Source organism: Mauremys mutica, chromosome 5 (genome assembly GCF_020497125.1).
Source record: "Mauremys mutica isolate MM-2020 ecotype Southern chromosome 5, ASM2049712v1, whole genome shotgun sequence".
In the NCBI taxonomy this organism is placed as follows: Eukaryota; Metazoa; Chordata; order Testudines; family Geoemydidae; genus Mauremys; species Mauremys mutica.
Genome location: NC_059076.1, coordinates 141,034,103 through 141,103,932, shown reverse-complemented (window position 1 = coordinate 141,103,932; position 69,830 = coordinate 141,034,103). Strand labels below are relative to the sequence as shown.

At 55.7% G+C, this 69,830-nt stretch overlaps 2 protein-coding genes across 4 annotated transcripts in view; one reads left to right on the top strand and one right to left on the bottom strand.

Moving 5' to 3' along the window:
• Positions 1-6,685, top strand: part of C5H20orf27 (chromosome 5 C20orf27 homolog) — a 163,764-nt gene extending 157,079 nt beyond the window's left edge. For all 3 annotated transcript variants that reach the window (XM_045018911.1, XM_045018910.1, XM_045018909.1), the window contains one exon: positions 5,279-6,685. In XM_045018911.1, coding sequence (XP_044874846.1) covers positions 5,279-5,379 — 101 coding nt within the window. In that variant the 3' untranslated portion in view covers positions 5,380-6,685. The remainder of the gene's footprint in view (positions 1-5,278) is intronic.
• A 5,162-nt stretch (positions 6,686-11,847) lies between these two features.
• HSPA12B (heat shock protein family A (Hsp70) member 12B) lies at positions 11,848-69,557 on the bottom strand. The gene is made up of 13 exons (XM_045019539.1): positions 69,427-69,557; positions 62,582-62,642; positions 51,548-51,648; positions 50,091-50,215; positions 44,811-44,997; positions 42,518-42,622; positions 41,563-41,679; positions 37,332-37,503; positions 25,371-25,457; positions 21,904-22,008; positions 17,076-17,334; positions 16,226-16,329; positions 11,848-14,875 (listed from the first exon to the last, which is right to left on the bottom strand). Exons 2-13 carry the CDS (start codon positions 62,622-62,624, stop codon positions 14,232-14,234), a joined length of 2,049 nt encoding a protein of 682 aa, XP_044875474.1. The 5' UTR covers positions 62,625-62,642; positions 69,427-69,557; the 3' UTR covers positions 11,848-14,231.
• Between the last annotated feature and the right edge of the window lie 273 nt (positions 69,558-69,830).

Below are 69,830 nucleotides of genomic sequence, written 5' to 3'. Positions count from 1 at the left end.
AGCCTATAAAATGTATTGTTACTAAACAAAACAAGCCCTGAGTGCAGTACAGAAGCTATTGTGCCAGATTTGTAGAGCTTGACCTGAAAAGTTAGATGTTTCCCCCTGATTCTTTATATAGAAAAGCAGCCTTTAACTCACAGTTTTTGATAGAGGCTCATGGATTCAGCATTTATGTTTTGTAATTAAATATGTTAAGAGATTATAATAAACTTAGGCCCTTGACAGATTTTGTGTTAAGTTCAGATTTCATTTTAAATGTGTATTTTTAAAAAGAAAAACTTCTTATAATTTAAATAACATAAAAAATGTCAAATTTAAAGCAAACCCTCCCTAATTTTCCCCCTCCCCAAATCATTGTTTTTTATCCACCCTGTCTAAATGTGGGGTGGGAATTAGCCAGTGTGTCCTGGGAGTTGGTGCCCGGTGAAAGGCTTAGTTGGCCAACCCAGTCAGGTTGTTTGGGGAATAAGGGCCCATTTGTCTGTCTGTTCAAACATGCATGTACAAAAACGCATGCTCAATTGCATGCCTCGTTTGTGCAGCTACTATGGAGATAACACCTAGCTCAGATCAGCTGTAGAATTCAAAGCGCCTGAGGTCAGTAGCATTATCCCCATTTTACAGATGGGGAAAGAGAGGCAAAGTGACTTGCCCAAGGTCAACCAGCAAAGCAGTGGCAGAGCCAGGAATAGAGCCCGGGTCTCCTGAGCTGTGGTCCAGTGTCCACACTGGCTCTTGATCGCAGGTTGAAATGACTTTTTCTTGTTATAAAAATTGAAAATGTTAAATTGGTCAAATTGAAATGAAACAGTTTGTTCCACCTGAAACTCATTTTTTGGACTTTTAAAAATTGCCAGTGAATTGAAACAGCCTCGAGAACGGAGCTTGTTCATAACTGAACAAAAGGTTATGGCTAGGGCTCTACCAAGTTCACATTCCATTTTGGTCAATTTCATGGTCATAACATTTTAAAAATCGTAAATTTCATGATTTCAGCTATTTAAATCTGAAATTTCACAGTGTTGTAACTGTAGGGGTCCTGACCCAACGCTGAAGGCAGCAGTGCAGAAGTAAGGGTGGCCTGGTATGATATTGCCACCCTTATTTCTGTGCTGCTGCTGGCAGGGTGCTGCCTTCAGAGCTGGGCACCCGGCCAACAGCCGCCGCTCTCCGGCCACCCAGCTCTGAAGGCAGCGCGGAATTAGGGGTGGCAATACCGCGACCCCACTACAATAACATTGTGACACACACACACCCCTGACCCTCTTTTGGGTTGGGACCCCCAATTTGAGAAATGCTGGTCTCCCCCGTGAAATCTGCATAGAACAGGATAAAAGCACATAAAAGGCCAGATTTCACGTGGGGAGAGACCGGATTTCACAGTCCCTGACGCGTTTTTCACGGCTGTGAATTTGGTAGGGTCCTAGTTATGGTGATTCTTTCAAAAGTTTATAGCTGAAAATTGACTTAACACAGCTTTGAAACTTTACTATGCAGAAGAAAAATGCTGCTTTTAACCATCTTAATTTAACTAAAACAAGCACAGAAACAATTTCCTTATCTTGTCAAATCTTTTTTTTTAAACTTTCCCTTTATTTTTGTAGAAGTATGTTTAACACAGTCCTGTGCTGTACTGTATTTGGGGTTTATGAGTTCAGTCCTTGAGGGGGCCATTTAGGGATTGGGGCAAAAATCTGTCTGGGGGTTGGTCCTGCTTTGAGCAGGGGGTTGGACTAGATACCTCCTGAGGTCCCTTCCAACCCTGAGATTCTATGATCTGTAAAGTCTCTGCTGCTGCCTGATTGCGCACTTCTGGTTCCAAACGAGGTGTGTGGTTGACAGGTCAGTTCGTAACTCTGCTGTTCATAACTTGGAGTCATTCTTTGCACAACTCTTATCATTCAGTTGTTCACATTGGCACCAAGATCCTTTCACTGAGTTAATGCAGCTGATTTTGGCACATAAATTCAGATTATTCCTTCCAGTGCACGTTGCCTTGCATTTATCAGCCTTGCATTTGATCTTCCATTGCGTTTCAGCCGGCCTGGTTCGGTCCTTAGTTTTCTCTGCTCTGTTTCCTAAATAAGGCATGAAGTTTCAATGGTGAGATCATTAACCATGGGCAGGGCTGCCCAGAGGGGGGGGCCAAGTGGGGCAATTTTCCCCGGGCCCCGCAGGGGCCCCCACGAGTTTTTTGGGGCCCCTGGAACAGGGTCCTTCACTTGCTCCTGGGGCCCCGGAAAACTCTTGCGGGGCCCGGGCCCCCGGAGCTTCTTCTGCTCCAGGTCTTTGGCGACAATTCGGCGGCGGGGGGTCCTTCCACCCCGGGACCTGCCGCCGAAGTGCCAGGTCTTCGGCAGTGGGCCCCCCCCCCCCCCCCCACCGAAGACCCCAGGCCCCTTGAATCCTCTGGGCGGCCCTGACCACGGGAATAATTTCCCAATGGTCATGGTGGATTCTCCGTCACTTGCCATTTTTAAATCAGGATGGGATGCTTTTCTAAAAACTCTGCTCTAGGAATAATTGTGGGGCAGATCTGTGGTCTGTGTTATTCGGGGGGTCAGACTAAATGATCACAATGGTCCCCCTCTGCCTTGGAATCTGTGAATCTAAATAATATTGTCATTGGTGATTTTTGCCATCCTGCTGCCCACCCCATCTTCCACATAACTAATAGATCCTTTAAGCAGAATCTGAAGTAATTATGAGCTGAGTGAACCCTGATCCAGCCTCTCTCGCAGAGCATAGTAATTTGTGAGCAAATGTGGGATTCTGTATAATTATTTTTTTTGTTGGCTAATTGGAAATGTTAATTAGAATAGGGTTTTAACAGTACTTTGTTACCTCTCTTTACATCTCTCCTTCTGGTAATGTAATTAGCTTTTTAATTGGCTTCTTTGAATCATAGATGTGTAGGACTGGAAGGGACCTCACAAGGTCATCTAGTCCAGTCCCTTGCACTCAAGACAGGACTATAATAACTACACCATCCCTGATAGGTTTTTGTCTAACCTGTTCTTTCAAATTCCAATGATGGAGATTCCACAACCTCCTGGGGTCAAGTATCAGGGGCAGCCGTGTTAGTCTGTATCCACAAAAACAATGAGGAGTCCGGTGGCACCTTAAAGACTCACAGATTTATTTGGGCATAAGCTTTCGTGGGTAAAAAACCCACTTCTTCAGATGCATGGAGTGAAAATTACAGATGCAGGCATAAATATATACAATATACCCTCCTGGGCAATTTATTCCAGTGCTTAACCACCTGGACAGGTAGGAAGTTTTTCCTAATGTCCTAAACCGCCCTTGCTGCAATTTAAGCCAATTGCTTCTTGTCCTATCTACAGAGGTTAAGGAGAAAATTTTTTTCACCTTCCTCCTTGTAACAACCTTTTATGTACTTCAAAATTATCATGTCCACTCTGTCTTCTCTTCTTCAGACTAAACAAACCCAATTTTTTCAATCTTCCCTCCTAGCTCATGTTTTCTAGACCTTTCATCATTTTTGTTGCTCTTCTCCGGACTTTTCCAGTTTGTCCACATCTTCCCTGAAATGTGGCGCCCAGAACAAGACACAATACTCCAGTTAAAAGAACAGGAGTACTGGTGGCACCTTAGAGACTAACAAATTTATTTGAGCATAAGGTTTTGCTCAAATAAATGTTAGTCTCTAAGGTGCCACCAGTACTCCTGTTCTTTTTGCAGATACAGACTAACACGGCTGCCACCCTGAAACCTGAATACTCTAGTTGAGGCCTAATCAGCGCGGAGTAGAAACGGATAATATCCTGTGGATCAACAGTAATTTCTCTGCCATTAAGTTCCTGTGTATGTCTCTGAATTCAGAAGAACCGATCAGATTTAATGATCAAAGATGGTCTCGCCCCTATTTCACACACAACTCTCTCTTATTCACCTCTGCTTCCAAATGCATTATTACTCATTTCGCCCTCACTCATCATCAGTGTTCTGTTGGCAGTGAAATTACATTCAGTATAATTAATTTATCAGAAATCCATGCAGACTCTGCAATCGTGGTATCTTTCCTTTTTTTCCCTGACCTGGAATGTGACAGAGAGCTTGCAATTTAATATTAATTTGCAATTAGGGAAGTGAGAGGATGTGATCTTTGTCAGTTTTGTTAATTGGAAATTTTAATGGGGAAAAATCTGCGAAAAAAGATGAGACTCTCCTAAAATACTCCCTGCAACTGAACTTGTGACATTGCAGAATATTGTGTCTGTACCCTTTTGCTGTATGGTACAAGGAAGATCTGGGAACATGTGTTGCGATTGTTTTGTATGTAAGGTTTGACATTCCTGGTATTTCTAACCATCCTTATTGATGGATACGTCTTGGGATGATTCAGATGTTGAAGTAGGAGCTATTAAATGAAGGGCCGGATGCCTCAATCTTCACTAGAGATCTTGCCACCCAGGCCTGGCTCTGATTCAGGCAGGGACGTAGGCATGTGAGTAAGCCTCATTGACTTCAGTGGAACTACACACGGGTTTAACATTATAACCCATCCTGAATACCTTCCTGAATCAGGGCCAGATTGCATTAAACAGGTGTTAATAAAAACTGTTGGAAACAGCCTCAGTAAAAACCACACTCTCCCCACGAATCAGGTTTCACTTGCTCAGTTTCCCAGGTGCCAGTGTAACGCCAACAAACCTGGCGGCAGCAGGTGGGATCAAACCTGGGAGCTCTGAAGCTTTGTGTATGAACCTCTACTCGGTCCACTGCATGAGCTAAAAGACCCCCGGCTCTTAGCCAAGGCTGTAGCAGACTCCTCAGTCTCTATGGTCTAGGGGCCACTAGAGGGCGGCAGAGCGCCACCCCAAGCAGGCCTGAGTGACACCCGCATGAAGGATGCTGGGTTTAGAAGGCAGGACACCTGGGTTCTGTCCCTCCTGTGTGACTGGGGGCAAGTCACTCCTTCTCCTCCCACATTTTGTCTCTTTAAACTGTAAACATTTTGGGGCGGGGGTGGGGGCTGTCTCTTGCTAGGTAAAGTGCACAGCACCATAGGGCCTGACAGAGTTACAGATAGTCAGAAACTCCTTGTCCGGAAAGCGACAGAAAGATGCATGTGAACGATACCAGCTGTGCTCTCACTGGAAGGATCTAGATCCCTCCCTCCTGGGAAGATACGATTTGCCCCCAGCATTTCCACGATCCATGCCTAAGCTAGCATAGCTGGGTATCAGTGAGCATCCGGCGATCTCCGTCCCTGGATTGCTGGGTAAGCAGAGGCCATTCTGTCTTGCAGATCGCCACCACGGCACACCCATGCTTCTGGAGGGGGTCCGGTGCATCGGGGCGGAGCTGGAGTACGATTCGGAGCAGAGCGAGTGGCACGGGTTCGACTAGCCGCTGAGGACCGCCACCTCCTTTTAGGTTTTAAATTTAAGCTTGAAATGTAAGAAAAACAAATAGTTCACTGGCTGCAGGATTCTGAACGCTCTAGTTTTGTGGTCACCAATGGAGCTTGTCTTGTGAGGTCTGGGCACTGTGCTTTCACCCCCCTTTCCCTAATAGCAAACCAAACTGTAGGCCACTAGTTGTAAAGGGTTTTGTGAAGAGCAGGTGGTGGCTTATGACTCTGGCTCAGAGCTGAGAGCAAAGCCAGGGCCATCACGGATTGGGTCAGGGTTCTCATCATCTTTTCAGCCTTAAAACTAAACTCTGTGTGCGCGCGCACGGGGCTGTACATGCTGGCATGTGAGTGGATGCCCGACCTCCTGAGCAAGTGTCACCTACTGGGCATCTCTCATATCAGAATAGTATTTCTTATCCTTAAATGTTGGTTATTTTTTCCTTCTCTTCAGTGATCTCATTGTCGCATGTGACTTTGTCCAAAGTTTCTACAGCTGCCATTTAAAAACTGAACAGCTGATGTTTTCTACCATCTCCAGTGGTGGGGTTGGTAAATACACCGGGTGGGGTGCGGTAGCTTCATATGCTTTGGCTGTTTAGTTTGTGTTTAGTCTCAGGAGTATTTCCAAAAACCAGGCATCTGTTGCCTTCCTGAGATTCAGGAGCAATCCCTTGTTGCAAGCCATACGGTGTCTTGTTCTCTCTTTCTGCTGCTGCTGCGATTTTATTTTATTTTATTTTTCATGATCTTTCATGATGCATGTTTAAACGCTCTGGGCTGGATTCTGATCCCAGTTGCAAATCTGGAATTAACTCCACTTTCCCCCAGTGGGTGACTCCAGATTGATTCCATTGGCTTTCAGGGAGTTCACTCCAAGTTTACACCATTGCTGACTGAGAGCAGAATCTGTCGTAAGGGTGCATTCTGCCTTCAGCTGTGCAGATTTAACTCTCTCTAAAAGCAGTAGGGTTGGGTGCATGTACCTGAAGGCAGAATTTTCCCTTTAGGTTGGGTTGTTTGAAGGCATTTAGGAGAGTTGGGGGCTCGGTTCCACTGGGAGTTGGGTGCTTCACCCTCATAGACACCTTTGAAAATCCCAGCCTGAATTTTCATTTCTTAAATGTTGTCTGGTGGTTTTTGTTTTTTAAGACACATGGTACAAGGACCAGGAATAGTGGTTCAGTTCTGAAAGCAACAGAAGGATTTATGTGCCTCTCTCTCTATATGTGTACGTGTGGGTTTTTTAAGTACAAAAAATATCTATATAAAGGAAAATAATAAACTTCAGTTGAAACAAAACAGAACTTGGTTTGTTTGGAGTAACACTTTCTCCAGCGTGCATTTGTCTTGGAGCTAATTCATGTCTGCACAGTGCGGGGCCTGCTTTCACTAACAGGCTCTCGATTCTTCTCTCTGTTGTATACTGGGGAAAGTCATTTTTTGTAACGTCTTGCAAAATCTTTCTGTTCTAAGTTAGACTCCTTTGTGAGAGCTGCAGCAGGCGCTTCTGCACAGCAGCCTCCAGAGCTTCCCTTCCCGTTCCTGGAGGTCTGGATTATTAGTTAATGTTCGGCCAGCCATGGCCTCTTGGAGCTCCAGTCACGGACCCGGATCTCAGTGTGCCAGGCGCTGGACAAACCCAGAAGAAAAGCCAGTCCCTGCCCCAAAGAACTCAGTCTAAGTATAAGACAAGAGAGCTGGTGGAGCCAGACAGGATGTGAGCACAAGGCCAGCAGGACGGACAGCGGTTGTGCAACACACCAGCTATGTCATGTGTTAAGGTTATTGTTGGCATCACAGCAAATGAGAGTTAGAGGGGTTTGTGGGGGGAGAGGGCATTCGTGTTCCCGTTTTCAGAGATGCCGTTCACTTGAGATTCATTCAGAGAGTGAGTTGCTTGAGGGATAGTGGCCAGCTGCTCAGAGTTAGGTACCACAGGGATGGGCTTGCTACGAAGATTCAATTTGACACGTAGTGCTGGAGAGGAGTGAACAGAACCTCACGGCTACATCCTCGTCACAGCAAACCCTTCCGCACGGGGACCCTCTCCGACCAGCACCACCCCGGCCCAAACAACCTCAGTGATCCGAAACTCGGATGAGCAATGTGTGCTGGGAGCACTTTCAAGATTCTGTGCCTTCTCCAAGCGAAAACCCAAGGACCGGGCCCTTTCCCGCTGACCTTGTGGAGTAGGACCTCACCTGGTGGGAACCCGGGCCTGGAGAATGTGAGGAGCAGGGATTCCGTCACAACCACGGGGAAGAATCTCGGTGGCCAGGTCAACAGCCTCTTCTTGTCTAAGGCGGGTCGATTGTTAGAACCTGGAATGTGCTCGCTCGGGGCTTTTAGCACGGCCACCCCAGGCTGTGACGGTTTGGGTAGGAAACCTGAGCTCAGAAGTACGGTGTGGCGCAGAAGGAGCATCCTTTAGCTTAGTCGCGGCCATGTTAAAGTCCCAGGACCAATGGGGTTGGGTAGTTTAATGAAGGGGGCAGGGCTTCAAATATGTCACGTCCCACCTGACCCTGTCTCTGGGCTGCAGAGATGCTTGTCTGCTTCCTCTGCTTTATGGCCAACTGACCAGGCTGCCAAATGAACAGGACATTCATCTCCAGTGCTGCTCTACAGACGTGCTGAGGATCAGGCTGTTTGTGGGGTGATCTGCCTGGGCTTGTGCGCAACGTGCCATAAAGCTTTTCCATTTAATGTTATCCGGGCTGTGTGGAAGGGGGATTCGAGACACCTGCTTAGTGAGGACATGCCCAGGAACCACTGTCCTTGGCCAGGAGCAAAGCTGGCATGGCGAGGGGATCCTAGGTTGGGATGAGACGTGATCTAGTTCCTGAGACCAGACTCGGAGCTGGAGACCCCCAAAGTGTCATGGACACATGTGCTGGGTGTTACGCTCCTGTGCCAAAAACGCGTCTCGTCCAATCATGGAATAGAAACGTTACCATGTGCCAGAGGTGAGCCAACCGCCTCTAGTGGGCGTGAGCGTTCAGTGAGCAGCCTTGAGTTGGCAAACGGTCAGAGAACACGTGACCACTAAGTGCGGTCGACGGGAACTAGGCTTGGTTGGCACCAATTTTCTAGCCGAAAAGGGAATAGAATTGAAATGACACAATGAGCCTTGAAATCAAAGCAGCACGAGTCCTACCGAGTGGCAGTGTGGGCTGGTGGGTAGAGGGCAGGGCTGGAGCTGGGAGACCTGGCTCTATTCCTGGCACTTCGCACCCACCCACTCAGTGTATCGTGTCAATTTCGTCTGTAAGTTCTTGGAGCAGAGACTGTCTCGTACAATGGGTGTGGACAGCGCCTAGCACAGTGGAGCCCCGATCTCAGTTCGGGCCCCACGGGGCTACTGTTCTGCACCTAAATCACACGTTTCGGGTTGAAGTATTAAATACCAATGAGCCCCATGGCTCTGCAGTCCTAGCCATTGGATTGTCCAGCCAGCCGATAACTTAGACCTGTCGTGCTAGGCACATGAGCCACCTGGAAAGAGAAGGAAGATGGTGGAGTGTGGAATAGGCTCCAGCACACAAATCACTATCAATCACTTCCCCTGCCCTCCTGAGAGCCTTCCAGACATTAACTGGGTAATTGATTTCTGTGGCTACTCACTGGTCCTGCGTCTGTGGATTGCAGGCATCATTGGAGACAGCAGGGTTTTCCTTTCCCCAGTGCAATTTGTGCAGTGATTGATTAAATCAGCTTGGAACGAAACCTAAAGAGGGGAGAACATAGCCCCCTCCCCCCCTTGGCTAGCTCCCCAAAGACCCTCACCGCACGGTGCCCCGTGTTACAGCAGCCCTGGCTAGTCCACACTGGGGAGCCGGGTGGTTAAATCAGAGACACTTAGCAGCAGAGCGCATCGCAGCTTGAACAGGCCCATGCTGGTCCCATCAAGCCCATTAGAAGCTGCTGGGTGTGTTTGATTGACAAGGGGAGCAGAGAGCTCTTGGGATCCAGGCACCGCAGCTGGGTCGAGAAGACTCTCAGCTCAATTGCTGCTCTGCTCTAGACTCCTGGTGTGACCTTGGGCAAGTCCTTTGAGCACTTTAGGTCTGGCCGCACCGCGCTGTAAACCCAGGTCTGGGGGACCCAGGCTTGGGGACAGCGTTTCCAAGCCTACCCTGCATTGCAAGCCTGGGCTTACCAGTGCCGGGCCCGTCTGACCGCTGTGCTAACACATCCATATTGTGCTACGCCAGCCTTCCGGCTTGAGCTGCGTCCACACTGCAAAATGGCCGGGCTCGGGCCCGAATCACAACAGGACTCTGGCTCTGACCCACCCTCCTAGTAGGAGCTTGGACCTGGGTCCTAAGTGTGTTGCTGAGCTGAGTCAGTAACGTGTGTGTGGACGGAAGGGGGGTTGGACTCAAACCTGAGGCCACGTCTGGGCTTAGTGTGCCGTGTAGCCACACCCTGTGTTCCCCCAGGAGAGTCCGTCATCTTTCAGAGGTGTGTTGTGAGCGTAGACTGTAGACAAGAACCAGCCATCTCTTGCTAGGCACTGCCGCCCTGGGCCGGATTCAAACTCCCAACCCGCTGCCGGGAGTTCTCGTCGGCGCATCTTGCTCAGGCACCGTAGGTGCCTTCAAGTTGCTTGAGGCAGGGCTGGCTCCAGGCACCAGCCCAGCAAGCCGGTGCTTGGGGCGGCCACGGGGAAGGGGCGGCACGTCCGGCTCTTCAGCGGCAATTCAGCAGCGGGTCCCTCGGTCCCTCTCGGAGGGAAGGACCTGCCACCGAATTGCCCCTGAAGACTGAAACGGCGGCGGTAGAGCTCCCGCAGATTGCGATTGCGGCTTTTTTTTTTTCTTTTTTTTTTTTGCTGCTTGGGGCGGCAAAACCCCTGGAGCCGGCCCTGGCTCAAGGGGTCCTGGATTCAACTCCTGATGACGTGTCAGACTCACGAAAGCTTCGCCTGTGACCAGAGCTTCAGCCCCAGGTGCTGCGAGTTGAGTTCAAACCTGCTTCCCTGTGGCCAGTGGTTCTCAACCTCCTGCCTTGCTAGGACCTGTTGTGATAACTGGTTCTCCTATACCCTAGTGAGCGTCACTGCAAGAACCAAGTGACAGGTCAGACAATGTCCCCAGATCCTGCTTCCCGTTGTGGGCCGCATCTGCAGCTCTCTGTGTTCTGTGGGCCACATACTACCCGTATGGCCCTGAGGAGGTCACATGGGCCGCAGCTGTGTGCTGATTGGGCCGTGGGTTGAGAACCACTGACCTAGACCAATACACGTCAATGGGAAAAGGTACAAAAGGCAGCTAGGGGAAGTGAATTAGTTCGGACAAAAAGGCCCATTGATGTAACTCAAGGGCTGTGGTAAGATTACGGCTCGTATGCGAGAGAGGTTGGGGACCGGAAGTCAGTGGAGCAAAACTGGTGTGTGGGAAATTAGGCCTAATTGCTGGACAAAATAATGAAGGGCCGGGCTCTCCTGCCACCCGGTCCTTGTGGGAACACATCTGTCGGGGGAAATCAAGCAGCAGCTGTCTGACAACTGCTGGCCAGGAGATGGGTGGACGGGAAGGCGTGAGCTTTACTGCCATGGTGGCATGGTCGGGATCCGCTGATTCACCATTGGGTTGTCGTTGTCCCGACCAGACCGGACCAAGTGCAGGACCCAGAGGGCACCACCCCCTCCACTGGCTCTGGCTGAATCCCAGACACCACCCGGGATGTCAGACATTGTCAAACCCCTTCCTCTCACCTCCCGGGTGTGTTTTCCTGTTTTCCTTCTGTCTAATCAGAGTTTGGCTTCGCCGGCCAAGACTAGATTTTGCAACGTTGCTGTGAGCCTGTGACCAGAAAGGCAGTAAAAGCAGTTCCCTAACTAGCCTGATACTGATACAGGGCTCGCAGTGGCTGCTGAGACCATGGGCTGAGCCTGGTTGGGCAGGCAGTGAGCTCGCCAGTGAGTCGGCACCAGAGCCAGAAGCCGTGTTGTGTCTCGGCTGTTTTCTCTCCGGGGGCGTATTTGTCTTGTAGCAAATCGGTTTCGTCTTTAAGAACCACCACACGGTGACCACTCCAGCGGATCTCGACTGCCATCCTCTCTGCTCCCCACCGGAGGGGCAGCATCGTCTTTGGTCCCACCTAGGAGACCCTCAGACAAGGGGCTGAGGTCTCTACACGCCCCATCCCGAACCTTGTTTAAAACGTTAGTGCCAAGATCCCTTGGGCCCATTTATTCCAACTTATAACAACAGGTCTCCGCTCCCTCCCTCTCTCCTTCGGCTGGGCCCCGCCTGCCCTTTTGCAGCACGGCAAGAGTGTGGGTGTGATTCCCTCACACCTGCTGGTAACCCCCATGTTAAGAACAGCTGCTCCGGGTTGAAGACGGCAGCTTGGTTCTTCTAGCACAGCACAAGGGCGAAAGCAGAGCTGCTCTCCCCGCGGCTTTAACTCCATTCCCGCCCCCAAGGCATTTCCCCCGCCCCCGGCTGCAGAAGAGTATAACCGTTTATTTTGATTTCCATCACATAGCATATTGCTCTGAAACACAGGCGAGAGGCCTCACTAGTGCCACAGATCCAGCCATAGTGCCTGGCTCTTACGCCTGGGGGAGGTTACATGTGAGATATAAAAATAAAAATTTGGGTTTACAAAAAAACCAAAATATACTTATTGAAAGGAGCCGTTGTCACCGGTCACCATTGTTTTCTCCCTAGGCACACGCCCTGCCAGTAACCTACAGATCAGCTGGTTATCAACTCCCTCTTCTTCTGCCCCGACGGAGTCTGTCTGTAGTCACTTGGGCTGAGCGGGGCCAGGAAAGAGGTTCCTGACCTTGAACTCCTGGGTAGGGACTAGCCGGCCAGTAGAATATTCATTAGCCAACTAAGGCAGCTCCCAGCTGCCAAGTGAGCCCGCGAAGCTCGTCAGCTGGGGCCGGTGGTGTGGCGAAGTGGGAATTTTTGTAATATCTTTAGTAAGCCCCAGCGTGCCTCAGTTTCCCCTGTGTGCTGCATTGTTACCTAGTTGGGGCAGAAGGGGGGCAGGTCTGTTTGCTCTTGGCAGAGGACACGGATGTGTATGGCTCCTAGCTGTCTGGGGCCTTAGGGGTATCAGTGGATTATCTGAGAAGACAATGGCAAATCCAGTCCCCGGGACTTTGAGACCTAGCAGCCAAGGACCATGGAGGGCCCACCCCTCGGCAGGAAGCCAGGCAGTGTGCGCCCAGCTGGGGAGGAGTGCAGGGGGGTAATGGGCGCCTGAACGGGGACAAGGCGAGGCTCCGGGCTCTGAGCTGACTAGGATGGAGTGTGCTAGAACGTTCGTTTCCTTACGCTAACCCAGGACAACTTCTGCAGTGTTCCAGTCACCCAGCAAACCCCACTGCACCCCCCGCTCTGCGAGTGTCCCTGTGTCGCTCCCAAAGTTCATACGAGTCCCCCTGGGGCCCCATCTCAGTGGGACTCGCTGAGCGGAGCTCACGGGGTGAAGAAGGGATGCTGCAGGCCCGGAGGTCCAGCCTAAGGAGGCGGTGAAGCATGGCTCACCCTGGAGGAAGAACGAGACCCCTTGGGGGTCTGGCACTGAAGGGTTCCCCCTGGACACTGTTCCAAAGCTGGGGGCAGAGCTCCGATCCTGCGGCTCTGTGCCTGGTGGCAAGCCCCAGCGGGGTACAGAACCGCAGAGGCGAGCGCAGGTGAGCTGGATGCACTCCTGGACTGAGCGTGACCCCACAGAACTGCCAGGGCAGGGCGCTCCCACGGGTTTCAGTCCCTGGAGGAGCGAGTGCCCCTTGCTGCGCTGCATGCAGAGCTCACCAGGAGAACCTCAGCCAGGGAGCTCTCTGAACTTCACGCCAGTAAGCGGTCCCGGCAATGGAGTCTGCATCATGGAGACAGAGCCAGTTCATCATGTCGCCTCCTGCTGGCCACCAGGCTGCATTTGCTGCCAGCTGGGCTCTGTGTTTGCTTGGCCGAGACACACACGTGTGCCTGGGTGCTGGGCTGGCGTTCTGCTGAAGATCCTGCTAAGGCTCACTCTTGAGAGGCCTTTGAGACCCGAACCATGAGTCTGATTGGCTTGAGCCTCACGCGCCAGGGGGAACTTCCCCAAGATAAAACAAGCCAAGAACAAATCCTGTTTCTGTGTGAGAGGAAGAAGGATTTGCAGCCGGAGGAGGCCTTCTCTTGTAGCGTTCTTCCTACAGGAGCAGAGGGCCTGTGACTCCGGGAACGCACAGGGTCCTTCTCCCTATTCAAGGAGGCTGGTGGCAACATTGTCCAGCTCGAGTGCAGTAGCTACTGGCGTAGAGCTCATGGAAACTTGGTTAGGGGCTGGATCACTCGACGATTCCCTGTTCTGTTCATTCCCTCTGAAGCACCTGGCACTGGAAGGCAGGATACTGGGCTAGATGGACCCAGTGGTCTGACCCAGTCTGGCCGTTATGTTCTTAGGGTCACCGCTGCCTTGGCGTGTCCCCGGAGGATAGATTTTCTGCATCACCCTGCTGTGGCGGAGGGTAGCCCTGTGACACAGCAATGCCCAAGGTGAATTCAGGACTCCTCCGATGGCGCAGGTCTGGGGCAGGGACATGAAAAGCATGGCTGGAACCCTGACGCGACCCCTGCCAAAGTCCTAGTGAGGACCATGGGTTCCCCAGGGCTTGATTAGGTTTGTGAGTCCATGAACCATTGTTCCCTGGCAGCGTAAAGCTCCTCCAAGTCCAGTATCGCTGCTGCTGCGGATGCGAAGTGACTGCGTCTCGTGGTGTGAAACCCGCATGGACGTGAGCACCGAGGCATGTGCTGTCAGGGGAGAGGGGTAGATGCCTGTGGAAGACCCCATGCCCCTGCAGCCTCTGAGCTCTCCCTTCCTTTGGGGCTCAGTTGGACAGGAAGTCGATGGCAGCCCTGACCGTCTTGGAGGTCCTGACATCCATAGCTGCCACCTTGAGCTCCGTGTCCCCGAACTGCATGCTGGCCCGGATCTCCCGCCGCCGGCTTTTGGGGGAGCTTGGTTCGTCCACCTCATCCAGCTCCAGGCTGATGGTGCCGCACTTCCTCACCCCCGGGTCGGTGATGTAGACCACGTCGTCCGTGGCGCAGCAGTAGATGTTGATGATGATCTTCCGCTGCCCCACCCTGGCCGGGCAGTAGCTCCTCTGCACCACCTCGCCCAGGGCCACCGACTGGTCCACGGAGACAAACTTCTCAAAGATGTCTGTGCACCAGTTCTTCCCCTCCTTCACCAGCAGCTTCTCCTTGGGGTGTTTCCCCTCCACAAATTTGTTGAGTACCCCCACGCCGTAGGTCAGGGGCGAGCGCCTGACCCTGACGATGGTGGGGTCGAGGCCGAAGAGCACCGCCCCTTTGAGGATGGTCAGCCCGACGTCCTGGGGGATGATGACGCGACACAGGCTGCCAAAGGCCGATTGGACGGCGTGCTGGAGCATCGCTGACTCGGCGAAGCCCCCTACCAGGAAGAGGAACTTGATGCCTTTGACATCTGGCTTCTTCAGGAGGTCGTCTGGAAAAGAGGGTGAAACAGTGAACCTGGCCCTGCTGCCGCCTGGGTTTGGGTAGGCGGCCAGCGGCCATAACGTCTCATTAACCCCTGGGATGAGCAGGGGAGCGGCCCATGGGGGGAGAGTGACTCAAAAGGAGCGGATCCAATAGGATTTAGCTGGGGAAAGTCCCAGTGAATCCATGGGGTGGGGGTCATGACCCAAACGGAAGCTACTCAGTAGAGGAGGGGGCGCTGGATGGGTTGAAGGGAAGGACGGACTAGGGCCCTCGCCTGGGACCCAGGAGTCCAGGGTGCGATTCCCTGCTCTGACTCATAGGCCAGAAGGGACCACGGTGCACATCGAGTTTGATCTCCCACGTAACCCCGAGTCCTGCCCTGAATTAACGCTTAGCTGAGCTGGGGCCATGGCTCCGGCACCCAGCAGGTGTGGGCGGCCCGTGGGACTAGCTGGGCAGCAGTTCCCGGAGAGGGGCATTAGGATCTTTTCTAGCTGATTATCTGTCCCTTTCCTAATGACTCCCAACGTTCAGTTGGCTTTTCTGGCTGCCGCTGGCCAGCGAGCCGATGTTTGAGACCCAACCCTGCTGGCTCCACGAGCGCTCTCTGGAGTGTAACCGCTCACCGGGAGCCCAGCCCTGTGTAGGGCTAGTTGGGGTTATGGGTTCCAGCGCGCGTTACTTTGCACGTGTCACCACTGAAAATGGTGGCACAGGGAGAGGAAAGTCCCTGTCCCGGTCCTGCAGCGACGGCAGGAGGCACCCGGCCTGGTCCCTGCATTGTCAGATACTGACGCAGTGGGGGCCAGTCAGAGAGGAGCAGCAGAAACGCTCAGGACCTGGGAGGGATCCATGGAGGAGTGAGATCTGTAGAAGTGGTGGAGGTGGGGAACAGACCAGGTGAGTGGTAGTGGGGCACAGCCTGCCTCCCCCTGCAGTGCTGCACTGTCTGAGCGGCTCACAGACATCAGCAAATTTCGCCTCAGCCCTGTGAGGTAGGTATATCACCAGCCTGTTTTATAGGTGGGGAAACTGAGGCACGGAGAGCTAAGTGAGTGGCCAAAGGTCACCCAGGGAGGCTCTGGCAGTGTTGGGATCTGAGGCCTGGTCTCCTGAGTCCCGTCCCAGCCCCTGAACGCCGGAGCCCAAATTTCCTTCCGCGGTCGCTGCTGAGAAGAAACTAAGAGAGAAGAAGCCCAGTGAGGCTCTGGCAGGGCTATTCAGCCAATCTGTGTCAGCAAGGGGGGGCTCCTCTCTCCCCAGGCTGGATCAGGCCCCACGGTAAGGGAAGTAGCAGGGCTGGGGCTCGGCCTGGGGCCGGGGAGCCAGCCAGGGTCCCTTCGCTCGGCCCTACCGATGTGCCGGATGATCTGGCTGACGGTCGGCTGGAAGAGGTCGTTCATGGCCTCCGACGACATTCGCAGCATCCCCTGCGAGGACCACTTCACAACGTTCCCACTGAGGGCACAAGAGCGGAGGGCAGTGACTCTCCTGGGGTCCCACACGCAGGGCCAACCGGTGCCCAGCCCCCTCTCACGCCTGCCGCAGAGAGCAGCGGGAAGGGGGCTGTCCTGCGCCCTGCCCCCGTCACCTTCCCCCCGCCATGGGCAGCAAGATCAGACCCTGTATTCTGCCCCCAAAAGCCCAGGATCAGGCCCCCGCGCGGCCCATCAGCTTAATGCTGCTTGGCCCCACCTCGGTGCACCTCCACCTCCACCCTGGCCTCCCCCGGCCCTGGCCCTGGCCCTGGCTCTGGCCCTGGCCCTGGCTCTGACCTGCCAGCCTCCGCACCCTCTGTCTCCTGAGCTGGCCAGCTCTAGGCCGCCTGCCCCTGGGCCACGCCTGGCCACAGCCTCTGCATCAGCCCAGACCCCTCACCAGCTCCTGCCCTTGTGCCCACAAGCAGCCAGGTGGGGGAGGCCAAGGAAGGTCTCCACACCCCTTCCCAATGCCCCACCACTCTGAGTAACTTCCTAGACACTGAGCCCCCAGGCTGGACCCAGAGGCATGGCCCTCTGTCGTTAAAGGGAAGGGAATGACCCCGTCAGCAGGTACCAGTAGTAGGCTGTTGTCTTCCATGTGAACTAGCCACTAGAGGGGGCTGTGACACGTCATCTCACCCAGAGCTCCTGGCCCATCTCCCCCCCACAGCCCGGGGGATGCGTACCAGGCACATGGCAGCCCCGGCCAGCCCCCCGAGTCACCTGCTCCGCTTGAGCGCCGTCTCCACGTTCTGGCCCCGGTGCCGGCGGTAGAAGTCGATGAAGGAGAAGGGCAGCGAGACGTTGAGGGGGTTGGAGCGGAAGGGCGCTGCCGCCCTCTTGCGGGCCTCAAAGGCGATGGTCAGGTCCACCCAGGCGGCCGGGCGCTTGGCCTTGAAGGTGGCGATGAAATCCTCCCCGAAGATCTGGCCCAGCAGCGTCTCGAAGGCCAGGTCCACCCCCACCGCCCCATAGGGGCCGCCTGCAATGCTGCGGAGTTAGGGGGTGTGGGCAGAGCCCCCCTGGCTCTGCCCAGGGCAGGGACAGGCCCCCGGGAGTGACGGACACCCTGCTGGGAGGGGTCGGGGCTCCCCAGAGGGGGAGATGGTGGCTGAGCTTGTCTCCCCCACCCCGAGCTCTGCTGGTGCCCCTCAATCCTGACTCACAGCCCCCACCCCCACCCGCTAGCTCAGCCCTGGGCACCCCCCCCCCCGAGCTCTGCTGGTGCCCCTCAGTCCTGACTCGCAGCCCCCACCCCCACCCGCTAGCTCAGCCCTGGGCACCCCCCTCCCCCGAGCTCTGCTGGTGCCCCTCAATCCTGACTCACAGCCCCCACCCACTAGCTCAGCCCTGGGCACCCCCCCTCCGAGCTCTGCTGGTGCCCCTCAATCCTGACTCGCAGCCCCCACCCCCACCCGCTAGCTCAGCCCTGGGCACCCCCCCCCCCGAGCTCTGCTGGTGCCCCTCAATCCTGACTCGCAGCCCCCCCCCCCACCCGCTAGCTCAGCCCTGGGCACCCCCCCCCGAGCTCTGCTGGTGCCCCTCAGTGATGTCTCGCAGCCCCCGCGCCCACCCGCTAGCTCAGCCCTGGGCCCCCCCCCCCGAGCTCTGCTGGTGCCCCTCAATCCTGACTCGCAGCCCCCACCCCCACCCGCTAGCTCAGCCCTGGGCACCCCCCCCCCCGAGCTCTGCTGGTGCCCCTCAATCCTGACTCACAGCCCCCACCCCCACCCGCTAGCTCAGCCCTGGGCACACCCCCCCGAGCTCTGCTGGTGCCCCACAATCCTGACTCGCAGCCCCCCACCCTATTATCTCAGCCCTGGGCTCTCCCCACAGGTCGGCCGGGGCCCCTCAATCCTGCCCCACAACCCCCTGCTAGCGCAGCCCTGCCAGGGCCCCTCCATCCCAACCCACAGCCCCCCACCCGCGATTGCAGTCGTAGGGTACCCCATGCCCCAGCGCTGCTGGCACCCACAGAGCTGCCCTGCTGGCCTAGCCCTGGGCACCCCTTGGAGCCAGGCGGCTAAGGAGCCAGACGTGGTACCTGGGGCCACCCCAGACGCACAGGACCTCCACGCAGATGGGGTGGGCTCCCGGCGGGCCCCACATTCACCCAGCTCTGGGGACGCCATGGGCTTTGGGGGGGACAGACTCAGCACCTGTCCTGGGGAAGGTGAATGGAAAACACTCCGCAAGGGGCCGTCCCCCCATAGCGCAGCATCGCGGGCTGGTTTCTGTGGGAGGAGGACCTGCCCCCTGGTGAACCAGGCTGACGACTGCTCTGCGTGTCCAGCTAGCTGGTGATTACATGCTGCCCCCATCATGGCGGGAGCCGAGCCCCTTCGCCCCAGCCCTCTGCGAAGACTAACCAATTCGTGATCCTCTCCCCACACACGCTCAGTATTATCACTCCCCGTCACACACGGGGGAAACTGAGGCACGGAGCAGCACCTAGCCACTGCCGTCAGAAAGCAGGGCTGGGGGCTAGACCCAGGCACTCCCCAGCTCCCAGGCCGCATGCACAGCCTGCTGGACGCTGCCTCTCGGGGAGCCTAGCAGCCAGGGCTGCCTTTGTAATGACGGTGGTGCCGGAGGTCAGCCCTGGCGGCAGCCTCCTGGCGCGAGGTGCTGGAAATGAGCTGGAGCAGGGAGCAGCCCGGCCTGGTACACGCCTGCACAGCCAAGGCTGGAACTAGCCCACGCGCCAGCACATGGTGCTGAAACCTAGGCAGCATCATGTGTGGAGGTGGGAGGCCCCATCACACCTGATCGTCTGGGGCTTTCTGGCATCACTCGGTCGCTGCTTTTGCAGGGGCTCGACCAAACCCTCACAAACCGAGGTGACCTCAGAACGCAAAGCTGTTACTGACGCCTCCTGCCCCTAATCCTGCTCAGGTGTGTGACAGGCCTGTAATGGGGGGGGGGGGTCTGGGCTCTCCTCCCGGGCCCTCCCCGCTCAGTAATCTCACTGCACAGAACCCTTCTGCCATGCGGCTGGGAAACTTTACCACAGCACCCCAGCTTTGCCGCTCATGCTCCTCCTCAGGGGCTTAACCTGACTCCAGTCCACTGCAATTCAGCAGCATGGCGGCCCACCCCGGGGACCTCTGCCGGCCCCCAGCAAATCCTCCGCTTGCAAGGCTAGAGCTGGTTTCCCTCTGGACACCAGATGGTGCTACTACCCCTCGCTGTACTGAGACCAGGGCTGCAGGCTGCGGTGCGCTGGGGACCGGTCCCTGGGCGACGCTCTCCCCCCCGCTGAACGGGTCGCTCCAGCCAGCGGGACGCAGGGTTTTAGGCCTTGTCTACACTGCACAGTTGTAGGCTGACATCATAACCCCGCTGGAGCAGTGTAGGGCTTATGTCACTGGCGTTAGGGCCAGGCCCTGGCTGTGGAGATGCTGTTTTCCTGGCTGTCAGTCTTGTCAATGTCATGCCGTTAGATTGACAAGCAAGCCGGCTCCGGCTTTGGAGCCTGGCTGCCACCTAGGCTCCCGGCTTAGGCTGCCCCCCGGGCTCCACACAGAGAGCCCTGCTGCCCCCCGGTGTCCAGGGTCCCTGCTCCCCCCCGGGAGCATGGCAGCCGACCAGACTCCTGGGGCAGATCTCCCTGCAGGAGGCGAGAAGCCCCAGGTGGCTCCCCCTGCTCGTGGCTGGGCCTGCAGAGGTGAGAAGCCCCGGGCAGCTGCCCCACCGCTCCTGGCTGGGAGTGGGGAGGAGAGAGGACGGGGAGGGGGCAGATGGAGCAGAGACCCCGGCGCTCGGCCCCCCCACGCTGCCCCTCCGCAGTGGGTGGACGTGCTCCTGGGGAGGACGCGCCCCACCAGCAGGAGGGTGGTGTGGACATCAGCCCCCCCCAGTGGTTAATGCGGTGGCTGTCAGTCGCTCTGACATGGGTCGACTTATCTCTGTGGTGGAGACAGAGACTCACTGTGGCCAGTCGCCTGCTACGGCTCAGGAACACGCCCGTCAGTGGGGACGCCCAGCGGGCAGGGGAGGGGGCGCCCAGCGGGCAGGGCACAATCCCGCACTGGCCCGTAGGGGGCGGGAGTGGGCTGCTCCAGAGACGTGCGAATCGCCGGGGCTCCTTGGACATGTCCCGCTACCGCAATCCAGCCCCTCCCCAGGCCTGAAATTTAGACCCAGCTACGGCCATTGCAGCTCCAGCTAATCACCCCCCCTCGGGTCACCCCCCCTGCACACACACGCTGCCTTTGCCCACAACACCGGCCTCCGTCACCCACCGAGTCAGAGAGGGCGAGGCCGGAAGGGGCCACCAGTGCATCCCGCCTGCCCTGCTGTACGGCCCGGGCCAGCGACCCCGCCCAGCCCCCGCGCCCTGACCCGGCCATAGGAGCGACCCCAGGGGTGACAGCCCACAGGGGCCCCCGCTAGTGTGCGCCACAGGCAGAGACCGGGCGGGACCGAGCCGCACCAGCGCCCGAGGGCCCCGCTGCGGCAGGGAACTGATTAGGTGAGACATGCCCAGCCGATCCCGGCAAGTGACTTGCACCCAGATGCAACAGAGGAAGATGATCCCCCCCCCCCCCGGCATCACTGCCCCCTCTGAGCTGGGGGGAAATTCCTTCCCAGCCCCACACGTGGCGAGCAGTAAGATCCCCAGCACGTGAGTACGACCCAGCCAGCCCAGCCGCTGAGCGAGCAAGAGGATGTTCGGTGCCACTCAGCACCCTGGCACAGCCTAGCCCATGTCCCATCTCCTGCCGTGGCCATCCCTGATGTTTCAAAGGAGATTAAAAAAAACCCTCCCCAGGGGGTGGGGGGGGGAATCCCTTCCTGACCCCAGCCTGTGGCCAGCTGCAGCCCTGAAGCATGAGTTTTGGGAACGTAGAACGTCACCTGGACGTGAGCCCCAGGGCTGCTGAGCCCTGCCCCCCACCCCCGGTCATACACTCACACTCGCATCTGTCCAGCTCTCTTAGAACTAATTCCCTCCTTTGCCTCACACCCCCAGTGGGTGGGGTGGGGTGGGGAGAACGGGACTGTCCCAGCAGCTCACCCCTCCGATGGTGAGGACCCTTCTCAGGCCAGGCCTGAATTTGTTCATGGCCAGTTTATCCCCATTAGCTCTCGTGCCCTTTAGCTTAAAAGCTCTTCACCCTCCCTGGTGTTTGTGCCCCTCAGCTGTACTTACCGGGAACAGTCAGGTGCCCACACGGCCTCCTTGCTGGCCAAGCTCTGCCAGGCCCCTCTCCTAAGCTAGGCCCTCCCGTCCCCAGCCGCGTCGCCCACCCCCACCTTCCACGCCACCCTCCCTGACCTGCCACCATCCCCCCTCCGAGCCCCTCTCCAGACACACCCGCGCCCCACGGCCCATGGCAACACGCTGGCTGACGAGAGGCAGCGACGGGGCACTTTGCTCCACAGGCTTTTCCCTCAGGAGCAGTGACCGAGGGCCACTCCAATCCCGCCTGCCCCATACAGAGGGGCAGCCGTTAGCTGGGGGCAGAGAGTGGGGAGTCTTTCCACTGGCTCCAACAGGCTCTGGATCGGGCCCTTGGCACATGGCTCCCGGGCGTCGCCGTCCTACCTGAGGCTTTGTAGAGCTCTTTGAGCGTCCCTTGCGGCTGCTCGATCTGGTGGACGGTCAGATCCACCGTCCCGCCGCCACAGTCAGCCACGATGTAACGGTCCCCTGGAAAAATATAACAACAGCCTCCCCTAGCTCTCCTCATCCATAGCGCTCAACCCAGGCCGGGCTCACGGCCCCCATTTTGCAGGTGGGGAAACTGAGGCACGGAGCGGGGAAGTGACTCGCCCATGGTCGCCCAGCAGACCAGTGGGAGAGCCAGGCACAGAACTCAGGTGTCCTGAGTCACAGCCCAGTGAGGCAGGAGCACTGTGCTGGTACAGACACTGGGCCCTGAGAGCCTGCCCCCTCCTTTCTGCCCTGATGCAGCCAAGTGCCCGTCTCCCATCCCTCACCCACGCCCCTCACTCTCTGCCTCTGCAGAGCTGGAAACGCCAGTTGCAAAGCTCGGGCCTGAGGGCCAGAGCAGGGCAGGATGCGGCTGGGAGGAGACCCTAGGCCAGGGGTGGGCAAACGACAGCCCGTGAGGTGGATCCAGCCCGTCAGGGCTTTCAGTCCGGCCCCTGGGATTGCCAGCCCCGTGGCACCGTGGGGCTAAGGCAGGCTCCCTGCCTGCCCTGGCCTCACGCCGCTCCTGGAAGTGGCCGGCACCACGTCCCTGCGGCCCCTGGAAGGGGGAGGAGCTAGGGGGCTCCATGCGCTGCCCTCGCCTGAAGGCACCGTCCCCCGCAGCTCCCACTGGCCGGCAGCGCAGCGCTAGGGGCAGCAATACCGGGACCCCCCCCACACACAACAGCCTTGCCACCCCTCCTCCCCGAGCTCCTTTTGGGCCGGGCCCCCACGGTTACACACCGCGACACGTCAGATTTCAGTACCTGAAACCGTCACATTTAAGGTTTTAAAAATCCTCTGACTGGGAAATGGGCCGTGAATTTGGTAGGGCCCTACAAGGGGGCCTTGAGCGGAGCCTGTAGGGGCCACTGTCTGAACGCGAATTACTGCTAAGAGCCACCCTGGGCCCTGGGCAACGCGCCTGCCCGGGTGGGCCGAGCAGCTGCCAGGGCGGCTCCGTCCTGCTTTGCTCCCTGCAGGCTGAGCTGTTTGCTGCATTAGAGCCTGACCCTGGGGCCCGATTCTCCCTGGCCGCAGTGAGGTGCCAATGGAGCCGAAGGGGCAGGCCACACGGGGACATGACTCATGCCTGCAGGGCCGCCCCCCCCCCCGTGTGCCACATTCCCGCAGGCCACGGGGGCTCCGAGCTCGCCGGTGACGTCCACCCGGCTGCTGCTTGTAGCCTGCGCTGCCGAGCCCAACGGGCTGGACACCTTTGGCGACAGCTCCCTCCAAGCCAGGGGTGCCCCCCCGCGCCCCTTCTCGGCCTGACCCTGCTCCTTTCCCTGCGCACAGGCCGGGCGTGTGCAGGGAGCTTGGGAGGGGCTGCAGAAACACAGAGCACTGCCGCCGCCAGCCAGTGACCGCTCCCCCCAGGCCCCCGACGGTTAATCCTCACTGAATCCGGCAACCCAAAAACCAACCCCCGACGCTCCAGCACAGGGACGGCCAAAGCCTCCCTCCTGAGCGCCGTCAGCGGCCTGCCAGCCGGCCAGATGCTCGGTAAGGAGCGATTTCCTGCCGGCAGCGAGCTGACCTCAGCCCTTCCTTCCGAGTTCCTCCAGACCAAGGGAAATCGCCGAGCCCCTGAGCGGGGGCTCGCCCGGCAGGAAGGCTGGTGGAGAGCGCAGGCTTCGGGGGGCGGGGGAGCTGCTGGCATCCAGGGCTCACCTGGGGCCGTGGCCTCATTCCTCGGGCGGGGCGGGGTGCTGCCCTATGGTGGGTCTCACAATCCCTGGGAGCCCCCCAGGCCACCGGCAGCAGCTGCCGCAGCTTAAAACCTTCCAAAGCAGAACCTGAGGGTCCTGCTCTCACCGAAGCCGGGTGCAGCCTAGCGCGCGCTGAGAGCTGACTATGCCCAAGGGCACGAAGGGAGAGAAGCATGCGGACGGGGCACCGGCTTGGGCGTCCGGAGACTGGGTGCTGACCCCAGCTCTGTGGGACCAAGGGCAAATCTAGCTACGGTCTTTCTATGGCACCCATTACAGTAACAGCTGAACACCTCAGTCTTTGCTGGATTTAGCTCCCGACGCCCCTGGGAGGCAGGGCAGGGCTGTTATCCCCACTGTACAGATGGGGAAACTGAGGCCAAGAGCGGTGAAATGATTCACAGAGGACATACACTGAGTCATCTGCAGTGCTCTCCTGGTTACCGGCGGTGTGTTCTGACCACTAGCCCGCACTGCCTTCCCGACTCTGGCAAGCCCACTGGAGGCGCTGGGCTTCAGACAGAACAGGCCCAGCAGGTCCAAGCGGGCCCCTGAACCCAGCCAGGATTGCCAGTTTGCGCCAATAGGGGCTTGGTGGGCACAGCTCAGGCAGGGGGCTTCGCAATGCAGCCAACAGACAGCGCTGCTGCCCGGACCCCTTTCCTAAGCACCTGGGTCACAAGGATTCAGGGGGCGTTTGGCCCTGCAGGATCAATGCTTCTAGCCGCCCTGCTCCTGCTTCCCCAGCAGTCAGGTGGGAGCTCATGGCCTTGCGCTGCCGAGCGCCGCGGTCCCTGGCTGAGGAGCGTTAGGAATCGTTAATTACGTAGCACGGTTGAGTCGCTAGGGACGCAGGCACTGCGGCTCGGGTCGCTTCGTGCGGCTGCCAGGATCTCTGGTCCAGCTCGTCTTCTGGGCTAGCTGTTCCCAGTGGGTAGGACACAGGCCTTAGGAAAGGGCTCTCGCCTGGGCCAGTCACGTCCCTGCTCCGTGCCTCAGTTTCCCCAGCTGTAAACTGGGGATGACACCGCCGCCCTCGCAGACACTAGCTCGTGACTGTGTATAACGAGCGCTGGTGAAGGGTGCTAGAGCAGGGGAAATGCAGTGTTGGTTTGCAGTGGAGAAGAGACAGGAGTGGGCTAATATCAAGGGGATTCTTTCTTCAGGCTGCCAGCTTCAGAGAGACCCGGCGGCTCTCTCCCCCCCAGCCTAGTGTCATCACACAGGGTAGCCCCTATGGCCTGACCTGCGCTCTGCAGGCCAGGCAGGGACTGCTGACAGCATTACAGGACGGCGCAGTGACCTGGGGCCAGTCACTTAGGGGCTCTGTGCCTCGGTTTCCCCACCTGTACAATGGAGCTAATCACACGGCCCGGCCTCGCAGAGGTGTGTGGGGGTAAGTCCAGTAAAGATTGGGAAGCGCCCCGGGGACGGGCCTTAGCCAGAGAGATGGCGGGCAGTTAACAGCGGCGTTCAATCCTAAGGGGGGGCGGGGGGGCTGTGGCCGGCTCTGTGGCCAGGGCGTGGAGGCTGCGCTCACGGGGCTCTTGGAAGCGGATCCCGTCCCCCGAGATGGTGGGCTCTGCTGTCGGCTCGTTACGATGGGCCCCACCCACATCCCGTTCATGAGCAAAGGGCCCCTCCTACCTGCTTGCATTTCGGCCCACAGCTCGCCTACTCCCGACTCCACCAGGAAGGTCCTGCTGTGCCGGGAACGCCGGAGCTGCTCTCTGGCTGCGAGGAGAAAGCAAAGGGATCGGGCGTGAGAGGGACACGGGCACCGGGGGGCGGCGGTGAGCCGGACAGGCTGGGTGGAGGTCTGACCTCGGCTCACACGCCTGGGACAGCGGCTCTGCCCGGCAGCACGGGAACCTCCAGCTTCTGCCAGGCGGCCCCTAACCTCAGCGCCTCTCCGGAGGAGGCCCAGGCCTGCTCCCAGTGGAGTCCGTGGTACGACGGCTGGTGACTTCCGAAGCAGGACTGGGCCCTTCCTCGTGAACTCGGGGCCCAGGGGCTTGCAGCTCTTGCAGCCTCCCATGCGTTTGCAGGCGCGCAGCTCAGGAGTGAGCGCGGGGGAGTCAGTGCTGCAGGGCCCGGCCGCACTGAGGGGGGAACCTCGGGACTGGCCGGATGGGTTGGGATTGAGGCGCACTGATGGTGCTGTGTGTGGGGACCCTAAGCCTGGGCTGAGACAGAGGGGCCTCAGCAGAGCTGTATGTGGGAAGGCCAGGACTGGAATAACGGGGGGCTGGAGGGTTGGGATTGAGGGGCATCACCAGAGCTGTGGCGGGGGGTGGGGGGAGGTTTCCCTATATCTTGCCTGCATCGCGTCTGCCCCCATCGGTGCTAATCGGCTTTCATTTTTATGGCCTTAAAATCACCTCGAAATTGCCAGATAAAAACCTGCCCCAAATGACCCGTTGGGCTTTCCTGGGCGAGTGAAATCAGCGCTGCCCTTTGCAGGCATCACCCAGAACTCGGAGACGCTCGAGCGCCATCAGTCAGGCCGTGGTGACAATGCTGCTGCCCTGCCCACACATCAGGGACCGGAGTTCCTGGCCCGTCGGGCTGGACTGGGAGACAGCTTGCGGCTAATGTCACCCCGCTGCCGAGCCCTTCAGGAGCAGGGCAGCTGGGAGGGGCAGGTCTCCAGCCCACAAGGGGCTGACAGCAGCTGGCATTGGTGCAGATGTCCAAATGCACAACGGGCTACATGGCAAATCATGGGCAAAGCTTCTGGGAGGCACAGGGCAGCATCTTTGTAATAATGTGTGGTACGCATCCGTCCCCCAGCATGCCAAAGCCCTTAACAGACATTACACACAAAGGACGCCCATGGAGCACGTCACCACCACAATGCAGCCACCTCTGGGGTGGGGCTCAGCTGCTGTTCCACAGCGCACAGCAACAATACGCGGCAGGTGAATACTGGCCGGGCGGGATGCAATGCACAGAGCTGGAGTTTGGCCAGGGCACGGGAGTTAACGCCCCTACCGATGTACACGGGGCAAACAGAGCTTCTCTTCTGATCGACTGAGCAATGTGCGGCACTGGTTTAATATCGACTCAGAGGGCAGAGCACCCCCTAGCTTCTTGGTGAGGTACTGACGGGGTCAGGACCGACAGGGGGACATGGGCCACCTACGTACCAGCCCCCGGCGCTTCCCTCGGAAGGCTCCCGGCCTTCATGCGGCTCAGCTGTAAGCTCTGCCACGCCCAGCACCTGAGCCAGCGCCGGCTCGTAACTCTGCTGACCTCACCTCCCTCCCCAGTGGCCAGGACGCCGCGTTGGCTCCCACGTTGTTCCCGGGTTGATTGTCACTTTTGGGTGGAGTGGCTCCCCCCACCCCCGAATCTCTCATTACGCTGGGCGGGGAGGAAAGACAAAGATGCCAGATACAAAGCAGGGCTGGGCAAGACGGGTTTGGTCCCTGAGGCCGGGAAGGGCGGGGAGATGTTTGGAGAGGGTGGGGCTGGAGCTATTTTCAGCTCACTGGGATGTGCCTTTCCCTGTTAGCTCATAGAATCATAGAATCATAGAATCTCAGGGTTGGAAGGGACCTCAGGAGGTATCTAGTCCAACCCCCTGCTCAAAGCAGGACCAAACCCAACTAAATCATCCCAGCCAGGGCTTTGTCAAGCCTGACCTTAAAAACCTCTAAGGAAGGAGATTCCACTACCTCCCTAGGTAACCCATTCCAGTGCTTCACCACCCTACTAGTGAAAAAGTTTTTCCTAATATCCAACCTAAACCTCCCCCTCTGCAACTTGAGACCATTACTCCTTGTTCTGTCATCTTCTACCACTGAGAACAGTCTAGATCCATCCTCTTTGGAACCCCCTTTCAGGTAGCTGAAAGCAGCTATCAAATCCCCCCTCATTCTTCTCTTCTGCAGACTAAACAATCCCAGTTCCCTCAGCCTCTCCTCATAAGTCATGTGCTCCAGCCCCCTAATCATTTTTGTTGCCCTCCGCTGGACTCTCTCCAATTTATCCACATCCTTCTTGTAGTGTGGGGCCCAAAACTGGACACAGTACTCCAAATGAGGCCTCACCAGTGCTGAGTAGAGGGGGATGATCACATCCCTCGATCTGCTGGAAATGCCCCTACTTATACAACCCAAAATGCCATTAGCCTTCTTGGCAACAAGGGCACACTGTTGACTCATATTCAGCTTTTCGTCCACCGTAACCCCTAGGTCCTTTTCTGCAGAACTGCTGCCCAGCCATTCGGTCCCTAGTCTGTAGCAGTGCATGGGATTCTTCCGTCCTAAGTGCAGGACTCTGCACTTGTCCTTGTTGAACCTCATCATATTTCTTTTGGCCCAATCCTCTAATTTGTCTAGGTCCCTCTGTATCCTGTCCCTACCCTCCAGCGTATCAACCACTCCTCCCAGTTTAGTGTCATCTGCAAACTTGCTAAGGGTGCAGTCCACACCATCCTCCAGATCGTTAATGAAGATATTGAACAAAACCGGCCCCAGCACCGACCCTTGGGGCACTCCACTTGATACCGGCTGCCATCTAGACATGGAACCATTGATCACTATCCATTGAGCCCGACCATCTAGCCAGTTTTCTATCCACCTTACCGTCCATTCATCCAGCCCAGACTTCTTTAACTTGCTGGCAAGAATACTGTGGGAGACTGTATCAAAAGCTTTGCTAAAATCCAGAAATAGTACATCCACTGCTTTCCCCTCATCCACAGAGCCGGTTATCTCGTCATAGAAGGCAATTAGGTTAGTCAGGCATGACTTGCCCTTGGTGAATCCATGCTGACTGTTCCTGATCACTTTCCCCTCCTTTAAGTGGTTCAGGATTGATTCCTTGAGGACCTGTTCCATGATTTTTCCAGGGACTGAGGTGAGACTGACTGGCCTGTAGTTCCCTGGATCTTCCTTCTTCCCTTTTTTAAAGATGGGCACTACATTAGCTTTTTTCCAGTCATCCGGGACCTCCCCCGATCGCCATGATTTTTCAAAGATAATGGCCAATGGCTCTGCAATCTCATCGGCCAACTCCTTTAGCACCCTCGGATGCAGCGCATCCGGCCCCATGGACTTGTGCTCGTCCAGCTTTCCTAAATAGCCCCGAACTACTTCTTTCTCCACAGAGAGCGGGTCACCTCCTCCCCATACCGTGCTGCAGAGTGCAGCTGTCTGGGTGCTGACCTTGTCTGTGAAGACAGAGGCAAAAAAAGCATTGAGTACACTAGCTTTCTCCACATCCTCTGTCACTAGGTTCCCTCCCTCATTCAGCAAGGGGCCCACACTTTCCTTGACTTTCTTCCTGTTGCTAACATACCTAAAGAAACCCTTCTTGTTACTCCTAACATCTCCGGCTAGCTGCAACTCCAAGTGTGATTTGGCCTTCCTGATTTCACACCTGCATGCCTGAACAATACTTTTATACTCCTCCCTGGTTATTTGTCCCATCTTCCACTTCTTGTAAGCTGTTCTTTTGTGTTTAAGACGAGCAAGGATTTCACTGTTAAGCCAAGCTGGTCACCTGCCATATTTACTTTTCTTCCTACACATCGGGATGGTTTGTTCCTGCAACCTCAATAAGGTTTCTTTGAAATACAGCCAGCTTTCCTCAACTCCTTTCCCCGTCATGTTATTCTCCCAGGGGACCTTGCCCATCAGTTCCCTGAGGGAGTCAAAGTCTGCTTTTCTGAAGTCCAGGGTCTCTGTTCTACTGCTCTCCTTTCTTCCTTGTGTCAGGATCCTGAACTCGACCATCTCATGGTCACTGCCCCCCAGGTTCCCATCCACTATTGCTTCCTCTACTATTTCTTCCCTGCTCATCAGCTTCTCATCAGCTTCTGCTCAAGGATGCAACAGCAACCAAGCAGCATGTCGCTAAGCGCTCCCGCCCCACAAAAAATCTCGCTCTGTGACACGGACCATAGGGAAGAAACTGACCTGTGGGGCTGGGCCGAGCCCACAGCTCTCTGCGGTACCTTTACCACCATTCGTTCATTATTTATATTCACTCTATAGCAGCCAGGTACGCTGAGAACAGACAGGGCCCTGCCTCCAAGATCTTACAGGCTAGAGGCCGGTGCTCAGCGAGCGGAAACCAGCCTCAGTGGGGCAACGCCGCCAGACGCCTGTCAAAGCTCTCGCTTTGTGGTCACCATTTACGTCTGCTTTGCCCCCAGTGTCCCGAGCAATGAGGCTCCAGCGGGGGTAAAGCTCGGGCAGGGATTGCAGACGGCCTGGCATTAGGGGCTCTCTCTTATATATGCAACTACATCTCCTCTCGCGCCGTGAAGAAAAGTGTTCTGCTTTTTCACGCTTGCTACCGGGTCACCCTAAGCTAGGGCGCTTCCTCGCAGGTAAATATTACAGATCCTGCAGCGGCCTCTAGGGCAATGAACTGTGTTTAAGCAGCACCGCCCTCTGCTGGAGGGAATCAGAGCTGCTTAGCCGTGTGTCAGATCTTCTATACTTAGCGGAGATTCTCCTTTAGCGCAAGTAGCTTTAACCAAGGCTTTTAAATCAAGGAACCTGGGTTCTGCCCCTAGTGTTGCTACGAAGTTATCAGTGGCCCTGGTGTCAACTATGAGGCTCCTAGACAGCTTGGGATTGGCTCTGATGTTTTGTGGTGTGACCGCGCCTGAAAACCAGGTTGACAGCTCAGCGGCTGTGAGTTTAGCGAGGGGAAAATGGAAGCCCAGGAACAAGAGGGGGAGGGCCTAACACAAGCATGCAGAGGGAAAGCAAAGGCTTAGCTGAGACAGACAGTTTAAGCTGGAAATTTAAGGCAGGAAAGTAAGGGGTGGCTGTGGGGACCCCCGGGCCAGAGCAAGAGCTGGTTTCACAGATGAGAGACCTGTAAGAAAAGAGGGTTATGACCACGGGAGACTTTAATGACTCAGCTCTTGACTAGGAAAACATCGCTTGTCTGCCCAAAGCCGACCAGGTGTCTGAGCTCTCAGAGCCAGGCAGGATATTTGCCTCTCCAATGCAGTTTGTCAAACAGCCAGTCAGAGGCTCTTTGGCGGAAATGAACCAAGCAGAAGGAAGGCAGAAGCTGGGCGAATAGATGAGCTGGAGATTGTAAAACAAGAGGGGAAAATCTTGTGGTTTAGACACAAAACCGGCCAGCTGGGGACCCTGGGCAAGTAGCACCACTGTTCTGTGCCTCGGTTTCCCCGTCGGTAGGAGGAGGACAGGGCTAGCTGTTTAGATGGCCACCATGACTACAGCATCTCACAGGCATTAACAGTAGGTAAGAATGATTGTTCCCATTTTGTAGCTAACACCACGACCCGGCTCGTCTCTAGCGCTATTCATCATTACAGACGAGGAACCTGAGGCCCAGAGAGATTAAGTGACTCGCCCAAGGTCATACATGGAGTCTGGGGCAGAGCCAAGAATCACATCTAGGTCTCCCAAGTCCCAGGCCAGTACCTCCACCACACGACCATCCAGCCCCAGTGAGGCTGGGCAGACGAGCACAGCAATATTCTAACCTGCTCTGAGCTCATCTGTGAGAGAGGGACATTATTACGAACTCCTGGTACGGCTGAGAAGGAGCCTGGCTGAGCTGGGCAGAAGGCGCGACGGATCGGACAGCTCTGGACAAGCTCCTCCGTCACGCGATGGGCCCTGGCGCTCCCTGTCAAATGACACCTTCTGGTCAGGCCAGATGCCTGCAGCTGTCTGGTTTATACTGAATCCCACAAACAGCACCTGCCTTGCAGCACAAACCCTCCTTGGGTCCAGCACAGAGACGGGGATGACACTCAACAGCCCGCGTGGTCCCTCGTGCCTAGATGGGCTAATGGCCTGTGGGCTGAGCTAGCCACGCGGGCACCCCACGCTGTTGAGACTATAGTCGTGCCGGTGGCACTCACTGAGTTTATGTGACTGGTGGCCCAGCGCCTCGGAAGGTATCAGTGCTGCTGACCCAGCCCATGTGACAGCAGAGGATGGGCTGCAGGACACAGACAGACCCTGTGGTTCAGCGCTGGATTAACACGGCCTGTGCTGCCTAGCGTCCCCAGACAGACAGGCCTGGCCTGGCCAAAGCACTCCTGGAATGGAGCGCAGCCTCCGTCGCAGCTGGCCGCAGCCTTGCTTTCTCGCAGCAAAGAGGACAGCCCTGGGTGACTCTGTTTACCCACAGAGAAGATACCACAGGCCCGTGGCAGGGCACGGTCACTGCCTCACATGCCGTTTTCTGCCTGATGCGGAGGGGTGGCCTCGGGGTCAGCCCAGGCCTCTCTCCAGCAAGGTGGCCAGTTAGTGCTGTAGACACTCGGCCCAGCGGGCTGAGCCCGGCCAGCTCGTTCCAGAGCAGAGCCTGTAGCCGTGATGCACACAGCCAGCTTGCACCTCTTGGCAGGTGATGAGGGAGAAGCCATGCGGGATGCAGGGCAGAAGGCGGCACCGTCCCAGATGTTCTCCGCAAGCCGCACTAGGGGAAGGAAGGGGTGGCCCAAATTGCAGAACTCCCTGCGATTAGTAACCTTAGTGTCTGGCCCTACCCAGTGCCTGAGGACAGACCCGATTCTGTTCTCAGCTACACAGGACTGCAGTGGAGCCAGGGCTGGATTTGGTTCCCCGTTATCCTGGGGTAAATCCGGAATCACCCACTGATTGTCACAGGGTTGGAGCCAGATTCTGATCGCCGTTGCTGTAGTGTAAATCCAGACTCACCCAGTGGGTGTCTCTCTAACGCTAAACCTGACTCAGGCTCATCTCTGGGATAGCGACGTGATGGAGTGGCCGGGGATTTACACTGAGCAGATCTGGCGAGCTGGACCTGGCACACTCCAGCTTGCTAGGAGTTCAGGGTCGTGGATCTGACTTTGAACACCCAGGAAGCTGCACAGGCCGTCCAGGAATCCAAACCAGACAGTGTCAGCTAAATAAAGTTCTGCGTGAAGGAGTGGGAGGGGGTCATTCCCAAACACAGCCCTGAAATCAGCCAGAACATTTGGACTTTTCTGTGACCAGCAAAGGCCAAATTCTGCTCTCCCTTCCACCAGTGTAAATCCACAACAAAGGCAGCTGCGCTGCTCTGGATTTACACACAGGATCCAGCCCAGGCAGTCAGAAAGGAACCGAGCTGCGGGATTTCTGTAAGCAGAGCAGCCGAGCGCCCGTAATGCAGACCAGATGGAGCTGCCTTCCCCCTCGCACACTGAAATTGTTAGGATTATTCTTTGTTTTGATACGGGAACCCTCTGACCCGGCCTCAGCGAGCTCAGGAAACAGGGCTGGTTCCGCGGCTAATTTCCCAGAGGGGCCACTCGCTGCTTTGGAGAGACACTTTCCCTGCAGCCGCAGGGGGCTCTGAAAGCTCTCGCCTTTCAAAAACACACACACACACACTCTCTCTCTCTCTCTCTCTCTCTCTCAAATGATCCCTAGCCACCACACTGCCTACCCAGGTCTCAGGTCCCAATTCCACACGGTCCTTCAGCACGAGCCGCCCCTTGGATTTCACAGGGACTAACTACACATGTTTACAGTTACACACGGGCTAAAATGTCTGACTGCTCTGGGCCCAGACCTGGCCTGTTGAGCGCCACATAATCTTCTTATCAGGACCCCCATGCCCCCCTTTCCCCCGTGTGTTGGTTCGACTCCATTGCTGTGTCTGGCCTGTGACTCTTCGGGGCAGGGAGCGAGCCTACCTCTGTGTCTGTACAGCGCCGAGCACACCTGGGTCTTGATCTCGGTTCGGGCCTGTGGTGCTAAAACCAGTGAAACTAACGACACATCTCCCAGCCCCAGAGCTCAGAGTCAGTCGGGGGGATTCTCTCTCTAGCGGGTCCCGCGCACTGTCGGGTGTAACATCCAGAACTAGCATCGCTTATGATTTGTCTGGAGCTGGCAGTTCATAGATTATAGAGAACAAAACCAGAAGGGACCATTGTGATCATCTAGTCTGATCTCCTGTCTAACACAGGCCCTGAATTAATGCCTGTCTGAACTACAACAGATCGTTCAGAAAATCATCCAACCTTGATTTTAAAATTGCCAGTGATGGAGCCCCCACCCCAACCCCTGATAAACTGTCCCAGTGGTTAATTACCCGCACTGTTAAAAACATGTGCCTTATTTACAGTCGGAATTTGTCTAACTTCAACTACTAGCCATTGGGTCGTGTTAGACCTTTGTCTGCTATTTTGAAGAGCCCCCTACATCAAATTTCTGTTTCCCATGTAGGTACCTCTAGACTGTGAGCAAATCACCCCTTCACCTACTCTTTGCTGTTTGTTTCTCACCACAAGGCAGGTTTTCCAGTCTGTTAATCATTCTCGTGGCGCTTCTTTGAACCCTTTCAAAGTGATCAACAGCCTTCCTGACTTGTGGGCACCAGAGCTGGACACAGGATTCCAGCAGTGGTCCCACCAGTGCCAGATACAGAGGTAAAATCATCTCTCTGCTCCTACTCACTATTCTCTGTTTATGCAGCAAATGAATACAGGAGCCCATTCAGCCAGAGCATCACGCTGGAAGCTCACGTTCAGCTGATTATTCAGTTTGACCTCCATGTTTTTTTGAGTCACAGCTTCCAAGGATCGATCCCCCATCCTGTAAGTAAGGCCTTCCTTCTTTTTTCCCTACATCTATGACTTTACACATGGCCATATTAAAACACATATTGCTTCCTTGCTCCCAGTTTGCCAACCTAAACCAGATCTCTCTATATCACTGACCCCACCCATTCATTAGTTACCACACCCGCAATATTTATGTCATCTGCAAACGTTATCAGCGATGATTTTATGTTTTCTTTCATGTCATGGATAAAAATGTTAAATAGTGCAGGGAGAAGAACCAACCCCACTTGAAACACACCCAATGATGATTCCCTGTTTACAGTTAGGCATTGAGACCTATCAGTTAGGCAGTTTTTAAGCCAATTAATGTACGGCAGGTTGATTTTGTATCATTCTAGTTTCTTAATCTAAATGTCCCGTGGTACCAAGTCAAACGCCTTGCAGAGTCTAAGTCTAGTACATCAACACTGTTACCGTCACCAACCAAACTGGTAATCTCATCAGAAAGACATCGGGTTAGTTTGACAGGATCTATTTTCCATAAACCTATATTGACTGACATTAATTACATTACCCTCCTTTAACTCTTTATTAATCAAGTCCATATGAGACCTTCTGTCGTTTCGGCTGGAATTGATGTCAGGCTGGCAGGCCTATAATTATCTGGGTTGTCCTGTTCACCCTTTTTAAACACTGGCACAACGTTAGCTTTCTTCCAGTTCCCTGGAAATTCCCCAGCGTTTCAAGACTTGTTCAAAATCAGCATTGACGGACCAGCAAGCTCCTTGGCCAGCTCTTTTAAAACTCTTGCATGCAAGTTATTTGGACCAGCTGATTTTAAAAGATCTAACGTTAGTAGTTGCTGTTCAAACTCTTCCTGGGTTAGAATGGAAAGAATTTCATAGAATCATACAATATCAGGGTTGGAAGGGACCTCAGGAGGTATCTAGCCCAACCCCCTGCTCAAAGCAGGACCAATTCCCAACTAAATCATCCCAGCCAGGGCTTTTCATCATCATCATGTGGTATGATAAGAACGGCCATACTGGATCCGACCAAAGGTCCATCTAGCCCAGTATCCTGTCTTCTGACAGTGGCCAGTGCCAGGTGCCCTAGCGGGAATGAACAGAACAGGGAATCATCAAGTGATCCACCCCGTCGCCCATTCCCAGCTTCTGGCAAACAGAGGCTAGAGACACCATCCCTGCCCATCCTGGTTTATAGCCATTGCTGGACCTGTCCTCCATGAATTTATCTAGTTCTTTTTAACCCTGTTATAGTCTTGGCCTTCACAACATCCCCTGGCAATGAGTTCCACAGGTTGACTGTGCAGTGTGTGAAGAAATACTTCCTTTTGTTTATTTAAAACCTGCTGCCTATTAATTTCATTTGGTGACCCCTAGTTCTTATGTTATGAGGAGTAAACAACACTTCCTTATTTACTCTCTCCACACCAGTCACGGTTTTATAGACCTCAGTCATATCCCCCCTTAGTCGTCTCTTTTCCAAGCTGAAAAGTCTCAGTCTTATTAAGCTCTCCTCATACAGAAGCTGTTCCATACCCCTAACCATTTTTGTTGCCCTTTTCCGAACCTTTTCCAATTCCAATATATCTTTTTTGAGATGGGGCGACCACATCTGCACGCAGTGTTCAAGATGTGAGCGTACCGTGGATTTATATACAGGCAACATGATATTTTCTGTCTTATTATCTATCCCTTTCCTAATGGTTCCCAATATTCTGTTCGCTTTTTTGACTGCCACTTGCACATTGAGTGGATGTTCTCAGAGAACTATCCACAATGACTCCACGGTCTCTTTCTTGAGTGGAAACAGCTAATTCAGGCCCCATCATGTTATAAGTATAGTTGGGATTATGTTTTCCAATGTGCATTACTTTGCATTTATCAACACTGAATCCCATCTGCCATTTTGTTGCACAGTCACCCAGTTTTGTGAGATCCTTTGTAGCTCTTCACAGTCGGCCTGGGACTTAACTATCTGGAGTAGTTTTGTATCATCTGCCAATTTTACCACCTCCCTGTTTACCCCTTTTTCCAGATCATTCATGATGTATCTGGCATTGTACAAGCCACAGAATGAGCCAGTGGAAAGAGCTGGCAGTCTACCAGCTGGGCACAGAGGAGAGGAGTGGAGGGGACTCAGATCTCCCCTGGGGGCAGAAGTGAGTCTTAGCAAGGATTTGAAGGGGGAAAGGGTCCTGGGTTGGCAATCTGCAGCAGCAGGGAGACGGGACTGAGAGAAGAGAAGAACAGACGGGCACAGCTGGCGATGCTGATGGGGCTCCGTTAAGTGGAGAGATGCAGGCTGGGAAAGCCTAGGGGTGTTTTCGGAGAAAGAGAGACCAGTTCTGCCCCTGAGTCCCAAACCAGCCCCTGCCAAGCAGCCCCCAGCAGGCTGGCCTGGGACAAGCTCCGTCCTAGCCCTGCTCAACACCGCAGAGGAAACAGCCCAGGAGGCGGCAGCGGCTTCTGACAGCTCCCCAAAGCCCCCTGGAGTAACTGCTCTTTCACTAGCTGTTCCATCAACACACCCAAACGAAAGGCACATGTGGGAATTTCAACCACTGCTCCCTGCCACAGCCCGGCCTGAGAACTGGCTGGGCACCGTCGGGTCCGCGATCCAGCCAGGCAGTGTAGCTGGTGCCCCCGGCGACGCAGCAAGTGCCTCAGACTGCTTCATCGGCACCCCACCTCCTGACCTGTGGCACCCTGTGTTACGCCCGCGGTGCACCCCCACCCCTCCCCCCGGGCAGCCGAGATCCCTGCTGGTCCAGTCCTGGGACCCCTCCGCTGCTCTGCGATCACATCGCAGCCTGGAGCTGCAGGCCCACCTGCTGTTCCCCACCCTCCATCGCCCTCCGCCGGGACCGGCAGCACCCTGTCGGGGGGCTTCCTTGAGCCGCGCCGGCCAGTGGTGCTGAACTGTACAACACAGACACAGTCTGTCGGGGTCGGGCTGGGGCCAGCGAGCTCATTCCGCTTGTGGCCCCCCCTCCCCCACGGCACAGCTGTCCCCGGATCCCCAGACGAGGTGCCCATAGTACAGCAGTCGCTTACCCTGCCTGAAGCTGGAGTCGATGGAGAGCTCTGGGGCCAGGCCATTGGCTAGAGGTTTGCAGCTCAGGTCAATCAGCTGGTTGAGGCGGAGCTTCCTGCAATAGATGGAGGCGGCTTCTGGCTCCAGCGCGATCAACAGCTGCTCCGGGTTTGCGGGGGAAACCAAGCCGGCCTGTGGAGCACGGGAAGGCAAGGGACAGAGTCGGCACGAGGCGGTTACAAGGGCAGGCGAAGGGAAAGCGGCTGCATAAGGAGATCACGCTGCTGGCTCCGTGTGACGGCAGAGATGATTGGCTTGGTTATCTGACCCACGGGGGTTCCATGTGGGTGCATGCTCCCCGCAGGGCCCCGCCTTGTGGCACCAGCGTGGTGAACCACTGAGCCGATCTGAAGGCTTCTGGGCCCAGGTTATAGATCAAAGAACCTTCCTTCTTTCCTAGGGTTTCCCCTGCTTTTCCTGCCCCTTTCCCTCCCTGCCCCTGTGGGCCCCAGGGCAGCTAATGTCTCCCATCTCACTGTGGGTTTCATAGCCTATTGCTGACCTGCGGAACTCACTGCTGCAGGACAGGCTTGGGGACAAAGCAAATTAAGTTGGTACATTTTCTAAACACAAGGGTTAGCTGTTGCCAGGAATAAGATCTACATCTAGAACGGTGCTATTCAGAATACAGCAAACCAAGGCCTCAGGCGTGCAGCTGCAGCCAGGCATTAACGTCCCCACAGAACAGTATTGTGCAGCCACCATTTCAGTATGTGTGTTAATGTTCCCCCCAGTAGCTGGTCTGCCAAAGAGGATAAGAGCCCACTGCTGCGGCCAGCGAATGGAGTTACCCCTTTACCTCAAACAGGAGAGGCCCATGCTGTAAAGAACATGGAAATCACCAGCCTAGACCAGCCCAGGATCCATCCCTCCCAGTCCCCTGTCTCTCATGGGCAGCACGAGCTGCTTCAGAGGAAGGAGCACGAACCCTGCGGCAGGCAGATGTGGGGGACTCTGCCCCCAGGAGGGGCCCAGACACGGGCTTAAGCCCTGAAGCCGGAGGTATTACACCCTTCTAGCTCTAGCTCGCCCCTCGGTGCTGCAGGTCCCCGGCTCAGCCCGGGCTGGCTCGTGGTGCAGGGGCTACAACGCTCCTTGCACTGTGGGGATTTGCACCGTCTTTGGCAGCCCCGGCCACTGGCTGCTTGAGGAGACGGGATTCTGGGCTGCAGGAGCGGCTGGGGGTTTGCCAGGTGACGGGCCCTGTGGACAGGCTGCTGCAGGGTGGGGGTGGGGGGCTATGACCAGCTGCTGGGGAGGCCCTGGGGATGAGCTGCTAGGGGGTTGCTATTGGGTTGGCCCCATGACCAGCCGCTGGGGAAGTGCCGTGGGGCAGGCCCCGGGGATGGGCCATGGGGGGAGAGCCGTGGGGCGGGCCCCGGGGATGGGCCGCGGGGGGAGAGCCGTGGGGCGGCCCCCGGGGATGGGCCGCGGGGGGAGAGCCGTGGGGCGGGCCCCGGGGATGGGCCGCGAGGGGAGAGCCATGGGGCGGGCCCCGGGGATGGGCCGCGGGGGGAGAGCCGTGGGGCGGGCCCCGGGGATGGGCTGTGGGGGGAGAGCCGTGGGACAGCCCCCTGGGATGGGCCGCGGGGGGAGAGCCGTGGGGCGGGCCCCGGGGATGGGCTGCGGGGGGAGAGCCGTGGGGCGGGCCCCGGGGATGGGCTGCGGGGGGAGAGCCGTGGGGCAGGCCCCGGGGATGGGCTGCGGGGGGAGAGCTGTGGGGCAGGCCCCATGACCAGCCGCTGGGGGAGAGCCGCGGGGCAGCCCCCTGGGATGGGCCGCGGGGGGAGAGACGTGGGGCAGGCCCCGGGGATGGGCCGCGGGGGGAGAGACGTGGGGCAGGCCCCGGGGATGGGCCGCGGGGGGAGAGCCGTGGGGCAGGCCCCGGGGATGGGCTGCAGGGGGAGAGCCGTGGGGCAGGCCCCATGACCAGCCGCTGGGGGAGAGTCGTGGGGCAGCCCCCTGGGATGGGCCGCGGGGGGAGAGCCGTGGGGCAGGCCCCGGGGATGGGCCGCGGGGGGAGAGCCGTGGGGCAGGCGCCGGGGATGGGCTGCGGGGGGAGAGCCGTGGGGCAGGCCCCATGACCAGCCGCTGGGGGAGAGCCGTGGGGCGGGCCCCGGGGATAAGCTGCTGGTCAGAGCAGGCGTCGTCCCTCCTGACCCCGCTGTGTTCTGATGCCAGCCTGGCGGAGTCCGACGCTGCTTTATTCAGCCTCAGTTACACCCTGCTGTAGGCAGCTAATAACCCCGGACGCCCAGCCCCTAACCCCCGCGGTCTGTCGCTCTCTCCTTCCCCCAGCTCCCCTTCCCCCCTGCTCTCCCTGCGAGCAGATCTCCCCATCCCCACCTCCGGCCTTCACTTCCTCTGCTGATGTGGCTGTGAAACAACACCGCGAGGGGTGGGGCAGAACCCATCTGCGGCGAGGGGACTGCTCTGGCCCCGGCACAGACCCGTGTTCTCATCCGCTCGCCGGGAGCCAAGACCCAGTCAGCTGAAGCAGCAGTTTGGAGCAAGCCACAAGCAGCTTGGCAGACCCTGGGATCAAATCCTTCACGAGCCCCTGAAGGGTCATTATCTTCTCCGGGGGAAGGAACCGCAGGAGGATGTGCTGGAATGGCCCTGGGAAGTGCTAGTCCCTGGCTCTGCGGGTCAGTACCAAACCAATGGCCCAGGACCAGCCAGAGGGAGCTGGGCTCTTTCTCAAGAGCTGGGGAATCAAAGTCTTGGTCACTGGAAGTCCCTTGGCCCTAGTCCATTCTGCCTCCCTAGATGACTCCAGCGGTTTTGACTGGCGTCCTTCATCCACTGGACTAAACTGTCGTGCAGCATTGCGGCGCGTTGCTACGTTCCACCCTAGAAGTGGCTGCATGAGCCCTCTGGAGAGCCTGTCGACCAGCCTGCGCGGTGACCAAAGAGCCAGCAGAACCAGAATACCTGATCCGATTTACTCAGTGACGGGTTCTCTGCGAGGGATCGATTGCTGGGCGGGGAGCGTTAATGGGACGCCGGTTCTAGTTTTACAGAACAGAAGAGCGGCCACACTGGGTCTGACCAATGGTCCAGCTGGCCCCGTATCCTGTCTTCTGACAATGGCCAATGCCAGGCGCTTCAGAGGGAACGAACAGAACGGGACAATTATCGAGTGGTCCATCCCCTGGCGCCCACTCCCGGCTTCTGGCAAACAGAGGCTGGGGACACCCAGGGCATGGTGCTTCGGCCCAGCTCCAGCAGAAATGCCCATGTGTTCACCAGCGGGAGCTGCTCCCCCACTCTGCTGCACACCAGGGTCCCCGAAAAGCACTCCTGGAGCAGCCCAGGGCCCAGGGCAGAAAATGGTTTTGGTGCCCCCCAAGAAGATGAGCAAAAAAAAAAAAAAAACAACTCCTAGCTGAGCAATGTGGCACCTCTGACAATTGGTGCCCCAGGCAACCATCCTGCCTGGGCAGCTTCTAGAGACACAGGACTTCAGAAAGAAGCGACAAACTCCATCACGGCTTGGCGGGGAAGGCAAGATGGTAACTGTCTCGCTGGGTCGAGCGAGGGTGATAATAGCCTACAGGTGTCTGGACAGGGCAAGTGACACGTTCCTGCCTGGCTCATTGAACCCAGGGGCTACACCACTAAAAGCATGAACGCCACTGCTTGAGGTAAAGGAGTAACTCCCCTGGCTGGAAGCTGTAGTAGACTGTTATCCCCTAGATGCTAGAGGCATCAAAGACTCCACTCCGCTCGCATGAGAGCCAGCTCGTCCCAAGTATCTGCGAGCAGGCTTTCAAGTTCCACTCCAGGTGCTACTTTTGCAACCTTCCCCCAGGGGCCATCAGGAGGGTTTGACCCTGGAATCTTCTGCACTACAAGCACCAGCTGCTCCTTCTTCAAGTACAGGACTAACTCCATTAACGTGAGCTAGGTTGGACAAAGGCTTGGAGAATGGACTGCACGCTACTTATGGCTTTAGTCCCTGCCACTTGGGTCATTAAAACCCAACGCGAACAGCTCTCTGGAGAACATAACCTTTAAAAATACCCAGACGGGTTAGAGGAGATTGGCCATTGCAAAGAAACACCTGCCCTGGCCCAGGAGTGGGAGACAGGACAAGGTGAGACCTAATAAATCTCTGGCTACAAGGATCCTACAAATCCTTGGAAACCCCAACAAAGCCAGGAAGGGAACCGACACGAGACACCTCACCTTGTATGCAGCTTCCCTCATGAACTGCTTGGCTGGCTGTTTCCAGATGGCAGGCACTGTAATCACCCAGCGGATGGCATCTTTCTCTTGCAAAGACGGACACTGGTCCTTCAGCTCCTGGTGTAAAAGAAGCAGAAACTGATAGCCAAACCCCATGCTTCAGGGCATACAATGATGGCCTATGGGCAGGTCAGGAAGGAATTCCCCCATGGATGCCATTGTGCCACTGCATGGGTCAGGGCCAGCTCCAGGGTTTTTGCCGCCCCAAGCGGCAGGAAAAAAAAAAGCCACGATCGTGGGTGGCAGCTCCACTGCGCCGCTTTCTTCTTCGGCGGCACTTCAGCGGCAGGTCCTCCCTCCGAGAGGGACCGAGGGACCCATCATCGAATTGCCGCCGAAGAGCGTGATGTGCCGCCCCTTCCCCTTGGCCGCCCCAAGCACCTGCTTGCTGCGCGGGTGCCTGGAGCCGGCCCTGGGATGGGTGCAGTATTGGGAGACCGGCGAGTTCTTGGCCCAGGAAAGCAGCATTCCTAGTCCGGCAGGAAGGCTAATGGAATGAATGGGTCATGGAAAGAACTCCCTGCTGAGTTCGGGAGCTCCGGGGGAAAGCTGTGTTGGGTGGGGGATGCTTGCCCTGACACTGGGTCTGTTGCATCTCCTCCACGGGCTGGCGCCTTTCACCCACACAAGAGGGCAAAGCAGCCCCTTTGGGGCTCGCTAGTCCCTGGGCAAAGTCCTGCCACCCTGACTCGGAGTTAGCAGCTATTGCTCATCTCTTGATTAGTTCTGTCTGGCACGTCCCCTGGGAGCCCTCGGAGCTTGCAGCCAAATCCACAGGAGGGTGATTTCCCTGGCCCATGCCAGCTCTGCTGGGGTTTATCCCCAACCGGCAGGGATTCCACTGGGATTTGCAGCTGGCTCCCAGGCCTTTCCCCGCCCCAGGGAGCTGCCCTACCTGCACGGCGTGCTGCTTGAAGAAGCGAAGGGCGTGTGCAAACACCTCCAGCGCCTGGACCTTGTTCCCATTCACGGCTTCTAATTCGGTTTTCATGGTGAGGTCCTAGCAAAGCAAGACAAACAGCCGGAGATGGTCAAGGCCTGAGCCCTGGCCTGCCCCTAGGAGCATGCCCAGCACAGAGCAGTTAGCAGGCAGCTGGTTTCTCTGAGGGAGGGTGACAGATGTGGAAATTTCCTGCAACGTCCTTGGAAAAACATTATTGAATGAAGTGAAGTATCCTTGGAGGCCACTGTATGAAATGCAAAGGCTCTGTGTTACTGGGGCCTGGGCGACCAAAGGACTGTACTGAACCATGTGGCAGACGTGAATGGTCTTTTGGGACAATGGATGTGAAGAGCATTTCCTGGGAAACGTCGGGGGGCAGGGTGTGAATGCAGATTCCTCCCTGCCCCTGTATGGAGCCCCCCCAGCCTTCTGAAGCTGAGGAAGGGACCAATGTTTATGGATTACTGTTCCCTGACTCTGAAGATCAATGGCCCAGGCTGGGTAAAGGAAAGACTCACCTAGCAGAGGGGTGCTCTTTGTGGGCTGAGGTTGTTATGAACTTGTGCCCACAGAAAAACCCCTTGGTGGGGTCTGAAGGGCTGACTCCTGCGGCAGTGCTGCCTGGAGTTGGGGTGATCACTGGGAAGCTTATGAGCATGTACATCGGGGCTTTTAAGGCGTTTCGTATGGTTTCTCCGTGATGCTTTTACCATCAGAATAAATGTGCTTGCTCAGAAAGAGCTGGGTGGTGACCTCTAGCTGTGGGCAATGACACTGTCTGTAGCCTCTGGAGAGATAGCAGAGCGCAGGCGCTGGCCGGGTTAGGCTTGCTGAGAATAGCACAGTGGAGGCAGAGAACTCTGCAGCCTGGAAATACCCCAGGCAGGAGGGAGAGAGATGTGGGTCTCCGCCCAAGAGAGGTGATGGCTGGGGGACCAGCTGCCTTATCAAGGCAACGGAGGGGAAATGCAGGTGTCACAGTTCAGGGCAACTGTGACCGAGGGACTGTGCCAAATCCAGCACCTGGAGCACTGACAAGGAGCTGGGCACTGTGGTCTCATGAGCTGCTGCTAGAGGTTCTCATCCTCTGGGGGCGACAGTCACTTAGGCCTCCCAATTGACCTCAGCAAGAGCAGGATCGAGCCCAGTGTTTGGCCACGTGGCTAACTTCTCCGCCTGCTCGTAGCCGGAGCAAGCGGAACAGCGAGCCCGCCCAGTCGGCAGAGAGGAAACCAAACGCCCATTACCTGGAAGGTGCCGAGGTGCCCAACCCACTGGTGCTTCCGCTGCAAGGACGAGGGGGGAGAGCTACATGGAATTACCACCCCGTGTGAAGGGGAGGCGGGGCGAAAGTCTGGGGAGCGCAGGCAGGAATGAGGAGGGCTGGAGATCCACCCATAGGAGGCGCTACAGGAGTTGGTGCAAAAAAATTCCATGAGGCCACATGGCTGCACTCAGAAGTGTTTGAATTCGGCATCATGGGGAAGAGCAGGTTGAGATCCCTGCTCAGTGATAAATCTATACTTGTGGGGGCTAGAACCTAGCTCCTCCTGCTCCAAAACCCACAGGTCCCGAGTACTTGAGCTAAAGGGGGATCCGAGAGCTACAGAGGGTCTATGACACTGACTTGGTCAGTTCTGCTCCCACCCAGCAGAGGGCAGTGGGGCACATACTCCTGTCAACAGCCCCCACTGGACTACGTCAACATTTGATCAGTTATAAAAGTTGGACCTCAAAAAAATCATGAAATTTTGTTGAATTTTCCACTTCCCCATAATTAATTATTATTATACAAACTAGAGAGCTGGGTGAATGTGTTACTGAATTTTGACATTTTGAATTTTAATGAAAAAAAAAACAGCCAAAAGAGAATTTTGAAAACACTCCCTCTTCCCGCCCCCTTGTTTTTCAACCAGCGTTAGCCCTGAGGGTTATTTAACTCACCTTTCCCTTCCCTTTGCATCATAAACTGGTTACCGAATTTGCTAAACAACTCTGCAAATTCACAGCCCCCCAAAACGACAGCAAATTTGTGAAATTTAATTTTTTAAAAAATCAGTGAAATTTCACACTGGGAAAAAAGTAACAATATCGACAATCTGACTGCACTACATACATTTTTACTTTAACACTGGAACGTTTTCTAAAGCGAAAGTGAGTTACCCCACCCCACCCCACCCCATCTCATCTGCCCCCAGCCCCTCCCCTGTGTTCAGGGTGACTGGGACAGAAAGGGTTAACTTACACTAGTGCTGTGAATCTTCATCTTAAACTTCTCAAAGTAGAGCCAGTCCCGGGCTTCCTCCGGATCGAGATCGTGGTAATAATCCCTGGCCGTGTATCCGAAACTGTGAAAGGCGCCCTCTGGGGTCAGCAAGAGGCTGGTGGGGGTTTTCTGATTGGCCACTCCAGGATCACCCCCCTCCCATTTCCTGCAATGAGGACCCAGATCAGATTTAATGTCCCGCCTCTTAAAGGTGACAGGCACCATTTATAATAGCTAAGACTTCCTCTGAACTCCTGGTGGGAGTGGCTAGAAAACCCAGCCAGAGGCTCCAGGAGGGAGTGGTTGGTAATAGGGTACAGAGCCTCGCTATTATTATTATTTATTTATATTACCATTGTATTACTAGGCTCGGACCAGGATCCCACGGCGCTAGGGGCTGCACAAATACAGAACAAAAAGACAATCCCTGCCAGAGACCACTGCTACCTGCTGATAGTTGGGGGGTGAAGGGGAGGGACACAATTTAAAGTTTCACCTCCCCTGAACAGCTTGAGTCATGCCCCCCGCAGTAGCCCCCACACCCCGCCCTCCGTGGCCCCTTCCTGCAGCTACAAGCTGTTTTCTGCTGCCTCTTCCCGCGGCTGCGGCTGGCACCTTGCCAGCTCCAGGAGCTGCCGCACAACCCGGCTGGAAAACCCTGACAGAAATGGGGGGGGGGGCACGTGACCCCACGTGCCACCTCCACACGTGGCCTCTAGTCCCTGCCCCAAAGAGCTTACAGTCTATATATATATGAGAAGCGACAATGGGGGGAGTATGAGGAAACTACGGGACAATATCGGTCAGCTTAACCGTTGTGTAGGCCTCAAGGCGAAGGAGAGTTTGGAGGAGGGATCTGAGGGAGCTTTGTGGAAGTTTATGGGGAGCTCCTCCCAAGCACGAGGGGCAGCCAGGGCGAACGCACAAGGGGGCTTGTTTAAGAATTTAACAAGTAGGTGATGGCGGCTGGCACCATGGGCCGGTCGGAGGCAAGCCTCGATAGTGAAGGAGAGACGATGGGTGGGTGGGGATAGGTCATAGGGCCCCAAACGTGACCACAAGGAGTGTATGTCTGATAGAATAGGGAACAGGGAGTGGTTCAGATCTGGCCCAGGTTGGAAGACGGCCAAAAGCCAGGGCTGCCTGACAGCTGTTCAGTGGCCCGGGTCTCAAATCAGTCAGAGACTCCTCGGGACAGGTGCCCCCATCACAAATCTGGCACTAATTGGGCACCTGACTGGTAGTCTCAGCAGAACAGGCCAAAGACGGAATGAGCTGGACATGTTAGGACAAGGCAGCATGGGAGAGTCTTGCCTTATCACTGCCTGTCCTGGGGATAAAGAGAAGGACTTCGAGATTATCACCTGGCCTCATTCACCAACATTATTTTGCCTACCTACATAAGAACATAAGAACGGCCAGACTGGGTCAGACCAAAGGTCCATCCAGCCCAGTATCCTGTCTACCAAGAGTGGCCAGTGCCAGGTGCCCCAGAGGGAGTGAACCTAACAGGTAATGATCAAGTGATTTCTCTCCTGCCATCCATCTCCATCCTCTGACAAACAGAGGCTAGGGACACCATTCCTTACCCATCCTGGCTAATAGCCATTTATGGACTTAACTGGATAAATTCATGGAGGTTCTCTTTTAAACGCTGTTATAGTCCTAGCCTTCACAACCTCCTCAGGCAAGGAGTTCCACAAGTTGACTGTGCGCTGTGCGAAGAAGAACTTCCTTTTATTTGTTTTAAACCTGCTGCCTATTAATTTCATTTGGTGGCCCCTAGTTCACAAAAGCCACCGCCTGGCCAACACGGGGTCCTCCACCCAGCACCAGGATTAGAACCCAGGCTCCTTTGCTCAAATTTCTAGACTCTACTTATATGGTCCCCGCTGGCTCGTTTCGACTGCTAGGCTCAATAATTGTGAGCAAAGTGCTCTGTCATTTGGGATGCCACTGAGCCCAGCCAGAACTCTACTGATTTGAAAAAGCTCCTTAGTAAGTAACCAGCGAGAGACCCAGCGGGGTCCAGCTGGCGGCCAGAGGCGGCAGGGTGGGAGACGGCTGGGTTGCGAGGGGAGCTGCTGGGTGAACTATCAGCCAGCTGGAGGGAGGAAATGAGCAGTAACCCCACGCTGCGATGTCAGACCTCAATGAATGGCGTCTCTGCTGCCACAACAGCCCGGCCCCCTCCCTGTCTGGAGCTAGCTGGGCTGCGAGCCGTCGGCAGGAAGGATTAGGGGCAGGGACAGGAGTCTTAGAACGCGCCAGTCAGTTTGTTTATTACTTGCTAGTCCCTGGGGCACCAGCCCGGCGCTCCGGCCAAGCGTCTGTGTTCCCACCCGCGCAGAGTGCTGGAGGGAGACCTCTCCCGTCCCAGCCCCCTCTCCAGCCTCTGCCACGCTGACTGCCCCTCCTTTAGCCTCTTCCACCCTGCTCACACGTCCGCGCGCCATCTCCTGCCCCCCCAACCCCCGTTACAACCTCTCTGGGTACGTCTACGCCACGATAAAAACCCCGTGGCACCCGGTCATGGAGCCTGGGTCGTAATGCAGACGTCCCCTCTGGCTCCTTTCCCTCAGCCTTGCAGCACCCAACTGTCTCCCTGCCCTGCCTCTGCATCCACCATACCCCTCTTCCCCTCCTCCGCGCCCCCGGAGCCTGCTGCTGCCTCTGCTTCCTCGCCTCCAAATCCTCTGGCTTCCACTCACTCCACCCAGCTCGTCCTCACTAATGGCCCAGCCCCAGGGCCTCGTCTGTCTGGCCATTGCCTTCAGCTCCGCCACGCCCGTCTCCAGGAGTCTCTCCCCTGAGGGTTTTGTGGTGGCGTCACAGTGGATCCCGTCCTGCCTCCGAGACAGCTCCCTCAGCAGCTCCCACTCTTCCACTCCCGCTCTCCGTGGGTGTCCCTCAGCGCCGCCCTCCCAAGCCAAGCTCATCTGCTCTCTGGCTTCAATTAACAATGATAATAGGCCATGGAAAACTCCCCCTAAACAAGGAGCCAACGCTTCTGGCTCCCGGTGGTCCTGTCCTCTGCCACGGATGGCCCCATGGTCCCAGGTGACTCTATCTGGCCAACCTGTAAGCCTGGCCCATTGTTGAAGACTGCCCCGCTGTGCATACCTGGAGGTTGGCTGCCCTCAGACCAGCGGCCTGACCTGTTCTGCAAAGCAGTCGATGTTTGGGAATAGGCACCTCTGGTGAGACGCAGAAAAGTCCCCTATTTGTCCACCCTGGTTGCTATTGCACAACTGAAAGGACCTCACACACCATCTGCCTCTCTGGGGGTCAGGGGCTTCTGCTGCTGCGGCTGTCAGGACTTCTTGGATCGTTTAAAGCAAGAGGCCCTAATTGCTTAGAAACCTGAGCTAGGATCTAGCTCCCGAAGGATGGATGGTCTTGCGGTTGAAGCACTGTACGGTGACTCAAGAGATCTGGGTCCCAGTTCTGTCACAGACCCTCTCTGTGAACTTGGACACGTCACTGAATCTCCCTGCGCCTCGGTTTCCCCATCTAGTCAGCCCGATGCTGGTAAGGGCCATGCAAGTGGATAGATAAGGTGGTGTAGCAGCGTTGTCTTGGCCAGAGTCCTGTTGTTTGTTTTTGGCAACTAGCTGAAGGAGATATTGATAAATACATGGGCTCAGGACATCCGGGGATGGCCGGGTTGGGGAGTACAAGAAAAAACTATATGGAGATATACCGATCTCACAGAACTGGAAGGGACCCCAAAAGGTCACAGAGTCCAGCCCTCTGCCTTCACTAGCAGGACCAAGTACTGATTTTGCCCCAGATCCCCAAGTGGCCCCCTCAAGGGCTGATTTCACAACCCTGGGTTTAGCAGGCCAATGCTCAAACCACTGAGCTATCCCTCCACCTGTAAACCAGCTGCTGAGTCTTAACTGAGTTGTCCTGAATAAATAAATTATTCTGTGGGGGTGGGGGGGAGCCCATCATCACAGGGCCTGCTGACTAGCCACACGGGGGCTAACCTGCTCTGGGTCAGTTCATAAACAGATGTACAGGGCTCTCGCGCAGTGACTGCATCCTCCACCCTCCGTCCCGCAGCCTCTAACGCTCACTTCACTCATCGGGCCCAACGTGCACCTTCCTGAGCTCGGCCTACACCCTCCAGGAGCTCAGAAGATGGCGGAACCCAGCAGAGAGAGGAGGAAATGGCGTGTCGCCTCGAGACGGGCCCAAGCCATAACGTGGGGCCTTGGAACCCCAGAGTCAGGGGTTGTTGGGTTCAGCCCATTAGGGCTCATTATTAAATTAGGGTCCAGCTTCCAAAGCCTCTGGGACTCGTGGGGAATTCAGAGCTAGTGGCTTTCGGTCTCCAATATTGGCAGGGGGTAGGAAGCAGAGAGAGGAAGGTTTGTCCTAGGGTGACCAGACAGCAAGTGTGAAAAATCGGGATGGGGGTGGGGGTAATAGGAGCCTATATAAGAAAAAGACCCAAAAATCGGGACTGTCCCTATAAAATTGGGACATCTGGTCACCTTAGTTTGCCCAGCGGTTGGAGCCCTAATCTGGGATCAGGAAACCTTTCTGCTTTGCGATAGGCTTCCTATGGGACCCGGGACAAGCCTCTTAGACTCCAGCCGTCCGCTAGGGAAGACAGCACTGCCCTGTCTCAGGGGGGCTGGGGGGTGCCCGGATACTGCGGTGAGGGCCAGGGCAGGGCGTAAGCTGGAATGAAGCTGGGACTGAAAGCACCGCCCCGTTAGAGCCCTGATCGTACATCTGGCCTGGCAGGACGCTGGCAGCCCAGGACAAGCTAGCCAGGTGCTTGGCTCCTCAATAAAATATGCAGAAAGCAAGAGACGATTCCCCCCATCGAGACGAATAAGGCACATGAGGGACCATCCTCCGTGGCCAGTGCAAGCTTGATCCCCAACGCTTATTCTGCAGGGCGCTGACTCCCACTGGTGCTGATCCCAGCCTTACACACACCTCAGCTAACAGGTATTTTCCTTTGCTTAATGTTGTCCCATTATTCCCAGTTATCCCCATCCTGGTCCCAGATTCTCTCCGGTCCCCGGGATGCTGTGGGAGGACGCACAGCACTGGGTCTGAGGGAGGGACGACTCAGTGATAGGGAGAAGGGGAAAACCATCCAACGGGACAGGGTTAACAGAGCAATCCTATTCCCCAACTGCTTTGGCGACCCTGCTAAAGCCAGTGGGTGCAGAGAAAGGCCGACATCCACCCACTGTAGCCCCCCCCAAGCCATCCTCCCGCAGAGCGACAAGTTACCTCATCATGTGAATGGCCTCGGGGTCGTTGGAGAAGCTGAAGGCATAGCCGCTGGAGGTCGTGCCAAAGTCAATGGCCACCACCACGGAGAAGGAAGTGGGTCGCTGCGCCCGGGCTTCATTCCTCTGAAACACCACAAGGATCATTAGGAGCAGCCAGACCGGATCAGCACAGGGTCCATCGAATCCCAGCTCTTGTCATGAGCACTGGCCAGTGCCAGCTGCTTCAGAGGAAAGTGCAAGAAATCCCACAGTACGTGGTTACGGGGTAACCTACCCATGGGGAAAGTTTCCTACTGAGTCCCAATAGTTGCAGGTCAGTTTATGCCCTGAACTATGGGGGCTTATATCCTGTCACAACTTTTGGGGTTGTCACTCCTCACAAATGTAACTCTGGATGTTCTCATTAGCCATACAAATGTCCAATCCCCACCCCCCCTTTAAAAAAAATCTAACAGATCTGGGTTTCACTGGGATCTTGTGGCAATGAGTTCCATAGGCTAACTTTGGAAGGTAAACAGAGGATTGGGGCTAGGGCTGGAGAAAGAGGAACTCTCGACACTGCCTAACTCCCTGCACCTCCTGTTGGAGCTGACTAGAGGGTCTGTCATGTTTATTATCAGAGAAAGGCCTGAGCCAAGCCACCATAAAATGGATCCCTCCCAAACTTTGGAAGAGTTTGGACCCAGATGTGAACGTTGTTGGTCAGACTCATCTTCAGTGACCTCAGGTACATAAAGACGTCTCTCCCCTGCGGGACGCCTACCGCAACTGAGCCTTTCTCCCGTTGAATAACGGAAGATATTGTTGATGTCGTTATGTGGCTATTGAAGCTTCATAAACAATTAGGATTTGCCTGACTGGTGCGCCTGAACAGACCATCTTGTACAGTATTCTGTCTCCAACAAGAGCCAGTGCCAGGTGCTTCAGGGGAAGGCATAAGACCCCCAATGCAGGCAACTGCCAGACTGTCCCATGCAGGAAACGTTCCTTCCAGATGCCAGCTAATGACCACTTTATGCCCTGAGGATGAGGATTGGTAGCCCTCATATCAGGTGTCTGACCTGTTCTGTCAAAGCACTCAGTGTTTGCTGATAGGCACCTATGGGGAGATACTGAAGGGGCCTTTCTGTCCACCCCTCACCCTGCCCCACACCTCCAGGATCTTTGCCAGGCTCAGGAGATTTCACTGCTGCTGACGTGACCTCCCGCCCATTCTCTGACACTGGGCCACTTCATCAGAGAACTGGCCCACAGTGTGCAGTGGGGCCGACCAGACCATGCCCTACGGCCAGTAATTTGGTAGCTGGGCCAATTCAACAAGGCCGTGGATGGTGGCAGAACATGGCCGGAGAAGGAGTGGAGCAAAGAACAATTCGATGGCCACGATCCAGGAGCTGCACCCCAGGGGTACCCCAGATGACCCGGCGGTGGCGTTAAAGGGGTTCTGTGGCTTACAGGTGACTGGGAGGGCGTGAGCGGCGCGATGCTGAAGCTTTCATGGTGCATTCCTGGGGAACTGGGTGGGGACGGCGTCTGAGAGCTCTCGCCGTTTGTACCTGGCAAACAAACAGAATAAGGATTAGAACAGCACTGGATCCATTCCTGCGAACCGCCAGCACCGTGGCGAAGGCACCGGGCCCTGCCAGTGACTCATGTGACATTAGGCCCGTTTACTGCTCCGTCTCCCCACCTGCACCGGGGAGAACAATGGGCCTTGTAATGTTCTCTATCCCCTGCTAGTCCCCTGACCGTATTCAGGGTATGTCTTCACCGCACGGTTAGCCCAGGTGATTGGCACCAGGTCTGGGCACCAGGTTAGCCTTGCCTGGGTGTGCGCATGCACGCTACAAAATCCTACCCATGTTACCGTGCCCTCACCGTTTCTGCGCTTGCCCGTGTGTGTCTGGGGGCATATCCCACAATTCTTTGTGCTCCGACGCTCTAGGGTTCTTTCCCAGTCAACAGCAGAAGAACTTGTCTCTCCTTTGGGGGGAATTGTGGGAAGTCAATGGAGGACTATCAGCACTCCAGTGATTTTTGCATTTGTGCTGCAAAGCAGGCAGGTTCCAGATTGAGTTAAAGCAGGGCCTGGGCTCTAACCCCAATGGGACCAGAGAAATCAATTGTGAGAAAAAATTCAGACAGATGAAAACCGGGAGTCCTTTAAGAAGAGTTTACTAGATGGCCAAAAAAACAGGATTCCATAACTTTGGGTAAAATCCAATCTTGGTTAAGAGGGGAAGTGAAGACAGCAGTTAGAAATAATAACAAATGGAAAAAAGGGGAAGTATATAGTTATTAATATATAAATTAAAGACTACAAAGTGTATAAAATTGATAAGGGAAGCTAAAGACATCAGGAAAAAATCCATGGCAGGCAGGGCTAAGGACAATAAGAAAGGTTTTTTAAAGTATATCAGGAAAAAAAGGAATCTCAGTAATGGTACACGCCCATTACTAGATGGGAATGGTAAAGTTGTTAACACTGAAACAGAAGAGGCAGAGGGGTTCAATAAATATTTCCATTCTCTAGTTAGCAAGAAGCAGGATGGTGCACTCGTATTATATTAGGATAAAATACTTTCCAGTCCATTAGTAACTACGGAGGATGTTAAACAGCATCTACTACGGATGAATGTTTAAAAATCAGCAGGCCCAGCTAACTTTCACCCAAGAGTCTGGTAAGAGTGGGCCAAGGAGATCTCTGACCCGTTTCTGTAAATTTCTGATAAATCTTGGCATACTGGGGCAGTTCCATAAGCCCGCAAGAGTGTTCAAAAAGGACAAGTGGGATGACTCAGGTAATTAAAGGCCAGTTAGCCTGACATCAGTCCCAGAAAAAAGAATGGACGGTTGATACAGGATTCAATCACTAAAAACGAAAGGATGGCAATACAATTAATGCCAGTCAAAATGGCTTTAGGGAACCTAGGCCTTGTCAAACAAAGTTGATCTCATTTTTGGTGAGATAAGTTTTATTGATAAAGGTAACTGCTCAGATGTAATACACCTAGACTTCTGTAAGGCCTTTCACTTAGTACCACACAACATTCTGAGTAAACAATTAGCACTATACAACATCAGCAAAGCACATGTTCAAATAGATTAACATCCTGCTTTGAGCAGGGGATTGGGCTAACATCCTGCTTTGAGCAGGGGATTGGACTAGATGACCTCCTGAGGTCTCTTCCAACCCTAATCTATGGTTCTATGATCTGGCTAATTGATAGGTGTCAAAAAGTAATTGGCTAATGAGGAAGCATCATTGAATGGGGGTGTTTCTTGTAGGGTTCCACAGAGATTGGTGCTAGGCCCAATGCTGTTCAACATTTTTATCAATGACCTGGAAGTAAATAGAAAGTCACTGCTGATAAAATTTGCAGGTGACACAAAGATTAGAGGAGTGGTAATTAACGATGAGGACAGGGCAGACATACAAAGCGATCTGGATCATTTGGTAACCTAGGCTCATTCAAACAAAATGTGTTTTAATATAGCGAAATGCAAGGTCATACATCTAGAAATAAGGGATGCAGGCCCACCCCTCCAGCATGGGGGACTGTGTTCTGGACAGCAGCGACTCTGAGAGGGAGTACGGGTCAGAGTGGGCTAATGGGATCCTTGCATGGATACACAGGGCAGTGGGCAGCAGAGCAGGGAGGTGATTTTACCTCTGCATATGGCATTGTGGAGACTGATACTGGAATACTGCATCCAGTTCTGGTGTCCACATTTGGAAAAGGGGCGTTGAAAGTTGCAGAAAAGAGCCAGAAAAACGATGCAAGGGCTGGAGAAAATGCCGTAGAGTGAGTGACTTCAATTGATCAACCTGCTTAGCTTATTAAAAACAAGAAGATTGAGAGGTGACTTGATTACAGTCTATAAGGACGTTCTTTGGGGAGAAAATACCAGGTAAAGGGCTCTTGACTCTAGCGCAGGAAGGCAGAACAAGAACACGGGCACAGTTTTTTAACAGTGCGGGTGATTAACCATTGGAACAAACATGGGCGGTACATGAAACCCCCGTTCGGGGAGGCGAGCCCCTGCCCTTTCTGCCTGAGGCCCCACCAGCTCCCGATGGTGGACGGCGGACCCCCGCCCCAGCCGCCCCAAGTCCTGGCCTGCTGCCTTCCCCACTCCCCAAGCTACTCTGACCAGCCCGAGCCCCAGCCCCAGCCCCCACTGGCTTTGCGGGAGAGGCTGAGTGAGGGTGGGAAGAGGAGCAGTGTGGGCAGGGCCCTGAGGGACGAGTGGGACGCAGAAGTGGGGCCTCGAGTCGGAGCGTGGACGAGGCCACGCCTGGTTGTGTGGGGCGGCTTAGCCGCCCCTGGCCAACAACTCCCACCGTTTAGGGTGACCAGATGTTCCGATTTGATAGGGACAGTCCCCAGTTTCTTTGTTTTTTTCTTATATAGGCACCTATTACCCCCCAACCCCTGTCCCGATTGTTCACACTTGCTGTCTGGTCACCCTACCGCCACCCCTGGGAACAAACTACTAAGGGAAGTGCTGGGTTCTCCATCTTTTGGAGCCAGACTGAATGTCTTTCTGGAAGAAGCTTTAGTTCTTAGTCTCAATGCAGGGCACCTGGGGGAACCTCTCTGGCCTGTGCGATACAGATGGTCAGATCAGATGATCTAATGGCGACGTCTGGTCTTAAAATCTGCGACAGTAAAACCGCGATTTCACGAGCACCCGTCCGACGAACGACCAGTTCGTCGAGTCACGTTTCCAGACGGAAAAGAAAAAAAACCACGCAACAAAGGTGACGTCGCTGCAGGACAAGCTGACACCCCTTCGCGTTCCGATGCCGTCGGTGCACTGAAATGGCTTGGCGACAGGTTGAGGGCCGAGAAGAAAGCGATGTGGTGTGCCGTACGGCAGTATATGCACTCAGCCCTCTGTGATTGGAGATGTTCGGCTTTATGAGCTGCCGATGTTGTGAATTCCTCAAGCCCCACCGGGTTTGTAAAACAGGAGCTCTGTTGTGATTAAAATTGATGCAACTCCCCCCTCCCTCCACACACACCCAAAACTTGGAAGTATTTGGATCCCGATAGAGATTTGGCAGCTCGAAGCCGTCTCTGGTTACTATGACCCCCCCGTTTTCATGCTCTAAGGTATCTAGCTCACCAGCTACCCGCTAGTAGCTAACGTTTGTCTCCAGCAACGCCGGAGTTGATGCTTAAAGAAAGAATAACGACTGGTCCCTGCAGAACTGCCTGGTCTGTTTGTCCACCATCAACTCCAAGCCACCCGTCTCAGCACGGAGTCCGCACAGATGGACGGCGCCAGCCCTAGGGGGGTTTTGCTGCCATTTCTGCCCCCTGCCCCTCCACCCGTCCCTTGCGCATTCTGATCCCCCACTAGGCGGAGGTAGGCGATGGGATACGGCTGACCCCCAGCACAGCGAGATCCAGGGACGGCGGGAGCCCCAGTAAGCTCTGTCTGCTGGAACTGCAGAGTGACCAGCCACGCTCCGTCCCCGCCTGCCCCGCCGCACTGCTCCGGGTGCATGGTTCCAATTAGGAGCGAGAGTTAATCCCCCTGCCTGGGAGAGCACTCGCTGGCTGACAGTCTCCAGCTGTTGGCCCGGGGAGACCGGGGAGGGGGCGGGGCTGCCTTTCACTTCGCCACTTGGCAGCCGCCCCTGCCAGCGGGGTCTGGGGCTGCACTCAGCAAAGAGCCGTAACAGCCCCAGGCTTTGTCTGGCCACGGGCCCGGGCGGCAGAGTTCACAGCTGGGCTGGGCTGGGGAAAGGCAGCCGCAGAGCGTGGAGCCAAACGGCTATAAAACGGGGCGGTTGGCACCCTGGGTATCAGGTTGGGCCCAGCCTCAGCGTCGACGACCCTGAAGTGTGATCGCAAATCGGAGCCAGAAGATGGGCCTGATTCCCACCCTGCCAGGTGAAGAGTATCCCGTCCAATGGCTCTCCTGATCCAACGAGGCCGAGAGTGTTTGTATCTCTGGTTCTGCCCCGTAGCTGGCTGGCTCCACCGAGGGTTGCCAATTTTCCAATCACACAAAACCGAACATCCCTGCCCCGCCCCTTCTCCGAGGCCCCGCCCCTTCTCCGAGGCCCCGCCTCCTGCTTGCTCCATCCCCCACTCCCTCCATCGCTCACTCTTCCCCACCCTCACTCACTTTCACCAGGCTGGGGCAGAGGGGTGAGGTGCAGGAGGGGGTGAGGGCTCTGGGGTGGGGCTGGGGATGAGAGGTTTGGGGTGAGGAGGGGGCTGCAGGCTGGGGCAGTCAGGCAGCTCTGCGCAGTGCCTTCACACCCGCAGGCACCGCCCACCCCCCACAGCTCCATTGGTCACAGTTCCCGGCCAATGGGAGCTGCAGAGCCGGTACTGGGGCGGGGGCAGCATGTGGAGCCTCCCAGTCTCTGGCCATCCCAGCGCCTAAGGGCCACCGGGACCTGGCGGCTGCTTCCAGGAGCTGCCTGGAGCTACGGCAAGGAGGGAGTCTGCCTTAGCCCCAGGCCCCCGCTGTGCCACTGACGACTTTTAACAGCCAGTCAGCGGTGCCAACCAGAGCTGCCAGGGTCCCTTTTCAACTGGGCGTTCTGGTCGAAAACCGGACACCGGGCAACCCTAGCTCCACCTAGCGACAGGGGGATTGTCAAAGATCTGCAGACCATGCCCTATACAAAACAAGACCAACATCCGGATGTGTTAGGGTTGCCAACCCTCCAAGATTGTACTGGACTCTCCGGGAATTAAAGATTAATCTTTAATTAAAGATTATGTCATGTGATGAAACCTCCGGGAATATATCCAACCAAAACTGGCAAGCCTAGGATGTGTCTCCGACTGCTCCCACCCTGCTGGGGGAAGGGAACAGTTCTGGCTATGCCCATCTCAGCATCGCTAGGCCTGGCTGCAGATCAGAATGTAGGACGCTTATCTGGGATTCAGGACGGCAAAAACATCAAACTCCAGGAGCTTAGAACCCATCCAACCAGTGACGCCAGCTTAGGATCAGCAGAGGTTTTGGCTCAGAGGAAAGAAAGACTTATTTTTTCCTCACTGAACCACACAAGCTTAGCTCCACCTCCTTCCACTGGCCAGAGTGAGGCAGTTCTAGTCCAGGGCGGGGCAGTATGGCCTAGTGGGTAGAACTGCAGGCTGCGGTCTTCTGCGCTCTCATCCTCGCTCTGCGACACCGATTCAGTGAGTGCAAGTCACACCCCTGCTACGTGCCTCAGTTTCCCCACCTGTAATACAGCCTCCGTGGCGAGGCTCAACACATTCAAGTTTGGGAAAGTTCTTCAAGCCTTGTCAGAGGCTGCCCAGGAGACGCGTGTCCCTGGGGAAGATACTGACACCCTTTCCCTGCCCCTGAAACCAGATCTGACTCTAGCGTCCCCGGGCAGAAATCAGCAAACGACAAATAAAAGTGCCAGGGAAAACCGCGAGCCTTTGGGAGCTGCCTGCCGCAGTCAGACACAAACAGCGCTGGCATTTCGGGGGAGCGTTGCATCTATTGTACTTCTGTGGCCACCCATCGCCATAGGACGAGTGCTTGAACAACCTGTGATGTATAACACCTCTATAACGCAGGGCAGCGCGGGCGTCCTTCTATAGATGGGGAATTGTGGCCCAAGGGGAGTAAATGCCTCGCCCAAGAGCAGGGCACTGAATCGAGCTTTGCCAAGTTTTAGGTTAGGGCCCTGCTCTCTGGATCGTCTCCCCCTCTCCGTAACGGCTGCTGGCTGAGCGCTGAGCCCGTGGCATGTATCTGGATCGCTAGCTGACGGGTGCCAGGCATCTCCCAGGTTAATCAGCAGAGCGGCTGCAGAAGCAGAGTTTGTACTTTTCCGAACATTGCTCTCCGAGTCCTTCTGGGATTCGTTACAGACGCTCGCTACCGCCTGGGCCTGGAATCACTGCTTGAGAAGACACGGCTTCATTCCATTTGTGCCTGTTTTCTAAGTGGGTTTCACTGTCGCCCGTGTCTGGGGCATTAATATTTGATTTTAAACAAAAAGGAAAGTCAGTCAGGACTTTTTAATTTAATGGGAAGAGACCAGTGGGAACTGTGCGGGGCGTCAGGGATGAATTAGGAAATGCTTTAATAAACCGTTGCTTTGAGAGCTAGAGAGTCCATGAAACAATTTTGTCTGGGGCGGTGTCTCCTCAAACAAACTGCATTGCAAAGCGCTGTGCGGAGTTCTGGTAAATAATCTAATTGCCGAGCTAAATAATAAATAATATCAAACCAACTGCATTGCAAAGCGCTGTGCGGAGTTCTGGTAAATAATCTAATTGCCGAGCTAAATAATAAATAATATCAAACCAACTGCATTGCAAAGCGCTGTGCGGGGTTCTGGTAAATAATCCAATCGCCGAGCTAAGTAAGAAATCATACCGGCGGGTGGAGAGAGAAATTTCAAAGGGGCGCAGTGAGCTTTTCAGCAGAGCGTCTGCAGTGAGATGGGACTCGGTAAAGGGCCTGGAGGTTGTGGGAGCTGCAGAGAAGAGGGGGTGAGATTGTGTGATGGGGACGGAGAAAAGGTTGGTTCTGGCCGAGAGAGCGAGGAAGGAAGGACAAAGAGGACAGTGGAGCAGGATGGAGCAGGTGGGTTTTCAGAAAGGTGGGCAGCTTCCTGTTCGATCCTGAAAGGAGGAGGCAGCCAGCTAAGGTGGTAAGGACAGGAACTCCTGCTTCTCTGTGCATGGGAGAAGGCGGGCTGGACACTGGAGAATGTCTGCCTGGATCACAGTAGCACAGAGAGGGCACAGCTGAGATTGGGGCTGCGCCATGCTGAGCTCTGCACAGGTCCATCGTGGGAGACAGTCTCTTCCCCAAGCAGCTCGCAATCTAAAGAGGCAAGGGAAAGGTGATCGCCCCTATTTTACAAATGGAGGGGAAGACACAGAAAGAATAAGGCCACGGTTACAGAGGGTATCTATGCCCGAGCCAGGATTTGAACCCAACTTTCCAGAGTCCTATGCTAACACTTTAGCCACAAAACTCCCTTTCCTTTTATTGCTGCCAAGTACCTGCAGCTCCCGCTAGCTTCAATGGACGTGGCAGGCTTTGGGGCTCAGAGCCCAACACACCAACAATTGCAGCTAGCAAGGGATGTGAAGGGTAACAAGAAGGGTTTCTACAGGTATGGTAGCAACCAGAAGAAGGTCAGGGAACGTGTGGGCCCCTTACTGAATGGGGGAGGCAACCTAGTGACAGAGGATGTGGAAAAAGCTGAAGTGCTCAATGCTTGTTTTGCCTCTGTCTTCACAGACAAGTTCAGCTCCCAGACGGCTGCACTGGGCAGCACAGTATGGGGAGGAGGTGAGCAGCCTTCAGGGGTGAAAGAACAGGTTAAGGACCATTTACAAAAGCTGGACATGCACAAGTCCATGGGGCCGGATGCGCTGCAACCGAGGGTGCCAGGAGCGCCGCCAGCTTTTTTGCCGCCCTAGGCAGCGGAAGGTCCCGCCCCCGAAATGCCGCCCCTGACAGAGGTGGCGGAAGGTCCAGCCACCGCGGTCACCGCTCCCCAAATGTTAGCATCCTCAGTGACCGCCTAGGTCACCTAATGGGTTGCGCTGACCCTGGATGATGCTGAGGGAATTGGCGGATGTGACTGCAGAGCCATTGGCCATTATCTTTGAAAACTCGTGGCAATTAGGAGAGGTCCAGGACAATTGGAAAAAGGCTAATGTAGTGCCCATCTTTAAAAAAGGGAAGAAGGAGAATCCGGGGAACTACAGACCGGTCAGCCTCACCTTAGTCCCTGGAAAAATCATGGAGCAGGTCCACAAGGAATCAATTCTGAAGCACTTGGAGGAGAGGAAGGTGATGAGGAACAGTCAACATGGATTCACCAAAGGCAAGTTATGCCTGACAAACCTGATTGCCTTCTATGAGGAGATAACTGGGTCTGTGGATATGGGGAAAGCAGTGGATGTGATATATCTTGACTTTAGCAAAGCTTTTGATATGGTCTCCCACCGTATTCTTGCAGCAAGTTAAAGAAATATGGATTGGATGAATGGACTATAAGGTGGATAGAAAGCTGGCTAGATCGTCAGGCTCAATGGGTAGTGGCAGCCAGTATCAAGCGGGGTGCCTCAGGGGTCTGTCCTGGGGCCAGTTTTGTTCAACATCTTCATTAATGATCTGTATGATGGAATGGATTGCACCCTCAGCAAGTTCGTGGATGATACTAAGCTGGGGAGAGAGGTAGATACGCTGGAGGGTAGGTACAGGGTCCAGAGTGACCTAAACAAATTGGAGGATTGGGCCAAAAGAAATCTGATGAGGTTCAACAAGGACAAGTGCAGAGTCCTGCACTTAGGACAGAAGAATCCCAGGCACTGCTACAGGCTGGGGACCGACTGGCTAAGCGGCAGCTCTGCAGAAAAGGACCTGGGGATTACAGTAGACGAGAAGCTGGATATGAGTCAGCAGTGTGCCCTTGTTGCCAAGAAGGCTAATGGCATGTTGGGCTGCATTAGTAGGAGTGTTGCTAGCAAATTGAGAGAAGTGATTATTCCCCTCTATTCAGCGCTGGTGAGGCCACACCTGGAGTATTGTGTCCAGTTTTGGGCCCCCTACTACAGAAAGGATGTGGACAAATTGGAGAGAGTCCAGCGGAGGGCAACAAAAATGTTAGGGGGCTGGGGCACATGACTTATCAGGAGAGGTGGAGGGAACTGGGCTTATTAAGTCTGCAGAAGAGAAGAGTGAGGGGGGATTTGATAGCAGCCTTCAACTACCTGAAGGGGGGTTCCAAAGAGGATGGATCTAGACTGTTCTCGGTGGTGGCAGATGACAGAACAAGGAGCAATGGTCTCAAGTTGCAGTGGGGGAGGTCTAGGTTGGATATTAGGAAAAACTATTTCACTAGGAGGGTGGTGAAACACTGGAATGGGTTCCCTAGGGAGATGGTGGAATCTCCATCCTTAGAGGTTTTTAAGGTCAGGCTTGACAAAGCCCTGGCTGGGATGATTTAGTTGGGGTTGGTCCTGCTTTGAGCAGGGGGTGGGACTAGATACCTCCTGAGGTCCCTTCCAACCCTGATATTCTATGATTGACTGGCCCACAAGACCGTAGTGATGCATCCCAAGCATCTGCTACATTACAGAAGGCAAGTAGCTGTCAAGCTCTTTCACTCTGCTGATCCCTCTCCTGGGCCATTTTCTCTGCATATCTCCCCCCCCCCCCCACACACACCCCCTGCTGGGTTCTCAAAATATTCCATCCAGGCAGGATTCTGCAGGGCATGGCTGTAGAATATTTCCTATGGTAACATTTCTTATGGTGGCTACAGGCTCTTCCGGCTCGTCTTCAGGCTGGTTATTAACTAGAGACTAAGCCAGCACTGTGAACCTTGGCACAACAGTTTGAACCCCACCGAAATGTAAAGTCGTCAGCAGCCAGGACTTGGGTTTGGCCAGGTCTGGAAAGCGAGGCTAACTGCAAAATGTGAGTGTGCATAAAACCCCCATTGCAGGATATTGGGCTGGTTTGGCTCAGCCCTATCTTTAGAGTCCTCAGTCTCTGGCTTTCTCTTTCGAGCCGCACCCCGCTCTGACGGCAGTGGCTTTGTAACAGAAGGAGGCTGGGAGCGGGAGACACTGTAATAAAGTGAATGTGTGAAGCTCCGCCTACATCCTTGCACCAGTGATGTCAAAGAATCTTAGACATAAACTCAATCTGTTTAGTTTAACCAAGGGAAGCTACATCCAGGCAGTAAATACCTCCGTGGGGAACAGAAATTTGAGAACAGAGCTTTTCAGGCTAGCAGACATTGGTACCATGGGATCTAATGGCTGGAAGTTGAAGCTAGACAAACTCAGACTGGAAATAAGGTTTAACAGTGAGGGTAATTAACCACTGGAACAAGTTGCGGTGGATTCTCCATCACGGGTCATTTTCACATCCAGAGTGGATGTTTCCCTAACTCGAACATGAATTAATCGAGGGCAGTTCTATGATGTGTGTCATATGGGAGGTCACACTAGATGATCACATTGGTCCCGGCTGGTGGTATGATCTATGAGGTGCTGGCAAAGAACTACTAGATCACAGCATATTTCAGTGCTCTGACCAGGCTTGTGGGAAGAGCCTTGAGCTCTGAAGCATCCACCCCTTCCTGTGGACGACGATTCCACAGCCCAGCAGAACAGCTCGCTGTCAGGAGGGTTTTCCTGATGTTAAGCCTAAATTTTCCTTTTCTTAATTTTGTCTCATTGCTGCAGCTTTCTTTCCATGGACCACATCCAATAATTCCTCTAACTAAGAGCATGCCAGCTATAATCCACTAATGCTTGTCTCTACCATATCTAGCTACCTAGAAACCTACAGAGTGTTAGACGGGACCATCAAGGTCATCTAGTCTAACCCCCTGCCAAGATGCAGGATTTGTTGTATCTAAACCTTCCAAGACAGATGGTACCCAGCCTAGGTACTTACATGGCCCTGCCTGCCAGCACATCTGATTACCAAAGTATCCAACCCATGAATAAGTCTTACCTATCTGGAGAGTGTGCATCCCAGGATCTAGGAAGGTCGACATCTTCACATTCCTTCCTGGCTGCAAATTCAGAAGAACACAGAGGTAAGCATTGTGTCCTGTGTGCATCATGCTCCTGAGATGCCCTTGAGAAGTGTTCACCGCATCCCTCGCTAGCGGCTGTTCCACAAAGAGGACAACAGACTACTACCACTGCTAGCTAATGGAGTTCCTCCTTTAGCTCAGCTGGATGTGGTTTGTGCTTTGGTGCTGAAAGTCCTGCATTCAAGTCCTACCTGAGGATGAGGGTTGTTACAATAGCACTGACGAGTGATGGGCCAGTCACCACAGGGGCAGAGAACCTCTAGTGATCAGAAGGGAAAGCTCAGGACGTTCTGGGTTTGGCTTGGCATCTGGACCAGTCTAGGGGTGTGTTGGGACCTGTGTTTCTGAAGCACAGACACTTAGAAAAGTTGCACTGGTTTGACTACAACAAGATGAGCGCTAGTGAGAGTGATCTAAGGGTGACGCTGCTTCACGGGTGCTGGCAGTGGGGCTTCGCACAGGTTTGACTCAATCCCTTTGGTAACACAGGTGCAACTCCCCTAGTCTAGAGAAGGCTACAGCAACTCACAGACAGACGGGCATGCGGTGCTTATGCCCGGCTACAACCTGTTCTGCAGACCCCGCTCCTGCCTTGTTCTTCCCCACCCCACCCATGGCCTAGGGGCTGATGAGGACAGCAATCACCCTGGGTGCCAACTACCAGGGGGCACCGTACCACTGTGCTTTTTTTTTTTTTTTACTCTGCTCTGATTGGCCAGCACTTTTAAAACAATTAACGTTTTTTTCTCGACTGATTGGCTGGCTGTGGGGGATTCTGGCTCGGCCACTACGGTGGGGGGGTGGCTCTGCTGCATTGTGTCTCCTGGCCAGGCTGCTGCAGCTGTGTGGATCTTGCCTGGGCTCCTGGCCTGGCACTTTTCCTGCCTTGCTAACCTCTCGCCCTCCGCCCTCCATTTCCAGCTCAGAGCTGGGCCCACGGCTGCTCAGGACCCCTCGCCGCAGCTGCGCTCTTCCTACCACCTCCCTCCAGCTGCCGTTTGTCACCCCCTCACCCCGGGGACGTCTGCGAACGTTCGCTCTGGAGCCGGGTCAGGATTTCTGACAGCCCTGAGCTGTTCAGACCAGGGGGTTCGCTTTGAGCCCATCCCAACGGGCTGGCGATCTGTCCAGCAGTCGAGCCCCATCCCAGCAAACTCCCGTGATGCCTGGGCTGGGTTCCTCGCGGGCCACCTCTCTTCAGCGGTTTCAAAGTGCCGGCCACGGACAAAGAAGAGATTCTCCCGGGAGGAACGGGTGAGGCTGAGGAGCGTAGCAGGGGGCCGTCCTGAAGCACCAGTGCTCAGCTGAGGCCAGCTTCCCCCAACAGCCAGTTCCAGTCCCGGTTCACGGAGCCCACAGCCGTCCTGCCAGCCTGCGTTCCCCCTACAGGCCACCTGCTCTCTCTCCTCCGGGCCTTTTTAGAGGCTTCCCTCTTATGTACTCTCCAGGCCTGATCTGGCCACGTGACCTGCCTATCATGTGACTGTGCTGCCTGGGGAGGGAAGCTGAAGGAGTCACAGGTGGGGCTGGACCCAGAATCTCTTAAAGGGGCTGGTCTCCCTGGGACAAGGTGCACTGGACTCCTGAGTGGAGCTAGAGAGGGAAATAGAAAAGTGTTTGGCCTGAAAAGATTTTGATTGTCGGGTTTTGGGCACAAACTTGCACGTTTTCTCTTTAAAAGTTTTCACATTTTTGTCAGAAAAAAAATCAAACATTTGTGGGCCAAAAACTCAGTTTTCAGGTTTTGGAAAAAGCTATTTTTCATGCAAAGAGTATTTTGCACCAAAAATATTGATCAGCTGAATTCCTTCATTTTCCTGGCTAACATCCAGGCTTGAGGCTCAGCAGATTAGAACAAATCATGCTGGATGTCTCAGGGGCTACTGGGCCTTCAGATTGGCACGTATGCATGCTCCTGAAACCCTGGCCCTGGGCATGAGAACCGGGATTAGCTAATCTGGGAAGAGGCCTTGTCCGAAGCCAAACCCACCCACACACTGATAGTCAGGCAGCCAATTTCCAAGTCCCAGCAGCCCCATGAGAAAAAAGCTTGTGCTAAAAATGGCAGGTACCAAGCCGTTCCCTAAACAGATGCGTTTCCCTTCTGGCAGCCCCTGTTGCCTTGTAAATAAAACAGTCGATGCAGCAGGAGGGGAAGGCGTGAGCCCCATGTGACCCAGGGATCTAAATCTGCCACCGGGAATAAAACGTTAGCAGTAAAGGAGGGGCTGTCTGCTGCAAGCTTACAGGAGGATTCTCAATAGGCTGGAGGCTGATGCTTAGAGAAAGCTGGGCTGCAAACTGCAGGCCGCTCTGGTGAAAAGATTGTTTCCCAGGAGCTGATTAGCTCCTTTCCAACAGGCTGGCCTGTGAATCGCATCCTGAAAGCTCAGCGCGAGGTTCCTCTGGGAAGATACGGCTTGTCCAGACTTGGCAAGTAGCAATATTCTCGCTGCAACTTATCACGAATTATCGATGGATGTTTGTTCTGGCAACCCCTGCATCACACGTCCGTGGAGAGCATGCAAGGTGACAGGCTGGAGAGAGCTTGTCTAACACGTACCGTGCTGGCAGGAGGTGTCAAAACGATAGCTCCTCGTGGCTTTAGCCACACCCACAATCATGCAGAAGGGACAAGCACAGAGAAGATCAGGACAGCAATACATTTTAGAGGGGTCATGGAGAAGTCCTCTGAGCCCACCTTCCCCACACCGCTGCTGGCCATTAACGTTCTCTCATTGGCCGAGCACGAAGCAGTTCTTTCTGGAGCTCGCTGCTGCTGCTTCGGGGTCGGCCAGCAGGGGTCGCTCAGGGTGCAAGGCCGGGAGCTAAGGGTGCTAATTTCACAAGGTTCCCAACTCCTGCTGATTTCTTTCTCCTGCGTTTTTCCCCCCCACGTGAAGCTTTTAATTTGGACGGTAGGGAAACACTTTGTATTTACTCCTGTGCGTTGTAGCGTGACAGGACGGGCTAGCGAGGCGGGGAGCTCTCCCACGCCGCTGGGGCAGAGGCCTAGCATAGGCAGGGAAGTGGCCAGTTAACTCCAGCGGGACTGACTGTCAGTATCTCGAGGTCTCTTCACACAACTCTGGCAGGAGCCGCAAAGGGAGAGAAACCGGCCCCCTGGGAAGAGCGCCCTGGCCAGTGCAGAACTGGCATAATGGTCCTGCTCCCAGCCTCCGAGCGACGGTGGGACATAGTTCTCCGCACGCTGGATATTTTCTGCTTCCTAGGCCGTAAGGATCCACCTGCTTGAGACTGCGTCCCCTGCCACAGGGCTGCTCTAAGGGGGTTTAAAGTCTCCTTTATTTCTCGAGCTGGGTGCAGGAACATGGTGAGAGTTGGTGCTGCTAGGCAGCAGTCGTGCCAGGCTGGCCATCTGAAGGAAGCAGGGCTCCAAGCTCGTGCCTGGGGTGGCAAGCCACGGGGGGCGCCCTGCCAGTCACTGTGAGGGCAGCAGTCAGGCTGCCTTCGGTGGCATGCCTGTGGGAGGTCCGCCAGTCCCGCGGCTTCGGCAGCAATTTGGCGGCAGGTACGCCGAAGGTGCAAGACCGGCGGACCTCCCGCAGGCGCGCCGCCGAATCCGCGTTACCGGCGGACCTCGCGCAGGCGCGCCGCCGAATCCGCGTTACCGGCGGACCTCGCGCAGGCGCGCCGCCGAATCCGCGTTACCGGCGGACCTCCCGCAGGCGCGCCGCCGAATCCGCGTTACCGGCGGACCTCCCGCAGGCGCGCCGCCGAATCCGCGTTACCGGCGGACCTCCCGCAGGCGCGCCGCCGAATCCGCGTTACCGGCGGACCTCCCGCAGGCGCGCCGCCGAATCCGCGTTACCGGCGGACCTCCCGCAGGCGCGCCGCCGAATCCGCGTTACCGGCGGACCTCCCGCAGGCGCGCCGCCGAATCCGCGTTACCGGCGGACCTCCCGCAGGCGCGCCGCCGAATCCGCGTTACCGGCGGACCTCCCGCAGGCGCGCCGCCGAATCCGCGTTACCGGCGGACCTCCCGCAGGCGCGCCGCCGAATCCGCGTTACCGGCGGACCTCCCGCAGGTGCGCCGCCGAATCCGCGTTACCGGCGGACCTCCCGCAGGCATGCTGCTGAAAGCCTCCTGACTGCTGTGCTTGGGGTGGCAAAATACATAGAGCCACCCCTGGAAGGAAGGGCCTAAAGCGCAGACAGACCACGTGGGCTGTGATCCTCTCGGCTCTCGTGAAATACACCCACAGGGTCAGGGCTAGTTTGCACCGGGCTGTGAGGGTGTTGCAAGAAGCGATGCTGAGTTTTCATCAGGGCAGGTGCTTTCCCCTGAGGCAGTAGCAGACGCAACACCCTAGCAAGGCGCTGGGAGGTGAGAGCTAAAACCAAGATCCTGGCCTCTCGTGTCCAATAACAATCTCACGGCCTGCCCCGCCCCGCTCTGCTGGGGTACCTCAATCCAGACCTCCCGCCCCCTGCGACCCCAACCCTGCTCCCCTTTGCTACAGCTCAGCGGATGCACCTGGGCATGGACCATGCAGCACCAACTCCAGCCCTGGGCTCCCACGCATCTCCCTGGGCCCCATGGGCGGCCCTCCCCTCTCTCCCACCATCGAATTCCTCTTGGGCAGAGAGCGCCCAGTGGCTAAGCTTCGGAGGAGACCCGCAAACTCAGGTTCCCTGGGAGCAAAAGCAACCCGGGAAGCTGGGCCTTGCGAGGTGGCGGGCGCAGCCTGTAACCCATTGTGGTTGTTACCGCACTGCGAGTACCCACAGGAGGGTACAGCTGCAGCACCACGTCCTGGCCCTAGGCCGGGAACTACGCGGGGTCTTTGGACTCGGCATGGTCGCTCCTGGATCTGCTACCCTCCCTCCAGCCAGGGCTTGGCTTGTGTCTCTGGCGGAGGCTGACTTGCTTATTGGAGCAGAGCCCCGAGGAGGCTGTGGGGTCGGGGACCAGAGGGAGAGACTGCAACGAACTAGGAGCCGCTCCCACCTTCCAGCAGCTTTGGATGGAAGCGTGGCCTGTTCCTGGGCCCACGTAGCTACCACTAGCACTGCCAGTCAGTACAGTCGTCCCTCGTGCGCCCAGCGACAAGCGGGGCCCGTGGCAGGAGCCTCACAAGGGGAAGAGTGAGGCGTTGTCTCAAGGGCTGTCTGGGGGGTAAATGAGGGTTTTCTCTCTGTCCTCTACCGAGCGCCTTACTGGGGTGGGTTCCCTTGTCTGCCATACAACATGCATCCGTGAACACACACACGAACCCCCCCATCACACCTGTGCACAAGCACGCTGTCAATCAGCACAATCAGCTACACACAGACACCTCCGTGCACAGTCCTCACCATGCACCCACCATCTATCTGCACCCACGCACACACCCACCGACACGCACGCGCCTACCCCACCCACGATCACCTCCACACAGCCCGCAGCTGTACCACCCTCCGCCAAGACACGCCACCTCCTAGACGCCCCTGCCCGGCCCGGCGCACACACAGACACGTTCTCCCCAGGTCTCACAGAGTGTCTCGGCTCTCCCAGAACGAAGCACCGGGGGATACGCCCCCAAAAGTCCAATCGACACACGGGGGTGCACAGAACCAGGGAGGGCACGGTCACTTGGGTCGGGCTTTGCCGTGCAGTTAACCTGAGATGTGATAACTCTGCAGGGAAGACATCCCCTTCCCTGAATGAGCCCAGCCCCTCGGCTCTGGAAATCTCAGATAAAGGGGATCCTCAGAAGATCATCCCCTCCCCGCCCCAGCACTTACTGCTTTGGATCAAGTTGCAAATAGTTAAGAAGCGACGTTTTTTAGAGCTTTATAGTATTTCTGCTTCCATGAAAACTAGCGAGGGAAATAAATTAGCTGCAGCTCAGGGAAGTTAGAGCTGGGTGGGGCAGAAGGGTGAGGGCAGCTCCCGTATAAAGCGGGGAATTAGGACCCATCTCCCTGGCAGGGGAGGCATCGTAAGGTGCAGTTAATCAGTGCGTGATCGTCGCTCTCAGACCCAACACTCTGGAATTACAAAGTATTCCTCGGGGAGAAGCTCCTTGGGGCCTACAGAAGTTCGGATGCAGCTGTAAAGTTTGCTGTCTGAAGTCCCAATCAGCAAGAATGTCTATGGCCCGGCAGGGACAGAAAAGCCTCAAATCCACGACATGAAATGAACCAGGGAACCGGGGTTTTCATCGGCCATTGGTCTGAAAACATGTCGCTTTCCTGCTGGCAATGACTTTATCCAGCGGAGACAAGCGAGCAGGACGGCAGTGCACCCCGCCTCGGGGTGGGGCCAGACTGCGGGCCTCCCGGCACGAACAATTCCCAATCCTTAGGGCTGGCTGCATACGGTGCTTGGCATCGGCAGAACCCAACACGCTTTGCGGGGCAGGTAATCGGCGGGGTTCCCGTATCGCCATGGCCCAGGCCAACAGAGCCAGGGCTAAACCCCAGAAATGCAGAGTCCTTGTTTGCGGGCCACTCTCCCTGCCAGAGGTGGGAGTTGAACCCACAAGTCCTGACTCCCACTCTGGGCTCGCTCCAGCAGTAGAAGCCAGGAATCCTGAGTTCCAGCCCACTCGAGCACGCTCCCCTCCCCACATTACAGACCCCCCTCTGCCCCCCTCCCCAGTGCTCCCCTCGTCTAATGCACATTTCACGCTGGCGGGCAACCGAGCCCCTTCCCAGCTCCAGCTCAGGTGACTGCCAGCTGCCCTGTCCCAGGTCGCCCCAGCAGCATCACCCCCCAGCCCAGGGTCTCCCAAAGGGCCCAGCGTACGCTCACCTCTGAGGTGCGGCACAGAGCTTCGATCCCGCCCGTCTGAGCCGATGGTGCCTTTAGCTCCAGCTGTGCAGCTCCTCCATGCTCATGTTCCCTGTCAGCCCAGAGCCCCTCCGAGCCGCCCTCAGCCCCCACCCAAGGATTTTCCTCTCCGTCTCCTGATCCCCCCTTTCTCCCAGCAGACGGTCATGCCAAGGACGGCAGCTCCTGGCCTCGGTGTGTTCTCCTCCGACAGCCCACCCCGGCTGCACTCCGGCTTCCTCCAGCTTCCCAAAGTGCTTTCCTCCCACCCCCGAGCCCTGGCCCAGCCCAGGCAGAGGTTCAGATTGCAATCCCAGCCGCAGATGTGAGGGGAGGAGGCAGGGCTGCCCTCCGCAGGGACTGAAACCTAAACTCCAGGCTTGGCT

Excerpts from the sequence above, each read along its gene's own strand:
- HSPA12B (XM_045019539.1), bottom strand. The coding sequence starts at position 62,624 with ATGTCGACCTTCCTAGATCCTGGGATGCACACTCTCCAGATAG. Across the intron at positions 44,998-50,090 it reads GAGGCCATTCACATGATGAG|GAAATGGGAGGGGGGTGATC; the intron begins GTAACTTGTCGC and ends TCCTCATTGCAG. Across the intron at positions 14,876-16,225 it reads CCAGATCATCCGGCACATCG|ACGACCTCCTGAAGAAGCCA; the intron begins GTAGGGCCGAGC and ends CCTCTTTTCCAG.